The 72,089-nt window shown below is 38.2% G+C and overlaps 2 protein-coding genes across 2 annotated transcripts; one reads left to right on the top strand and one right to left on the bottom strand.

Moving 5' to 3' along the window:
- The first annotated feature begins 4,132 nt into the window (after nucleotides 1-4,132).
- LOC131643144 (uncharacterized) lies at nucleotides 4,133-4,956 on the top strand. The gene is made up of 2 exons (XM_058913297.1): nucleotides 4,133-4,332; nucleotides 4,428-4,956. Exons 1-2 carry the CDS (start codon nucleotides 4,133-4,135, stop codon nucleotides 4,954-4,956), a joined length of 729 nt encoding a protein of 242 aa, XP_058769280.1.
- Nucleotides 4,957-36,672: 31,716 nt separating this feature from the next.
- On the bottom strand, nucleotides 36,673-40,878 carry LOC131643143 (uncharacterized). Its single transcript, XM_058913296.1, has 5 exons — nucleotides 40,615-40,878; nucleotides 40,317-40,569; nucleotides 39,932-40,139; nucleotides 39,628-39,844; nucleotides 36,673-36,783 (listed from the first exon to the last, which is right to left on the bottom strand). Exons 1-5 carry the CDS (start codon nucleotides 40,876-40,878, stop codon nucleotides 36,673-36,675), a joined length of 1,053 nt encoding a protein of 350 aa, XP_058769279.1.
- Nucleotides 40,879-72,089: the final 31,211 nt, after the last annotated feature.

The following is a 72,089-nucleotide window of genomic DNA, read 5'->3' as shown; positions in this document are numbered from 1 at the left end:
ATCACTTTTTGCCAAAAGGTGATTCTGACAAAATGATTTTTATTTGAGGAGATCTAAAACTTTGATGTTGGAAATTTTTTGAGTTGTGTAGGTGAAATTTTGAGATCCATGAACTAGGTCAAAATGCACTTAAAAAACCCTAGTTTGACTTTTGTTGACTTTTTGATTCTTGATGAATTCTTTAAATTTCCTTTGATAAAATGTCTTCAATATCCATATGATGATGATTTGGGCCCTTAAAGGTTCATGGTTGACTATTTTCTTCAAAAGTCAAAGGTTGACTTGCACAGTTGACTTTTTCCAAATGAATGACTGTCTTGTGATTTTCAAATGAATCAAGTCATTCTCTTCAAATTAATGATGTGGATGGATTATAATGTTGATTTGGATGCCATTGAATCATATTTTGAGTCTTGGAACCATCTCTTGATTAAAAGTCAACCTTCCATAGAAATTAGGTCAAAACCCCTAATTGGAGCTTCTGATGTACTTGAAGGTGATTGATCTTGATTGAACCATCTTTGGGCCTTGATATTGATTGTAGAACCCTTTGAATCATGGAAGAATGATGAATTTCTTTGTGGACCTCAAAACCCTAATTTTCTCAACTTCTCCTTAATCAGTCTCCTGTCTTAGGACACAAGCAACAAACAACAGTTTTTTGTATTTTTGGTTAGCAAATGATAAATGCATGATAACAATGATGACAATGATGATCCTAATATTTTAAGCTATGGTGGGATCTCAGTGGTCAAAAATTGGGGTGCAACAATTAACAATAAAAGAAATTAATAGACGAATAGATTCTAACTTTGCAACTGGTGCAAAGGTTTATGTATAGTCAATTCCTTCTTGTTGATTATATCCTTGAGCAACTAGTCGAGCCTTGTTCATTACCACATCACTTTTCTCATTGAGATTGTTTCTGAAGACCCACTCAGTTCTAATTATGTTGGTTCCTTTAGGTCTAGATACAAGATCCCAAACATCATTTATCGAGAATCAACTGGGTTCTTCCTTCATGGTTTTAATCCAATCTTTATCCATCAGTGCTCATTAATAGACTTATGCTCTATCAAGGACACCAGGCCTAGAAGCATCTCTTTAGATGGCTTAAAAGATGATCTAGTTCTGACATGTTGAGTCTTGTCGCCTAGAATTAATTTCTCAGAATGTGATAATCATTGATGGTGCTTTCTAGAGGGTGTTGGTACTTCAGCTACTTATGATTGATCCTCTTATAAGTCGCTGATATCTTGTCCTCCTGCAGTAGCTTCGTTACCTTCATTGCCTTAATAGGTGATAACGCGAAAACATATAGCATTTTAGGCTTAATTTACATGGATTATTTCCCTGTTTTATCGATCATATTACTTCACATTGGTATTTTGCTGTGTTTTCAGGTACTTATGATTAATCAAGCCAAAATGAAGTTGAACAATGAAATGGAGAGAAAATGTGCAAAAAGAACACACTTCTGCTGTCTAGCAGAACTGTCTGTCAAAACTTGTAGGTAAAAGACCTGTTACGACCGCAACAGGGTGTGTTGCATCTGGAACACATGGATAAGTTATGCCCCTCAGCACAACCTTGTAACGACCGGCACAGGTAGCCTTATATCAGATATTGAAGCCCACGAACAAAAAGGAGAGCGAGTTTGTTTTGAAGAAGTCAGCACACGACTTCTAGTGCTTCCTACATTTTAGGAAGACCTAGCTCACTATCAGATTATTATAAAAGGATTGGCAATTGCAATCTGTCTCTCTCTCTCTAATCACCTTTTTTCCCAGCTTTTTAACACTTTTCAGCATTCCTTTTGGTTCACTACTGCTATTTCCGTTCCAACATTTTATTTTCATAGACCTTTTTATTCACTACCCAAAGTAATAGTTTCTCACATTGAGGAGCTATTACACTATAGAATTAGGAATTGTTATTTAAGATTCAAGTTGTAATTGAAGAATATCTTGTACTTGCATTGAAGAATTATCTGTTGAAGTATTCAGATTATTTAATTCAATTCTAGGTTCCCATTTATATGCTTTTGATATTATTTGTTAATGCCTTGACTAATGTGATAGGCATTTATGTTTGGCTAAAATATAGTAGCAGAAATATGTAATAGGATGTTTAGAACTTGCAAATATAAATATGAACAAAACCGGTACAACATCAAGATGTTCTATGGAATGTCACGACATGTTCTATGACATCATGTCTTATGTGACATTGCGCTTGCTAAGCTGATATATAAAGATTCTATATGTAATCAAACAAATGCAGAATATTCTAATGGAATATTATGCAATCCTATGTGGTGCAGATTTAAAGGTCAAGAGAATCAAGTCAGAATCAAGTCAGAATATTGAAGAATAGATTGTTTCTAATTATGGAGATAATTTAGGAAACTTATGATTGAAGACCTTTTTTTAGCAGAAGTTTTCTGCTGATTTGTAACAGCAAATATAGATGTGATTGAAGGCCCAAGTCCAGTTGGGAATAGGTTATAAATAGGAAGCTTTGTAACCTAGTTGAGCGGGCAAGCCAGTTTTAGAAAGATGTAGTCTTTAGGGTTAGCCTTGTAAGTGAACCACCCGGATTGTGGGATGGTCACAGATTTGTGCCTCGAAGCCTGTAGGCAAGAGGTTTATCTTACTCACTCAGAAGCTGTGAAGCAATGAGGGCAGTTTTGTTCTTAGAGAAAGCGTGTAAGTAACTCCAAGTTGTGCTTGTTTGTGTGCTGAGAATGTTGGTGAAGAGCTGTTGATGCAGTGGCTGAGGTGTTGACTGCTAGACATCATTGCGATGATTGGGAGTGAGAGAAGTTTCTCATATCTAGGGAGGCACTAGGTAGAAGGGTCACTGGGTAGTGATTAAGTGCATAGATCGTCAACGGGTGTGTTGGTTGTAGGGTCTACAAATTGATACTCCTAATAGTGGACTTCATCCCTGGCTTGGTAGCCCCCAGAGTAGGGGTAAACAATTATATTGTGCTTTTATTGCTTTCCTGCACTGTTATTTGTATTCCTACCTTGTTTGTTTCAGAATGTCAGATCAGATGTCAAGACATTCTTATATGACATATGAGTCTGCTGTAACCAGAATTTCATTATTGTATACCATGCTAATACTGTCATCTCCATATCATTTATTTTGTATGAGTGAAACTAATAATATGTGTGGTTAAATAAATTAATACTAGTATGTAAGTCATAATACTTATGGAATTCGGTAATAAATCGACATAAAACTTTTAATAAAAATACCCTTCCGGTCTCCGATTTCTAAACTTCATTTAACTACCCTTGTCACGAGAGTGAAAGGATTTTTAATACGATTTTACCACGAGAGTGGGAAATTAACTAAGGCTAGATCCCGCATGCAAAAGTGTGGAGATCGATTCGGATAGTAGTAATCGAACATTAGTTTTTAAATACACGAAAGTGCTTTAACAATCTAATTAGTCTCTATTTGCTTTCAAAAAAATATTATTGGATTTTAAGTGCATTCACTAGGTCAAGTAATATAACTCGTTCTTTGAACATGAGAATGAGAGATAAAGGTTTTTAAATAAATGGTTTCTACTGAAAGATATTTTTATAATTACAAACTCTGCCAAATGATTTATTCAATCCAAACTTTATTTAATTTCCGTTTTCCCCTTAATCCAAACAAACATCGTTGTAGCTAAACATAGTAATAAGATCGTTCTATATTGACCCTCAGTCTCTGTGGGTTCAATATCTTTTAAGACTAGACGACTAGACTGTATACTTGCAGTCGTATCCCGATAGACCTATAAAGTCACGATCAAGTTTTTGGCGCCGCTGCCGAGGACTGATTAGTCATTTAGAGCAATTTTTCTGTTGCATGTTTAGACTAGAGCAACGAATTTTCCTTTTTCGTCAGTTGCATGCCAAACACTCTCTCATAAGGCGAAGCTTTAGAGCAACCGACAAGCGAACCAGAACGCCTTCTTAGCGTAAGATGAGTAGTCAGGGATTACTGTCTCAATCACGCAATTCCTCTTCCTAAACCAAAATTCAAGACTGATTGTGAATCTGATTCTTAATCTATCTCTGAATCAGAATCCGAACCTACATCCAAACCAGATATCAAACCTGACATAAACATGGCCGAAGGACCACGAAATCGTCCACTCAGAGATTACGCTGCTCCATCACAACAAGAGCCTCACAATAGTATTGCTGCCCCTACATTCAACCAAAAAGATTTCAAGTTGAAACCATCATTGATATCAACCATTCAACAACACCAATTTTCAGGAAATCCTACCGAGGATCTCAACGAACACCTGACGAAATTCGTTTAGTTTGCTGATACAGTGATAGCACATGCGTTTAGTTTGTAATCCGTGCCATAAAACTCTATCACAATGTGGGAAGAGTTGAATATTGTGTTTTTAGCATGATATTTCCTCGAAGCAAAAATGTCACGTTACGAGCCCAAATCAACAGATTCAGACAAAAAGACACTGAATCACTCTTTGACGCATGGGAGCGATACAAAGACATGATGCGGATGTGTCCACATCATGGATTAGAAGACTGGCTCATCATCCACGCATTTTACAATGGACTCTTGCACAACATAAGATTGTCAATAGATGCCACTGCTGGTGGCACTCTTATGGATAAGCCATACGACAAAGACTATCAACTTATCGAAAACATGGCTCTAAACCATTATCAATGGGGAAGTGAAAGAACACTTGTGGAGAAGTCTCAAACCAAAGGCGGAATGTACGAAATTAGTAGCCTAGATAAATTTAATGCTAAGCTAAATGCTCTTACCCAAAAGATAGATAACTTGACTCTACCTCCCGCAGCCACCGTGGCTGTTGTAACTCCTAACTGCGAATTATGCAGAGTTCCTGGACAAGCTGCCTCTGAATGTCAAATCTTGGCAAGAGTCTTAGTTGATCAAGTTAACTAAGCTCAATAACAAGAGCGAAACCGAAAATGAGTGTGGAGAAGCATTAGACAAAGAGAAACCTTACGTGCCTCCACCACCATACAAACCACCAATTCCATATCCTCAAAGACTCGTTAAGACAAAAAATGAAGTACAATTAAAAAAATTTGTAGAACTTCTAAATTAACTAAACATTACTGATCAGAAAAATAGCAAGTGTACTATTTTTGCCTCTGTAGTAATAATAGGGAAAATTCCCCGAATGTCGATCTCAAGGACTGCGTAGGAAATACAGATTCGTAAAATATGATTCAATTGAACAAAAACTAATGTTTTGGTTTTGGGGGATTTAATCCTTGCAAAGAAAAATAATGAGAAAAATAAATTGATTTTTGTTATCAAATATATGAGATGCTAGGGTGAGTGGTTGATTTGGCATGTAACACTTCAGAATTAAGATCTCTTCAACAAGTTCATAACATTCAGTTACCACATCCTTAGGGTGTTTCCTCCTAAGTCCTTAGTGAGAAAACCTTTGGTCTTCCAACCTAAATCCTAAGTCCTTAGGAACCTAAATTGAAACCAAGCTTTTATATAATCAGGATTATGTGGTAATTATAGGTTATCCCTAGTCCTAGGTGATATCTACTATAGTCAAATTATGCACAAACCCTAACAACTACAGTCCTGTCTTTGTTAGCCATAGATTAATCCTTATTTGACCGATAAAGAAAACAAGAAGAACATTGCATAATTTAACTGAATAATATAAACCAATGTATTGACGAAATCACAAATTCATCGTTATTACAAAACCAAATCAGGACCACCCCCTAGCATTGGGGGGTTTAGCCTCTCATAATATTCAAGAAAGACATAGTAAAGAATTTAGACATTACAAAGATAATTGGGAACTTTGATCTTCAATGGTGTCCACCGTTGAATCTCTCCGTCTCCGAAACCCTTGATGAAGCTATCTTCTCTCTTCTGTGATTTTCTATCGTATGATTCAAAAGTCCCTAAATAATTTTCTCAAACTCAACTAAATAGTCTAGGTACAAATCTCAGCCAAAAGAAATGTCTAAAGTGCCCTCAAGGTGGAGATTTAATGAAAAATCCCTAAAATTGGAAGTTTTCACGCTCTCAGCAGCATTGGCCATGCTTGGACGCACGGGTGGCCGTGCTGCTTTTTATTTTTATTTTTGCTCCCAGCCATCCTGACACGGGCCGTGCGTGGAAGCACGGGCGGCCGTGCGTGGTCCCTGGATTTTGTATGGGGGAGGGTTGATCATCTGACACGGGTCGTGCGTGGAAGCACGGGCGGCCGTGTTTGCTCCCAGTATTTGTATTTTTTCTCTTTCTCTTGCTCCTCTTTCTTTCATGGTTGCTTGGACATTTAAGACGACTCGTTCTGACCTGAAACTTGCACACAACTAACCAAACGGCATAAAAAGCATCTAAATAACTTAAATTAAACAAAATGCAAATAAAACATAAAAATAATCAAACATGAAATACTTAAACAAAAGCAATAAAACATTTATCAAAGTGTTACCGAATCAACAAATTTAGACCGAATCCATGATAGAAATTAGGTAGAAATGGTGACCGATCACAACCCCAAACTTATCTCATTGCTTGTCCTCAAGCGATGCAAGAGACCAAACAGAGGTCACCCTGGATTTTTCTTTCCACAACACTGCCGATGTTATTCACAACTTGCGTCTACCTTTCTATTAGAATCTCTGGCTTGCCGAACCAAATCAGAGTACCTTTTTAGCCTGCAAGCTTTTTCACACTTCTCACCAAATCTCTCAGGGTTAAAGTGTTTTGCACTCACAAAATAAAGATATGCAATATCAACTCTTAATTTTGAATAAATTCTACCTTCACTACACTAACAAAGTTCACACACTTTTTGAGGTCTTCTGGGTTGTAATGGGGTTTAGGTACGGTGGGATACACAAGGAAATGGATAAACAAATGGTTTTGGGTTCGACATTCATGTTGTGTTTTTCGTAATTGTGCTCAACTTGTTACATTGGGAATTTATTCGACTCAGACTCTTTTGCTTCACTCATTCTTCCGTGAGTGCTTAATGTAACTGAGTCTTTCATTCGGGCAAGTTTTTCTCTTTCTTTCTCTTTTTTTTATGGGACATACATTCATATGTCTCAAAAATTTTATTTTCCTTTTTTTTTTACTTGCCCTCTTCTTTGATGATTACTACCCCAAACTTAGATTTTAGCACAACTCTGAAAACCACAACATTTATGCCGAGTAAAGGTTGGAAGTGTTTGGCTGCGGGTTACAGATATGGTTATAACAAACAAAAGGATATGGCTCAACTGGGGTGACAACGGATAAACATATAATTTAGGATGGCTAGAAAGGCTCAGGTGGTAAAGCAAACAAATGCCTCAGTGTGTGTCCTCATATTATGTTGTGTCAGTAGAACATACGCAAAATCAGAATGATAAAGTCATACCTGAATCAACTCTCATGATGATTATTTGTTGTGTTTGGCTTTTTGTAACCTCACCATGTTGGATAAGCTTACAGGTTCCAAAGCACTCCTCGTGTCATATGGCTTTTTTTCGGTGCAGGTATACCATACAATCCTCTTGGTCCAGTATCAGCAAGTTGCGTCCAACAATTACTTTTCTTTCGGCTGCATCAACTTCCAGGGTGCCTCGGGGGAATAGGTTCAGGTTGCACCTTTCATCCACTAAATACCATTCATCATTCATTCGGCATCCATAAGTCAATCTATAACACAATGTCAACATAACACGCAAACAAAAACAAAAATGGAAAACAACTAAAAGCAAATGAAAAGAACCCCTCCCACACTTGAACTAAACATTGTCCACAATGTTTTAGAACCAGCCTTGGAGGGGTTACTTACAGAGGGTATTGCACTCCAATGATCACTTCCGAGCTTTCACTAGAGATGCCCTCTTTTAGTTCCTGAAAATAAAATAAACAAACAGAGAAATAAATTATTAAAATTGTGGGTTGCCTCCCACGAAGCGCTTCGTTTAACGTCGCATGGCTCGACGGTCCATTACCCTTTATTATGGAGGGTATTTCCTTTTCCAAACTTTGTTGCTTGTTACTTTCTCACCCAAGAACTCGTGAAGATAATAAGCATGGACCACTTTTCTCTTCAACTCACTTCCCGCATTCTTCTTGACTTCCTTAGCCTTCTTCGGATTTTTGATAGCTCCCTGAGTTGTTTCCACCCGAGAGGCTATGCTTGAGACTTTTTCTTGGAGTTGTTCAGGCCTTTTGTCTTTTTTTCACTTTCCGCCATATCCACAGAAGTTTGATCATTTACACCTGTCCTATGTTTCTTAACTCCCAACATCTTCAAGGTTACTTCTTCATCAAATGATTTTAGCGTTAGTGTCCCTTTTTCAATGTCAAAGTTGCAGCGGCCTGTCAACAAAAAGGGTCTCCCAAGAAGGATAGGTGTTTCTTCGTCTTCCGGAATGTCCATGATGTGGAAGTCAACAGGGAATACAAATTTGTCAACCTCCACTAGTACATCTTCCGCTACCCCATAAGATTTCTTGGTGGTGTGATCAGCGAACCTTAACTTTTTCTTACTTTCCTTAACCTCTCCCAATTCAAGCTTTTTGAAAATAGATAGTGGCATTAAACTTACACTGGAACCAGAATCAATGAGTGCCTTTTTGAACATTCGATTCTTGATAGTGCATGGTATTGCCACAGCTCCAGGGTCTTTCCTCTTGGTTGGGATCTTCCTTACTGACGAGACTAAACCGCACTTCTCAGTTGCAATCTTTTGTTCTCCTTCCACTGATCTCTTCTTTGTCATTACCTCCTTCAGAAATTTCTTATACAATGGCATGTGCTCAAGTGCTTCGAAGAAGGGTAAATTCACCTCTAGCTTTTTGAACAATTCAGTAAATTTCTCAAAGTCTTTTTCTTTTGAATCCTTCTTTGTCACTCTGGAAGGGAAAGGTAGTTTGAGCGCCGGTTCAGCCTTTTTCTTATTTTTTTCTTCAACTGGTTTAACCTGTGGTATCACCACTTCTGGCTCTTTTGGATTTTCTCTTATTTCCAAATCCACCTCTATTACCATGGGGTCATCTATTTCCTCTTTTTCATTTCCCGATGCTGCCACTTTCTTACTTCTTGTAGTAACAGCATTAATATTCTCTTGATCTTTCGGATTTTTCACAGTTGCGCTCGGAAAGTTACCTTGTGCCTGTAGAGTGAGATGTTGTGCTATTTGACCCACCTGAACTTCCAGATTTTTTATTGAAGCTGTGGTGTTCCTGTGGTTATTTCTCGTCTCTTCTTGAAACTGAGAGCATTGTCCAATCAATCTCTCAATAGCTACTTCCCACTCTGCCTTCTGAGGATTTTGTTGTTGATCTTTCCAAGCGAAGTTGGGATGATTCTTCCACCCTGGATTATAGGTGTTAGAATACGGGTTGTTTTGCCTCAAGAATTTGATTTCTTCAATTTGCTTGGGGGTAGCAACACAATATACAGTTTGGTGAGGACCTTGGCAAATTTCACAAATTACAGGTTGAGCTTGTTGGACTTGAGCAACCTGTTGAGTACCTATATTCATAGCCTTTAATCTCTTTTCTACCTCTGCAGCTATAGCATCTTCAACCCGAATTTTTGAAGTTTCCAGCTTAAGATCAATGATTCCTTCTGGTTTGTTAGCACACCTGTCATGCAACTCCAAATGCTCATTTGCAGCTATTGCTTCAATGATATTGATGATCCCAGAGGCTGTTGTGAAATTTGTTGAGCCTCTAGCTGTTGTATCTATTAACTGCTTTGTTTTCATTCTGAGCCCATTGACAAATACTTGCATTTGTTCAGTCTTGTCCATATTATGAGTGGGACATGCTACTAGAATTCTTTTGAATCTCTTGTAGGCATCTCCTAAAAGCTCACCCTCCTTCTGCTTGAAATTCAAGATGTCATACCTCTTCCTTATAAATACAGATGCGGGAAAATACTCATTCAAGAAAGCTTTCTCCATCTCTTCCCACGACGTGATACTTCCTGCTGGAAGAGAATAGAACCACTCTTCTGCTTCTTCGGCCAAGGTGAACGGGAACATTCTCAGCTTCTTTGCCTCTTCTGTATGCCCTTCAATTTTTAACGTTGTACTCATGGTAAGAAATCTTTGTAGGTGCTTGTTTGCATCTTCATTAACCTTTCCGGTGAATGGTTTTCTTTCCAGCTGATTTATTGTGCTCGGATGCAATTGAAAATTTGCCATATTTACCGGTTGGTTAACAATTGTTAGTCTACCACCCGGTGTGTTCGTAGCACCATAGTCTCCGAGAAGTCTCTCTGGTGGAGGTGGATTCTTGCCCATAACTTCCTCTTCACTTTTAGAATCTGAATGAACTGTCACAACTTCTTCAGATTCAAGTTTCTCTTGACGAGCTTGTCTACGCCTTGCGTGCAAGGTTCTTTCAATTTCTGCGTCAAAAGGTAAATCAGCTGAGGACTTTCCTCGCATACAAAGATTAGCACAGTTATTAGAATAAGAAAAAAAATTAAAAGTGCAGAAAATAAAATTTTAGTCGCAGAGCAACAAAATTTCAATTGAACTTAAGTTAAAAATCTGTATTTTGGCAGTCCCCGGCAACGGCGCCAAAAACTTGATCGGAAAAATAGCAAGTGTACTATTTTTGCCTCTGTAGTAATAATAGGGAAAATTCCCCGAATGTCGATCTCAAGGACTGCGTAGGAAATACAGATTCGTAAAATATGATTCAATTGAACAAAAACTAATGTTTTGGTTTTGGGCGATTTAATCCTTGCAAAGAAAAATAATGACAAAAATAAATTGATTTTTGTTATCAAATATATGAGATGCCAGGGTGAGTGGTTGATTTGGCATGTAACACTTCAGAATTAAGATCTCTTCAACAAGTTCATAACATTCAGTTACCACATCCTTAGGGTGTTTCCTCCTAAGTCCTTAGTGAGAAAACCTTTGGTCTTCCAACCTAAATCCTAAGTCCTTAGGAACCTAAATTGAAACCAAGCTTTTATATAATCAGGATTATGTGGTAATTATAGGGTATCCCTAGTCCTAGGTGATATCTACTATAATCAAATTATGCACAAACCCTAACAACTACAGTCCTGTCTTTGTTAGCCATAGATTAATCCTTATTTGACCGATAAAGAAAACAAGAAGAACATTGCATAATTTAACTGAATAATATAAACCAATGTATTGACGAAATCACAAATTCATCGTTATTACAAAACCAAATCAGGACCACCCCCCTAGCATTGGGGGGTTTAGCCTCTCATAATATTCAAGAAAGACATAGTAAAGAATTTAGACATAGATAAATTTAGACCGAATCCATGATAGAAATTAGGTAGAAATGGTGACCGATCAATTACCATACCTTTCACAGAAGCTAATACTCAAATGCCCTCATATGCCAAATTCCTTAAAGAATTCCTATCCAATAAGAAAAAGATTGTGGAAAACGAAACTGTTACATTAACTCCTGAGTGTAGTGCTATAATTAAAAAAAAACATGCCTCCTAAACTGAAAGACCCTGGTAGTTTCTAAATACCTTGTGTAATTGGAAAAAATTTCATAGACAACGCACTGTGTGATCTAGGAGCAAGTGTTAGTTTAATGCCCTTATCCATTTGCGAAAAACTCAAAGTAGGTGAATTAAGACAAACGAAGATGTCTTTGCAATTACCTGACCGATCAGTAAAATTTCCTGTAGGTATGCTTGAAAATGTTCCCGTCTGTATAGCACAATTTTATAGTCCTACCAACTTTATAATAATGGACATAAAGAAAGATTCCAATATAAGTGAATAATGTAACATCTTATTTTTAATAGATGTTTATTTAATTAGGATTATTTGATGTCTTGAAAATTGTGTGTTTTATTTAATTATAGTTTGGTGTGATAATTATTTAATTATGTGCTAATGTGTTAATTTAGCTAATTAGTAATTGGTAGAAATATAGTAAATTAAATGATAGTTGGATAGGTTAAGCCCAATAACAATTAAGAGCTAGTAGAGAGATTTGTGAGATAACCTAGACTTAGAAAAAAGAAAAGATAGAAAGAAGAGAAAGAGGCAAGTGAAGAACAAAGAGGGGGATTTGTAGATTTTCATCAAGAGGGTGAATTTGAACTAGAGGTAAGAGTTAGAATCCAAGTTCTTATAGATTATATGATTGGGTAATGTGTTTGTTGTGATTATCTCTTCATCTTTGCACTTTCATGAAAACATAGAAAAGTTAGGGTTTATGCTAATTTTTATGGATTTGTATGATTAAACATGATTTTAATGATGAATGTTGTTAAATAATGATGAATATTAGTTGTATTTGCTGTTTATTTGTTACTGGAAGTGATTTTGAGTAGTGGGATATGATTTTCAAAGTTCTGAGTTTTCTGATTTTTTCTGCAAAATCACATGTCCGCTAAGCAGCCCCTGGCTCGCTAAGCGGATGCTGAGTGGAAATTCAAAAATGCTCAAGCTCGCTAAGCGGACCTAGCTCGCTAAGAGGACACGCGAAAATTGAAAGTTATTGTTTTTAGTTCTAGTTAGCGCGCTTCAAGCTGGGTTGTTGAAAATTGAACTTCATTAAGCACGCTGGAAGGTCGCTAAGTGGACCCTGCATTATGGAACTTTTCCTAACTTTGAAATATTGTGATATTCTATATGATAGGATAGGATTTATTAGCACTTGATTCATTAATTATGATGTTATTATGTGAAATAATAATTGTGAGTGTGATGTGTGGTAATATATTCATGATGATTGTGATTGGATATATGATGGTGGTAGTACTTTGTCATAATTGTTAAATGTGTTGTGAATGTTGTGTATAATTGGCGGATAATTCAAAGAGTTGGATTATTGTGGTATGCGGTAAGTTAAGGTTGATGAGCTAATCTTAAATGCATATATTCATAGCATGGTCGACTTTATGGTGGAAGTGGTGAAACTGTGGGTTCACATGGTAAGAGACGTTGATCCTTGAATGGAAATAGGCGTAGAAGACGCGATCCTTAATTGGAGATAGGCATATTGGCTTTGATCTTTTCCAAATAGGAAGCGTGACTTGGATTCTAGATATTGAATTTGAAAGCGGTGAAACTTTGGGTTCACACGGTACCACATACATAGATTCACATTTATACATTTGGGTCACATTGTGTGCTTTGTGATTGTTTTTGTATCTATGATATTGCTTTGCATGATGATCGATATATGGTATATGAATTGTCTATTTTGAGAAGAGTGATGAATTGTGAAATGTATGCTTGTTTATGTTTTTCATTTCCCATTATTATGTTTTCTTTAATAATTTGAATTCTCACCGTTTTGTTTGAATTTTGCCTTTTGTTGGTAACGTGCGGGTTCAGATGCTTAGTAGCTTGTTCGTGGTAGCCGGAAAGCTTCTGAGTTTGTTGTTTGATTAGGTAGCGAGTCATATGCTCTGGTCATGTAACACTTATGGGGGTTTTGTATTGACTTATGCTTATGTTTTAAACCTTGCTATCTTCATGATTGTTGAATATTCTTGATGTATGTGTTAACATTTGGATATGTTGTTTAAAGGCCTTGTAGCCTAGATTTGTAAATTCAAGTAGCATGGATATTAATGTTATTTTGAATTGGTAGATGAATATGGTATGGGACATATTCATTGAAATTATGTGATAGCAATTCTTTGGTTTTCTACAAGCGTTTATGCATAATGTATGGAAGCAAGAGATTTACATCATTGTGTTACAATATGATCTTTGCATATTATGATTTTTTATATGATGTTTGGGATTTCCATTTTATGGAAATCAACATGTAGAGCCCTTTTTCCTATATGCAGGCTTACTCTGTGAATTATATGTTATAATTTGGTGTTAGAAAATGGGTGTTACATTAGTGGTTTCAGAGCATCGTCGACCAGTTGGTCAGAGTTGTTAATGTCTTTATTTCCATTGTATTAGATTTGTGTATCTGACACGATCGATACTGTTTTGTCTATTTTGGTTGTTGATTGTCGTAGAGGACGATGGTTGCTGGAAGGAACGATGATGCCATTGCTGATGCATTGAGGATGTTGGTTGGATCCCTTGGTCAGATTCCTCAAGCCAATGTTGGAAATCAGAATTGTGATGATGATGAGTATCGTGCTTTGGGGAAGTTCCAGAGGAACAATCCTTCCACCTTTGAGGGAGAGCATGAACCGGATAAAGCTCAAGCTTGGTTGAAGGCGATTAAGAAGATATTTCAGGTTATGAATTGTACGGATGCTCAGAGAGTGCAGTTTGATACTCACATGCCCGAGAAGGAAGCGGAGGATTAGTGGGGCAATATGGCTCTAAGGTTTGACGAGGAAGGTATTCAGATTACTTGGGATCTTTTCCGTAATGCATTTCTGGAAAACTATTTTCCAGAAGATTGCCGTGGAAAGAAAGAGGTGGAGTTCATTGAATTGAATCAAGGGAATAGTTTCGTGGCGGAGTATGCTGCTAGATTTCAAGAGCTTGTCAAGGATTGTCCTCACTACAATACTATGAATGCGGAGAGGTCTAAGTGTTTGAAGATTGTGAATGGTTTGAGGCATGATATCAAGAAGGCGATTGGTTACAAACAGATTACTCGTTTTACGAAGTTGGTTAACAAGAGTCGGATTTATGATGAGGATAGTAGGGAGAGTGCTTGTCACTACAAGGCTATGAATGAGAAGAAGGTTCAATTTCATGCGAAACCGTATGATGACAAGAGGAAACAATCTGGTTTTGGCAAGAAGCCAAGTGGGGGAGGAACTTCTACTCCACTTAAGTGCTTCAAATGTGGTGTTGAAGGTCATCATGCTATTGATTGTGGTAAGGAATATGTGACATGTTTCAAGTGTGGAATGATTGGTCATAAGGCAAACAAGTGTGGAGTTGGTTCTAGTGTGACTTGTAACAACTCTGGGGAGCAAGGTCATATTAGTACCCAATGTGACAAACTGTAGAAGGAACAAGCGAAGGGAAAAGTGTTTGCACTGTCTGGTGCTGAGGCCCCTACCGATGATAGGATAATCCAAGGTACGTGCTTTATTAATGGTACACCTTTGATTGCTATTATTGATACTGGTGCAACGCATTCTTTCATTTCTTTGGATTGTGCTAGGAGATTGAGTCTCGTGTTATCTGATATGCGTAGAAGTATGGTTATTGATACACTTGCTATGGGTTCTGTTTCTACTTCTTTTGTGTGTTTGAATTGTCCATTGAGTATCTTTGGTAGAGATTTCAGAATAGATTTAGTTTGTCTTCCGTTAGAGCAGCTTGATGTGATTTTGAGTATCAATTGGTTGGAACTTAATTGTGTGTATATCAAGTGTTTTGATAAGACGGTTATTTTTCCTGAGATTGTTGTTAAGGAAGATTTACTTTTATCTGCTAAGCAAGTTGATGAATCTGTTTAAGATGGGGCTAAGTTGTTTATGTTGTTGGCAACCTTAGATGTTCATGAGAAAAGAACAATTGGGGATTTGCCGATAGTGTGTGCTTTTGCGTAGGTATTGCTTGGAGATGTAAGTGATTTACCGCCGGAACATGAAGTTGAGTTTTCGATTGATTTAGTTCCTGAAACTAGTCCTGTATCGATGTCTCCATATAGGATGTTGATCGGAAAAATAGCAAGTGTACTATTCTTACGAAGTAGTAATAAAAGGTTGAAAACCAAGTATCGATCACGAGGACTGCGTTGGAATATGAGTTATATAATTATTCAATTAAACAAAAAGGCAACTGGTGTTTTTGATTGATTTATAAGTTCTAAATTTAAAATAAAAATAGCGGAAAATAAATAAGAGCTTTTTCACTAATATGAGTAAATGCCAAGGCAAGGTGTGTAATTTGCTCTGTAATAACTCTGAATCCTTATTTGAGATCTTTTCAACAAGTTCATGGTATTCAATTACTACATCTTTAGAGTGTTTGCCCCTAAATCCTTATTGGGCAAACCTTTGGTTTTTCATCTACAACCCTAAGTCCTTAGAGAGAACAGATAAAACCAAGCTTGTTTTCTATCAAGAATTCGTAGTGACCATAGGGTATCCCTAGTCCTAGGTGATATCTACTATGGTTCAATTTAATACAAACCTTAACAATCGCGAGCCAGCAATTTGTTAATCACAGAACAATCTTTATTGGTCCGATAAAGAAGGCATTAAGAACAGTATAAAATTGAACTGAATAACATAAACATGAAGTTGATCAAATCAGAATATCAAAAGTCATTACAAACCAAATCAGGGACACCCCCCTAGCATTGGGGGGTTTAGCTACTCATATTGTTCAAAAGAAATTCAAAAATATCAAAGTGAAACATTACAGATAATTGGGGAATTTGTGATCTTCAATTGCTCTTGCTCATGAATGATCTCTCTTCTCCAATAATCTCATACGTTGCTCTGCTTCAGATTCAATTTCTTTGGTTGTGTCAAAAGATACCCCTTCTCTTCTCAATTCCTCACTATATATTGCAAACCCTTCTTTTTAAATCATAAAGTCCAAAACGCCCTTCTGGATCACTTTTTGAGTGAAAATCATAAAAACATGAAAATCTGCGTAACCAGCCAACACGGGTCGTGTTAGGCAACACGGGTGCCCGTGTTGGTCCTCTGGATCCATCAAAGAAACACTTTGCGCTCAGTAACAGCAACACGGGTCGTGTTAGGCAACACGGGTGCCCGTGTTGCATCACTGCTTTTCTCCATTTCTTCTTTCTTGACTGTTCAGCAACACGGGTCGTGTTCCTCAACACGGGCGCCCGTGTTGCACTGCTGATCTTCTCTTTTCTTCTTTCTTTTGCTCTTTACGTCTGACATTTCTTGCACAGGTTCGCGTAAAGAATTTCCTAGATCTGAAGTACCATTGAACAACCAAACCAACGCATAAAATGGGAAAATAAACTCGAAAACTAACAAAAGGATAAAACTTGCAAAAACAAACAAACTTGCTTAAACCGATTAAAAAGACTATACTATGACATTAAACAATGCAGAATACCTGGATTATCATCAGGAAAGTGGCAAAGACATAGTGAGAATCGTGACCGATCACAACCCCAAACTTACTTCATTGCTTGTCCTCAAGTGATGCTCGAGAAACTAGCAAGGATCCCCCAATTTATCCGCAGATATCGTACCACAGTACTGCTGAGATCTTTCGCAACTTTCTTTTCGTTGGCTTTTCAATTGATTCCTTCTTCCCTGAATTTAGCGATTCAGCCATACTTCCACAATGAGATGTCTCTTTACCTGTAAGCTTATTCACACTCTCACCAAAACTCTCGGGTTAAAGTGTTTTCACTCAAATATCAAAGTATGCAAAGTCAGCTCATAGGTTTGTATAACATTTATCTTCATCTCCTACACACAAGAAACACACTTTTTGAGGTCTTTTATGGTTGTAACGGGGCTAAGGGACAAGGTGGGATCAACAAACAAATGGGAGAACTAGTGGCTTTTGGCTTAGAATCAGAGTTATTACTTCGCTCACTGTGTTAGTATGGAGTTCACAATTACCAATGTCGGGCACCGTTTCTTAAGATCCTTCACTGACTACTCATGTATTTCTTTGAGCATCTCTTTTCTTTCGCATTTTTATTATCAGATCAAATTCTCCTACAGGTAAGTGCCCCTTTTTGCTGTTTATCATTTCTTTTTCTCTTTTTTTTTTTTCTCTTTTTGGTTCTTTTGCACTTACCTACTTTTCTGCTTTCGGTGCCCGACCCCAAACTTAAATTGTTTCACAGCTTGCAACCATAACAACTCTTATCTCAGCAGGGTGAGGAAGTGTTTGGGTTATTGGTTAATTCATGCATGTAATCAAACAAACAAAAGGCTATATGGCTCAAACGGGGTGAACAAGGGATAACGTGAAAAGGTTAGCTTGAAAGGCTCAAGTGTGTAAAACAAACAAGTGCCTCAGTGTGTAGACATGTGCATAGGAAGTTCCAACAAATACTTACACAAACCAAAAGTGACGATGACATACCTGACAACTCTCATGATGATTTTTGTATTTGGCTTTTTATAATCCTCACCATGTTTGGTCATGCTTACAGGATCCAGGAACACTTCTTGTGTAGTACAACCTTATCGCCTCATCAGTTCTACAGGTCTATCGTCCGGTCCAAAGCTTAAAAGTGCGTCCGATCATTAAGCTCAACAGTACCAACTCTTTGGGGTTCCTTTCATCACTGTGAGGTGCAATTCAGTTCACTATCTCAGGTTCTCATCACTTGTCCTGCTAACAATACCAACATCCTGCACTGACATGTCATAGCTAACACACAAACTAACATAAAGTACTGAAAATAGTAAATAAAAAAATACGAAATAATAATGAAAATGAAAAGAAAATACTGAAAAACAATAAAAGACTCCCCCCACGCCTGAACGAAACATTGTCCGCAATGTTTTTGCACAAGCATGAGAGGTACATACCGGACCTACTGGGGAGGGGGTGGAAATTGCAACATCAGGCGTTGCATCATCTCGTGCATATCAGTGATCATTATTCCCTGACGAGTCTGCTCTTCTCCCTGCCGGGTTTGCTCAGTTTGCAGATGCCCAATTTCAGATTGGACCCATTCCCATTGATTCGGAGCCATAGAAGAGGTTCCTGAACCATAAGTATCAAAATGAGTGGGCTCCGGTGGAAACTGCTGGTGAGTCGGGTTGTCGCCGTCTTCTTGACTACCTGCATCAAAATCAACATCTTGGTCGTCTCCTTCCGGAGCGACATTAGAGTAAAGCCAGTTAGCACGATTAAACGGGCTAGCTTTTGCCGGGTCAGGTAATTCAAACAAGAAGCCACTTCTGCTTGTCAACCAATAGCCACCATTGGAAATAGTGATCATGGATTGATGAATAAGAGACTCCATATCAATCTTAGTTTTACCTGCAATAGGAGTGTCAGTGTCCAACAAATCTTTGTACCCAAAATGAACCGCAATTTGGGTGATAAGACCACCCACAGAAATTCCACCCGACGAGGCCCGACCTACCTTGCCTAGAAAATCAGCCACGAACGCGGCGGCATTAAGCACATCCTGATGAAGCATTGCATAGAGGAAAAAGAGTTCCCTCATGGTCGCAACGCCATGACTATCACCCCGGCCAAATACAGTGTATGCAAGGCCTTTCTGGGCATAGCGAAAACATGGATTCTGAATCCATGAGGACTTAGCACGCGCGGCGACATACGCCTCCAATCCGGTGATATCGCCCCAAAATTGTGGTCCTGGAAATTCATCCGGAACAGCCCCTGGTCCATAGATAGGCAATTTGAGGATACCCCCTAATTCCTCTACTGTTAACTCATGGGTTTGGTTAAACAAGCGGAACTTAAGAGTACCAAAGAAATACTTAATAGCCCCGTTCCACTTTCTTTCTAAATGAAACTCTATGGTGCTAAGGAACTCAAGGGTGAGGCGTTCATAGGATGGTGCCTCCATATACATAAATTCCAGCATGCCCACAGAATGAAATAGCCTATCAATATCAGTTTTAATGCCAAGAGTATTCATGGTGTTTTCACAGATATACCTGGTGGGAATGAGCTTCCGTTTGACATGGTTCAAATATCTTTGGTGATGCTTAGGGTCCTCAAAGAGAATGTCATGCGGGTTAGATTGGCGGACCGGCCTTTTGCGAGTGCCTGCAGCCTCGGCGACTTGCTTACCCGTGTTGGTTCTTTTCTTTGGTGGCATTATGAGTACCTACAAAAAAAAACAAAAATTTGCAAAACGAAAAATTGAAAGATTAGAGGAAAAAGATACCGTGGGGTTGAAGAGGGTGAGGAGAGGAACAAGTTTAGTGAAGGTTGATGTGGGTTTAGAGTAGTGTATAAGGAGAAGGTGGGAGCTTTATGGATTTGGTTTAATGGAGTTTTAGGTTTTTGTGAGGGAGAGAGAGGTTGAAGAAGAGTGTTTATGAGAGAGGGAGGAAATAAAAAATAATAAAAAGAAAAAGGAAAACGAATCTGATTGGATGGAAAAGAGGTGGGAAGGGTGGGGTCCATGGGCCCACTTAAAAAAATTTGAAAAGTTTTCACGCACAGGCAACACGGCCCGTGTTGCGCAACACGGCCACCCGTGTTGCCTCACTGATTTGTTTAAAAAAGATTGTGAAACCAGCTTGCTCCCAGTGGACGCAACACGGCCCGTGTTGTGCAACACGGCCACCCGTGTTGCTCCACTGTTTTCACCCTTTCTCTTCTTTTTTTTTTCATTTTTCGCCTGGGGCAACACGGCCCGTGTTCCACAACACGGCCACCCGTGTTGCACCCCTGGTTCCACTTTTCCAACGAATTTCTTCTTCAGTTTTTCTTGTCTTTCCTCACCTTGTGACCACCACTAGGGTCAGCTTTTCCTGAAACATTAAAAAGAAACAAAACACACATAAAATAACATAAAGAGAATACGTTAGAAATATCCGTGGGTTGCCTCCCACGAAGCGCTTCGTTTAACGTCGCTTGGCTCGACGATCGTTCATCTTATCCTGTAAGACGAACACTGTGAATCAAACCACTTTCTTGTCCTTGATAGTACGGCTTCACACGCTGTCCATTCACTTTAAATGTATCCCCGTTGGTTTGATTTTTTAATTCTATTGCTCCATGAGGGAATACTTTGTGAATTAGGAATGGTCCTGACCATCGTGACTTTAACTTTCCAGGGAAAAGTTTCAACCTGGAATTAAACAGCAATACCAATTGACCTTCCCGCAGTTCCTTTTTCTGTATCCGCTGATCATGCCATCTTTTTGTTTGTTCCTTGTAGATTTTGGCATTCTCGTATGCTTGATTTCGGAACTCTTCCAGTTCGTGAAGTTGAGTTGTTCGAGCTTCACCGGCTTTCAGAAAATCACAGTTTAGGAATTTGGTGGCCCAAAACGCTTTGTGTTCGAGTTCAAGCGGTAGGTGGCATGCCTTTCCATACACCAATTGATACGGGGACATACCTATCGGGGTCTTGTATGCTGTTCTGTATGCCCAGAGAGCGTCATCTAACTTGATCGACCAGTCTTTGCGAGAGGCACTAACAGTTTTTTCCAGAATTTGTTTTATTTGTTTGTTAGAAACCTCGACTTGCCCACTTGTTTGAGGATGATACGGGGTGGCGATCTTGTGTTTCACATTGTATTTTTTCAACAAATTCTCCATTAGTTTATTTAAGAAGTGGGTACCTTCATCACTAATTAGTGCTCTGGGTACTCCAAACCTAGAGAAGATGTTATGCTTGAGAAAAGTCACCACCACTTTCGCATCATTGGTGGGTAAAGCTACAGCTTCCACCCACTTTGACACGTAGTCAACTGCCACCAAGATGTAATTCTTCCCGAAAGATGGGGGAAACGGTCCCATAAAATCAATCCCCCATAAGTCGAACAGTTCCACTTCCAACATAGCATTCTGAGGCATCTGATTTCGCTTTGAGATGTTACCTGTTCGTTGACATTTGTCACATTCTCGAACAACATGGTGAGCATCCTTAAATAAGGTCGGCCAGTATAACCCAGATTGTAAGACTTTCGCAGCAGTTCTATCTCCACTAAAGTGTCCCCCATAGTCTGAGTCATGGCATGCTTTTAATACATCCCTTTGTTCCTCCTCTGGTACGCACCGTCTGACCAACCCATCTATCCCTTTCTTGTATAGGAAAGGGTCATCCCATAAGTAGAACCTGCAATCATGAAGAAACTTTTTCTTGCGGTTAGAATCAAAATCTTCTGGAATTACCCCACCTACCAAATAATTTGCATAATCGGCAAACCAAGGTGCACCAACAACAGCAAGGATATGTTCATCTGCGAATTCATCCTTTATTGGGCGTTTTTCCTCTGTTTCCTCGATAGGTGACATTCGAGAAAGATGGTCTGCGACTGTGTTTTCACACCCCTTTTTATCACGAATCTCCACATCGAACTCCTGAAGGAGTAAGATCCATCTCAGAAGCCTTGGCTTAGAATCCTGTTTGGCAAAAAGATACTTCAAAGCAGCATGGTCAGTGTAAACAATAACTTTGGACCCCAACAGATATTGCCTGAATTTATCAAAAGCATAAACAACAGCTAGCAACTCTTTTTCAGTTGTTGCGTAATTTATCTGTGCAGGGTTTAAAACATGACTAGCGTAGTAAATAACGTGCAATAATTTGTCCCTACGCTGTCCTAGAACTGCCCCTACTGCAATGTCACTCGCATCACACGTGATCTCGAAAGGTAGAGACCAATCTGGGGCCACAACAATTGGTGCCGAAACTAGTTTTTTCTTAATTGTTTCAAATGCTGCGGCACACTCTTTATCAAAATTAAAGACCCTGTCCTTAACCAACAGAGTAGTTAAGGGTTTAGCTATTTTAGAAAAATCTCTTATGAACCTGCGGTAGAAACCCGCATGTCCTAAGAAACTTCGAATACCTTTCTCATTCATTGGTGGTGGTAGCTTTGATATGACTTCTATTTTTGCTTTGTCAACTTCTATTCCTTTGTGGGAAATTTTGTGACCCAACACTATACCTTCACGCACCATAAAGTGACACTTCTCCCAGTTGAGGATCAGGTTTGTCTGTTGACATCTTTCTAACACAAGAGCAAGATTAGTTAAACAATTATCAAAAGACTTACCAAAAACTGAGAAGTCATCCATGAATACTTCCATATGCTTTTCAAGCATATCATCAAAGATGGCTTGCATGCATCTTTGAAAAGTAGCTGGAGCATTACATAACCCGAATGGCATCCTTCTATAGGCAAAGATACCAAACGGGCAAGTGAAAGCTGTCTTTTCTTGATCTTCTGGTGCGACCGCTATTTGATTATACCCCGAATAACCATCGAGGAAACAATAGTAAGCATGACCCGCTAACCTTTCTAGCATTTGGTCTATGAAAGGTAACGGGAAGTGGTCCTTTCTTGTCGCCAGTTTCAGCCTTCTGTAATCGATGCAAACTCTCCATCCTGTTACTGTCCTCGTAGGGATTAACTCATTTTTCTCATTTTTTATTACCGTGGTTCCTCCCTTCTTCGGCACTACATGTACAGGACTCACCCAAGCACTATCAGATATCGGGTAGATCATCCCCGCATCTAATAGTTTCACCACTTCTTTTCTGACTACTTCCTTCATTGCTGGATTCAATCTTCGTTGAGGTTGGACTACCGGTTTGTGATTATCCTCCATGAGAATTTTATGCATGCAAACCGTAGGACTAATACCTTTCAAATCGTCAATCGACCATCCCATGGCCCCTTTGTGCTTTTTCAGAACTTCAACAAGTTTGTTCTCTTGGATAACTTCAAGGTGTGAACTTATAATGGCCGGACATTTGCTTTCTGTGTCTAGGAAGACATATTTTAGGTTCTCCGGTAGTTGTTTCAATTCAGCTCCCTTTTTTGGTTCTTCTTTCTTTTCCTCTACTAATGGTTGCCTTAAATCCTCCCACCGATTTTGTCGAGAACTTTTAAAGAAAGGTTTTGCCTCCATCATATTCAACACTTCTATCTCTTCTTCGTCAACCTCTTCAGTTTCGTTGAAAATTGATAAACTCAACACTCTTTCTAAAGGTAATTGTTGTGACTTCAAAGCCTCCTCATTGTGAACAATTTGGTCAATAACCTCAATATGTTGACTAGTAGCAACATCATCCTTGTATTTCATGGTGTTTCGCACATCAATTTTTAACTCTTCATCATACACCTTCAAGGTCATCGTGCCCTCTTCTATGTCTATCAAACATCTCCCGGTCTCCAGGAATGGTCTTCCCAAAATGATCGGGATTTCTTCATCTTCTGGCATCTCTAGAATTACAAAATCCACTGGAAACACAAACTTGTCTATCTTTACGAGCACATCTTCTACTATCCCGTACGGCCTTTTTACGGAATGATCGGCAAATTGGAGTGTCATTCTTGTATCTTGAACTTTACCAATTCCCAATCTCTTGTAGATGGACAACGGCATAAGGCTAACACTTGCTCCTAAGTCAATAAGAGCCTTTTTAAATGATCTATCCCCAATAGTACAAGGAATGGTTACAGAGCCTCGGTCTTTCTTCTTCACCGGAATCTTCATACCCTGCAAAATTGCACTACAAGTTTCAGTTAGAATAATCGGATCACAATCAGTTGTCCTTTTCTTGGAGATGATATCTTTCATGAACTTGGCATAGGTAGGCATTTGTTCTAACGCCTCCAGGAATGGGATGTTCAACTCAAGTTTCGTAAACATTTCCAGGAATTTTTGAAAGTTTTTCTCGTGCTGTCCTTTCTTCTTATTCCTTGTTGGAAACGGTAATTTGATTTCCGGTTTTTGTTCACTAGCCTTCCCTTTAGTTGTTGGTTCCAACACACCTAAATCTTCAACTTGTGCTTCATTCTCTTTTATTTCTACATCTACTTCAAGCAATGGCTCTTCTTCTTTAGCAATCTCCTCAACAACCTCTTTCGCTTTACCACTTCTAGTTACTATAGCGCTTACATTATTATGGTCTTTGGGATTTGTAACTGTGGCACTAGGCAGAGCACCAGGTTGCTGAGGGCTTGCCAATTGTTGTGCTATTTGACTCATTTGAATTTCAAGATTTTTTATTGATGCTCCTGTATTCCGAAAGTTACTTCTTGTTTCTTCTTGAAATTGGGAGCCTTGAGCAGCCATCTTCTCAATGGCGATCTCCCAATCTGCTTTTCTTTGCCCTTGTTGCTGGAATTGTTGTTGAGGTTGCTGATACGGCTGTTGATAAGGTTGTTGTTGTGGTGGCCTATATTGTTGCTGTTGTTGTGGAATACCTTGATAAGGAACAGCCCCTTGTTTTGGAACGTTCCCTTGTTGATCTTTCCAGGAGAAATTCGGATGATTCTTCCACCCTGGATTGTAAGTATTTGAGTAAGGATTGTTCTGTTTCAAAAAGTTAATTTCTTCCACCTGCTGAGCTGTTGCCACACAATGCACGGCAAAGTGAGGTCCTCCACATATTTCACAATTCACTGCTTGAATCGGTTGAACCGGCTGAACTTGAGCCACCGTTTGTTTTTCAAGAGCCATTTGTTTCATCCTACGCTCAACTTCAGCTGCTATTTGCTCTTCCATCTTAACAACTTGATTCGTCAACTTCAAATCAACTAACCCTTCTGGTTGATTTACACTGCGGTCATACAGCTCTAAGTGTTCGTTTGCTGCGATAGCATCAATGATCTTCTTTATTTCAGTGGCTGTTTTGAAATTTGTGGAACCACCAGCAGCTGTGTCAATGAGTTGTTTAGTCTTAAGCTTAAGACCATTCACAAAATTCTGCATTTGCTCGGTTGCATCCATGTTATGAGTAGGACATGCAACCAACAACCGCTTGAATCTTTTATAAGCATCTCCAAGTGATTCTCCTTCCTTTTGCTTAAAATTAACTATATCATATCTCTTGCGGATATACACAGAAGCTGGAAAATATTCATTCAGAAATGTTGTCTCCATTTGTTGCCAAGTTGTGATACTTCCAGCAGGTAAAGAGTAAAACCACTCTTCAGCATCGTCTGATAATGTAAACGGAAACATCACCAATTTCTTGGCTTCTTCAGAATGCCCCTCTATCTTCAATGATGTTGTCATAGTAAGAAACCTTTGTAAGTGCTTATTTGCATCTTCATTGATCCTTCCAGAGAATGGTTTCTTTTCAAGTTGTCTTATTGTTGCCGGATGCAGCTGAAAATGGGCAACATTGACCGGTTGGTTAACAATTGTCATCCGGCCAAGAGGTGCATTTGCCCCTCCATAATCCCCTAAAAGTCTTTCCACAGGAGGTGGGTCTTCGGCCATAGTTTCAGGTTCAGAATCCGAATGCTCAGAATGTACTGAATTAGTCTTCTCTGTTTCGGGATCTGAAACTATCAGCGGTTCTTCTTTTGTTTCCAGTTCTCTTCGCTTAGCTTCTCGGCGTCTTGCTCGAAATAACCTTTCTGGTTCTGCGTCAAAAAGAAGTTCAGCTGAGGCCTTACCTCGCATACAAAGATTAGATGAATATTAGTAGGAGCAATTTAAATAACAAAAAATAAAATTTTGGTTGCAGAGCAACAAAAATTCAATTGAATTATTATTTAACTTATATTTGGCAGTCCCCGGCAACGGCGCCAAAAACTTGATCGGAAAAATAGCAAGTGTACTATTCTTACGAAGTAGTAATAAAAGGTTGAAAACCAAGTATCGATCACGAGGACTGCGTTGGAATATGAGTTATATAATTATTCAATTAAACAAAAAGGCAACTGGTGTTTTTGATTGATTTATAAGTTCTAAATTTAAAATAAAAATAGCGGAAAATAAATAAGAGCTTTTTCACTAATATGAGTAAATGCCAAGGCAAGGTGTGTAATTTGCTCTGTAATAACTCTGAATCCTTATTTGAGATCTTTTCAACAAGTTCATGGTATTCAATTACTACATCTTTAGAGTGTTTGCCCCTAAATCCTTATTGGGCAAACCTTTGGTTTTTCATCTACAACCCTAAGTCCTTAGAGAGAACAGATAAAACCAAGCTTGTTTTCTATCAAGAATTCGTAGTGACCATAGGGTATCCCTAGTCCTAGGTGATATCTACTATGGTTCAATTTAATACAAACCTTAACAATCGCGAGCCAGCAATTTGTTAATCACAGAACAATCTTTATTGGTCCGATAAAGAAGGCATTAAGAACAGTATAAAATTGAACTGAATAACATAAACATGAAGTTGATCAAATCAGAATATCAAAAGTCATTACAAACCAAATCAGGGACACCCCCCTAGCATTGGGGGGTTTAGCTACTCATATTGTTCAAAAGAAATTCAAAAATATCAAAGTGAAACATTACAGATAATTGGGGAATTTGTGATCTTCAATTGCTCTTGCTCATGAATGATCTCTCTTCTCCAATAATCTCATACGTTGCTCTGCTTCAGATTCAATTTCTTTGGTTGTGTCAAAAGATACCCCTTCTCTTCTCAATTCCTCACTATATATTGCAAACCCTTCTTTTTAAATCATAAAGTCCAAAACGCCCTTCTGGATCACTTTTTGAGTGAAAATCATAAAAACATGAAAATCTGCGTAACCAGCCAACACGGGTCGTGTTAGGCAACACGGGTGCCCGTGTTGGTCCTCTGGATCCATCAAAGAAACACTTTGCGCTCAGTAACAGCAACACGGGTCGTGTTAGGCAACACGGGTGCCCGTGTTGCATCACTGCTTTTCTCCATTTCTTCTTTCTTGACTGTTCAGCAACACGGGTCGTGTTCCTCAACACGGGCGCCCGTGTTGCACTGCTGATCTTCTCTTTTCTTCTTTCTTTTGCTCTTTACGTCTGACATTTCTTGCACAGGTTCGCGTAAAGAATTTCCTAGATCTGAAGTACCATTGAACAACCAAACCAACGCATAAAATGGGAAAATAAACTCGAAAACTAACAAAAGGATAAAACTTGCAAAAACAAACAAACTTGCTTAAACCGATTAAAAAGACTATACTATGACATTAAACAATGCAGAATACCTGGATTATCATCAGGAAAGTGGCAAAGACATAGTGAGAATCGTGACCGATCAGATGTATGCTTATGAGTTGAAAGAGTTGAAAAGTCAACTTGAAGATTTGTTGGAGAAGAAGTTTATTCGTCCTAGTGTATCGCCGTGGGGTGCACCTGTTTTATTGGTTAAGAAGAAGGAAAGTTATACGAGGCTTTGTGTTGATTATAGGCAATTGAACAAAGTGACGATTAAGAACAAGTATCCACTTCTGAGGATTGATGATTTGATGGATCAGTTGGTTGGAGCTTGTGTGTTTAGCAATATTGATTTGAGGTCTTGGTATCATCAGATTCGTGTGAAGGTAAAGGATATTCAGAAAACTGCTTTTAGAACGAGGTATGGACATTATGAGTATTCAGTGATGCCGTTTGGTGTGACTAATGCACCTGGTGTATTCATGGAGTATATGAATAGGATTTTTCATGATTATCTTGATAAGTTTGTGGTTGTGTTTATTGATGATATTTTGATCTATTCTAAGTGCGAAGATGATCATGCGGAGCATTTGAAAACTGTTTTGTCTGTGTTGAAAGAGAAGAAGTTGTTTGCTAAGCTTTCTAAGTGTGAATTTTAGTTGAGTGAAGCGAGATTTCTTGGCCATGTGATTTCAAGTGGAGGTATTTCAGTTGATCCTGCGAAGATTAAGTTTGTATCTCAATGGGAAGCTCATAAGTCTGTTTCTGAGATTAGAAGTTTTCTTGGTTTGGCTGGTTATTATAGGAAGTTCATTGAGGGATTTTCTAAGTTATCTTTGCCGTTGACGTTGTTGACTAGGAAGGGTCAAGCTTTTATTTACTTTCGCAATGTGAAGCAAATTTTCAAGAGCTTAAGAGAATGTTGACTACGACTCCTATTTTGATTTTTCCAGTTCCTTTGGAACTGTTTATCGTGTATTGTGATGCTTCTTTGTTGGGTTTGGGAGGTGTTTTGATACAAAAAGGGAAAGTGGTAGCTTATGCTTCAAGGAAACTTAAAGTTCATGAGAGAAATTATCCGACGCATGATTTAGAGTTGGTCGCCGTTGTGTTTGTGTTGAAACTTTGGAGGCATTATTTGTTTGGATCAAGATTTGACGTTTTTAGTGATCACAAGAGTTTGAAGTATTTGTTTGATCAGAAAGAGTTGAATATGAGGCAAAGAAGATGGTCGGAATTCTTGAAAGATTATGATTTTTGTTTGAACTACCATCCTGGAAAAGCGAATATTGTAGCCGATGCATTGAGTAGGAAATCGTTGCATATGTTGATGATTCGAGAATTGGAATTGTTGGAACAATTTCGAGATTTGAGTTTGGTTTGTGAAGCGACGTATAAACAAATGATAAACAACACATATATTTAGCACATACTCACATAGGCCCTAGGTTCATAGGTTCGACGTAGCGGCTCTAGGGAGCCGACCCTTCCCATGGGTATGTTCTAGAAGGTCTCATGGGGCCGCTCGTAGCCTCCGAGACTTTTTGTCTCTTTGGATTTTAGAACAACTCATTTTATCCATGAGGTTCGAATTTTTGGGGTCGGTTCTCGGAGAGATCAGCTAAATACCCAGTCCTGCCCTCAACAAAGTCAAGCCTCGTTTTGGACATTTCCGAATATTCAACCCACTCCGAGTGGAGTTATCAATAAGACTCGTAGGCGATTCAAGTCCCCCCTGGTCTCAAAGATAACTCTCACACTTAGGTTTTAACACAAATATATAACCCAGCAATGCCTATATAATATAACAATTAGGCAGTTAAATGCAAATATATTAACATAAGCAATTAAATATTTTAAGGCAAAAATAAATAAATAAACAAATTAAATATATAAAAAACAATCACAAATCCTAAAAATGGCAAATTTGCCAAACCCTAAAAAATTTGCCAAAACCTAAACCCTGCCAAAACCTAAAGGAGCATAGTATTCACCATTAAGTGTTTCAAAACAACCAACAAGATGATGCCACGCCATCATCTTCTTCACTTGACCTGCAAATTCCTAAAACAAATAGCTACGATTTTGCTAGGGATTCATCTCCTACCAAATCAACCTATTTAATAACGAATAGCACACATGTGCATATAAACATTTCGCGACCTGTCTATCCTCTTCGTCCCAACCGTACGAATCCAATCATGCCCTTGGTTTAACCTAATTTTAACCCTAACAGAAAATCCCAAATCCAACTTATGAACCCTAACTCGGCCGATAATGGTGATTTACGTTTTAAACATACAAACCCCAATTAAACCACCCAGAAACGTTCAGGGCATCAAGAATAATCAGAATATACAATCAATTTGCCATGGATGCGCATGAATTATTCTAATCGATCATAACTTTAAAACCACATACCTTGGCTCGGTGGAGAACAATCTGAGGGTGTTTATGCAGAGCAACGATACACACAGCTTCAGAATGATCTCAGGAATCTTTTGCAACCTTTTAATCTTCTTTTAATAGCCTAATTCTCCCTAACCGAATTGGAGTTTTGGATGAACTTTCTTGCTCTTGCCAACGTGCCTTTCACCAGAATTTTTTTTTAACCTCCCTTCGGTTGCTATGTGTCATGTACTTATAGGGGAACAAAATTAGGTCAACAAAACAATCCAAAGGCCCTTTGAATCAAATCTTGCCAAGCTTGGAGATTTGATTTGAAAGTTAAATTGAAACCTTCTATTTTTGTCAAATTTTGTACCAATCTTTTTCACTCATTATAGCACGAAATTAGATTGCAAATATGCAATAAATATTGATTGGAATTGATCAATATGAATCCTTTAATCCAATATTTGATTTTCTTTTCAATTATATCACTTTAAATCATTTTTTAAGTGAAAAAAAATTATAGAAAATTCAATAAAAATGATATAATTCGTGGCCAAAGGTTTGGATAACTTAGGTAGCTTGTGTACCAATATTAAGTCATAAAAGGTTAGGCCCATTTGCAAAAAAATTCTAATTTGAACATCTTTTATTTCACATTTTGCCTCCAAGATTACCCAACTTTGACAAGGCATATCTCTCTCAATTTTTAAGATATGAAGGTGTTCTAGGACTTTTTGGAAAATTCAAGATGTCCTCTATAAGCCACGTTGGAACATATTTTTCATTTGGGGATTTTATCTTGATGATATGCCCTTTGACAAAAAACTGTCTTTGGTTGACTTTTGAAAAGGACCTATAATCTTTTGTACCATATCTCCCAAATGAAGCATTTCTGGCCTTGGCTGGTGAGAGAAAAAGTTGTAGAGAACCCAATTTCCTTCCAAATAGGATTTGAGTGAGGAATTTCTGATGTTCCATGTGAAAGTTATGGCTAGTCAAAGTTGAGTTGACTTTCTCCTATAAAAAACCCTAATTTGAACCTTTTGAATTTGTTCATTTCTGAGTTTTTATTGATGAATCATGATAAACCCTTGATCAAATGATGGATATAATCTCCCATACTTGATGTTGACCAAAATTCATGAGCTTTGACTATACTTTGACCATGGTTGGATTTTAGGTCAACCTAGTCGACTGTGGATCATCTGAGCCATTGAATGAGCACACTTTGGGATTGGATTTTGACTTTTGACATAGAGGTATCTTGAAACATAGTGAACCATGGGGAACTCCCTTGGAGACCTTATTTTGTTAATTTCCTCAGGAGGGTACTAAACCCTAGTTTTAGGAGATCCTTGCTTAGGAGAATGCCTTAATGAAACTCTTGAGCTTTGAATCATTGTGAATGAAATGTGGAAGGAAAATTTTGGGGTATGACAGCTGCCCCTATTTAATTACCTTTGATTGAATGGCGTGAGAATACGCAGTTCTCACGTCTTTCGGATCGAATAGTTATTAAATAATGGAAGACCCCTTGAATTTGCCTTGTACCTGGTAGTGAAAAAGGAATTGCCTTGCTAACGCCTGAGACTTACATAGCGAGGACTCGTAGTTTGCTGCGTAGAAAGTAGTTAACTTGCTATGGTGCTAGCAAGATTTTGCAGTTTGTAGGAAACCCACTTACTATAATTCTAGTAAGTCGTCGCGGTTGGTATACCCACTCCCTATCGTAGTTTGAGTAAGTTTATCGTAGATGGTAGGGCCCACTTACTATAGTTCTAGTAAGTCATCGCGGTTGGCCGTACCTACTTACTATCGTAGTTTGAGTAAGCTTATCGTAGATGGTATGACCCACGTACTATAGTTCTAGTAAGTCGTCGCAGTTAGTCATACCTGCTTACTATCGTAGTTGGAGCAAGCTTATCGTAGATGGTATGACCCACTTACTATAGTTCTAGTAAGTCGTTGCAGTTAGCCATACCTGCTTACTATTGTAGTTGGAGCAAGCTTATCGTAGATGGTTTGACCCACTTACTATAGTTCTAGTAACTCGTCGCAGTTATCCATACCTACTTGCTATCGTAGTTGGAGTAAGCTTATCGTATATGGTATGACCCACTTACTATAGTTTTATTAAGTCATCGCAGTTAGCCATACCTGCTTACATTCGTAGTTTCAGCAAGTTTATCGTAGATGGTGTGGCCCACTTACTATAGCTCTAGTAAGTCGTCGCAGTTAGCCATACCTACTTGCTATCGTAGTTGGATTAAGCTTATCGTAGATGGTATGACCCACTTACTATAGTTCTAGTAAGTCGTCGCAGTTAGCCACACCTGCTTACTATCGTAGTTTTAATTAATCCCAAAAGGATTACTTGCCATAGCCCTAGCAAGCTCACCTGGACCAATGGGATTCGCTCGCTGTTGAAAGTATTTTTGGGTAAATATTTTCGGTATATATCGTATCCACAGAGATTGGTTTAATATTACTGTCGTTCTATAGTTGTTTATTTTGAGTGAGGAAAGTAGATGAATTTGTTGTGTGATTATAATTATGCTATTAAATCTAAACAATAATTTAAATGCAAATTCTGAAAGTTTGTTAACGATTAAAGAGATATGTTGAGCTTTAGGGTTCATCAACCTATTCCTATACAATTTGTTAATTAAATCACAATTGAACAATCATTTGAATTACTATGTTCACTTATCCTCAAATATGATTCCATGTCTGCAAACCAAATTAGATAGACTTTTACCGTTATGAGACTCGATCTCTCCAAATATCAATATCGATAATAGTAATAAAGAACGATAATTATGAAAACCCAATCACAATTCCATCTCTGCAAATTGAGACTGAATCAATATAGTAACCTAGAGCAAAAGTTAGAATCTTTTCTTTCGATCAAAGACTCCACAATGATTTAAGATAAAAACAAGGTTTCTTATTGATAATAAATTCAAACAATTGTTCATAGGAATTAATCAATGGTATTGTATATTCATAGGCTAACTACTACCTTAAACTCAACAAGAGGAATTTAGCTCTCCATAGACATGAAGAACACACAAGAATCAATAGAGGAATTCATCTTCATCAATGGAATGTCTTCAATTGGTTAAGAATCCACCTTCAATTGTTGTTCTTAGCTTCAGGATCAGATTTCTCTCCTAATTTCGCTCACAAAAAGTCTCTCTCCAAAGTCTCTCTCCTTATGAGGATTAGGGCTTTTATTTATAGCCTTTTTTCTTTATAACGCAATCACCGCGGCGCGACACGGGCTGGCGCGGCGCGAACCCAAGTCAGAAGGTCTCGTGCGTCTCGGCTATGATTGGCGCGGCTCGCCACTTGCTTTAGCCCAATTCTTTGTGATTCCTCTTTCTTCAGAGCTTCTACGCTTGCGTGTTCCTTCGTCTTTGCTCCTTAACCTCAATATCTGCACAAATAACACCCAAAGTGACACAAGTCGTTCTACAATTAACATCGAACCTCGAAAGTTCAATTCTAACTATAAAATCCTTAAAAATCACAAGATAAATTCACTTTTAGCTCAAAGGTAGTTAATGTAACACATGAAAACACCATTTATTCACTCCTAACACTTGCCCCGGTGCGGACAAGTTTACTTGCATAGAAGATTGCTTTGCAAATGCGTATGCATCATGCGTATGCTTATGATCTTGTTGTTTGTATAATGTAGACGTATGAATGTTTGCGTGCGAATGTTGCGTGTAAGAATGTTTGTGTGCAAATGTTGCGTGTATGAATGTTGGTGTGCAAATGAGTATGTATGTGTGATGACTTCAACGTTTTATCTCTTTGTCACCCATTGAATTTGTTTAACCCTTTCAAGCTGTTTGCAAATCCTGATTTGGATTGTTCTGGGATGATCTACTGGTAACATCCCTAGTAAGAGAGATCGTAGCGGATCAGAATGATTGTAGCGTGAGGCGTATATTGCGTGTCGGCGATGTCATGGTTTCGTTCCCATTGCTTTTGTTTTGCAAATTTGTAAGTTTCTCATTTTGAGTCCAATGCTAAAGTTTATGAAAATAATTTATCCTTTGCACATTGTCATACCCTAATTTTGACCCCCCCTGAGATGTCACACCTTCTGGCATTTCATCAAACTCAAGATAAATACTCAGAGCAGTCACTCTTTCATCTGGTACCTAATCAAGGATGCTCAAGGACAAAGGAGTTCAGGCAAAGGATCAATCAATATGAGAAGGACTTCTAATACAAACATGGGACTCAGATGATTCATTTACCCACCCTTGTTGATTATACATCAGTAATCAGGGCTCGGGTTTGTTCAGATCACCAGGCTTGGGTTTTGAGCCCATCAAGGACTAAAGATCAGGGACCACATTTGGGAAACCCTAAAAAGCCCCAGGGCATCACTCAAGAGACCCAATCATCTTCAAATGATGCATACGACAATGTCCATTAGGCATTGTACTTCAATTCAAGATCTACAATCATCAATTTCACTTGGTCGACAATTAGGGTTTTTGACCTAATTTACCTAGATAATTGACTTTTAATCAGGACATGGGTCTCTAACTCAAAATAAGACTCAAGAGCTTCTAGTACCTCAATATAGTCCATTCATATCACTCATCTGAGGAGGAGAACTTGATTCATTACTAAAGTCCAAGATTTCACTTTATCTGGAAAAAGTCAACTGTACAAGATCACCTTTGACTTTTAAGATTATTGGTCAAACCATGAAGTTTAAGGGTCAATATAACCAACATATGATTATTAAAGTCTTTTGACCAAATAAAATCAAGAAAATTCATCAAGGATCAAAAAGTCAACAAAAAGTGAAACTAGTGCATTTTGACCTAGTTCATGGATCTCAAAATTTCACTTACACAACTCAAAAAACTTCCAACATGAAAGTTGTAGATCTCATCAAATAAAACAACTTCTTACAAAGGAACTTTTTCAAAGGATCAATCATTTAAGAGATATGAACTTTGGAAGCTATAGGTCATGAAAAACTTAGAAAAATTCTAAGTATTTTAACCTAGTTTTCTTCAAACTTTGGGCCTGTTTTTCACAAATTTCCCAAATGATTTTGGAAAAACTCCAAAATAAATAATTGAAGTACATGTTAAGGGCTTTTCAAATTATGCTCAACCTTCTCCAAATTCATTTTGAGCTAAGAGTTATACTTGTTCAAAGTTGGCCTCATGAAGTAAAATTATAGGTCATGTACCATTTTGAAACTTTGCAAATTTGTGCAAATGACTTCACTAATGGATGCTACACGACCCATAACACATAAGAAAAGATGCAATGCATTCATTTTCACCATGGCATGAGAATTGGAGAATATCCCAAAACAAGAACATGTGATTATGTAATGATTACATTTGTGAATTTATGGCAAATGGATGAATCACCAAAGGAATCTTATCACCAACCAATTGGATCACACTCTGCATCAGAAATGTTCCCCAAGATCAGATAAGATCAATGGATAGAGAGCTAGCTCGGTTTGGCCATCATTACATTTTGGAGATTCTTTGAATTTCTTCATGGCCAAGAAACCAAAACTCCCTCATTAAGCAAGCTCACTCCTCCAATCTGTACAGAGATCTTTTCCTATAAATACAAGTGCATTCCTCGGTATTAGACACACCAAAGCAACTCGACTTCTTGCTTTCTCTTTCTCTCCCTCATGCTTATGGTTTTCAAAAGTTCTTTGGCAAGAAGAATCGAATTCTTCAAACCAGAGCTCTTCTTTTGAAAGTAAGCTTTCTAACACCTCGAGGAGGTTCATTAGAAGTGATCCAAGCACCTAGATCACTTCTGTAAGTGGAGGAACACCATAGTCACTTCCATTTTGGAGCTCGAGCAGTTGGAGGTCTGTAGTATAATTCAGGAGGTATCAAGCAAGTCCAAGCATTTTCAGTATATATCGTATCCACAAAGATTGGTTTAATATTATTGTCGTTCTATAGTTGTTTATTTTGAGTGAGAAAAGTAGTTGAATTTGTTGTGTGATTATAATTATGCTATTAAATCTAAACGATAATTTAAATGCAAATTCTGAAAGTTTGTTAACGATTAAAGAGATATGTTGAGCTTTAGGGTTCATCAACCTATTCCTGTACAATTTGTTAATTAAATCACAATTGAACAATCATTTGAATTACTATCTTCACTTATCCTCAAATATGATTCCATGCCTGCAAACCAAATTAGATAGACTTTTACCGTTATGAGACTCGATCTCTCCAAATATCAATATCGATAATAGTAATAAAGAACGATAATTATGAAAACCCAATCACAATTCCATCTCTGCAAATTGAGATTGAATCAATATAGTAACCTAGGGCAAAAGTTAGAATCTTTTCTTTCGATCAAAGACCCCACAATGATTTAAGATAAAAACAAGGTTTCTTATTGATAATAAATTCAAACAATTGTTCATAGGAATTAATCAATGGTATTGTATATTCATAGGCTAACTACTACCTTAAACTCAACAAGAGGAATTTAGCTCTTCATAGACATGAAGAACACACAAGAATCAATGGAGGAATTCATCTTCATCAATGGAATGTCTTCAATTGGTTAAGAATCCGCCTTCAATTGTTGTTCTTAGCTTCAGGATCAGATTGCTCTCCTAATTTCGCTCACAAAAAGTCTCTCTCCAAAGTCTCTCTCCTTATGAGGATTAGGGCTTTTTTTATAGCCTTTTTTCTTTATAACGCAATCACCGCGGCGCGACACGGGCTGGCGCGGCGCGAACCCAAGTCAGAAGGTCTCGCGCGTCTCACCTATGATTGGCGCGGCTCGCCACTTGCTTTAGCCCAATTCTTTGTGATTCCTCTTTCTTCAGAGCTTCTACGCTTGCGTGTTCCTTCGTCTTTGCTCCTTAACCTCAATATCTGCACAAATAACACCCAAAGTGACACAAGTCGTTCTACAATTAACATCGAACCTCGAAAGTTCAATTCTAACTATAAAATCCTTAAAAATCACAAGATACATTCCCTTTTAGCTCAAAAGGTAGTTATGTAACACATGAAAACACCATTTATTCACTCCTAACAAACTCTCCCCAACTTAGAGTTTTGTTTGTCCCTAAACAAAATTACTTACCTCAACGAAACAACAAAAACATACCAACAATCATGCCACAAGTTTTTTCAAAAAGGTTTTTCAAGTGGCTCAATTCAGCAGCCAAATCAGATACTCCTCATCTCCCTGCAAACTCAGAACACATACATGAAACAGATTTTGAAAGAAAATTACCTCCAGAAGTTCAAAATGCTACACAATTGCAATTGAATCAACACTAATCACTCTCATAAAAAAGTATGATGAATCATAGAGGGGTTAAACACTCATCCAAACGATTAAATCAACAAAAATCCATATCATACGTTCACCATATCGTTAGCATCAAGTCCTGTGGAATCTGAGAATCAGAAGGTCTTTCTAGGGTTGTAATGTGGTTTTAGATTCAAAGAGAAGAAGATAAACGAGGGTTGTTCCTATTCTAGGGAAGCATCCGAATCATATCTCCTTTCCTTTTTCCTTTATACCTCAAACTTTCTCACCCACTTCTCCCCTTTTTTCATTCGTAGCTCGATGTTTTTCTTATTCTTTTTTTTTTCAATTGTTTTCTTTCAAACATTGTTTTTCTTTTGTTTCTTTTTTTTTCAAGCTACGAATTTCTTTCGTTCTTTACAAATCACCACCTACAAACTTACTCTTCTTTTTGGTATGATTCTCCCCAACTTGGAGATCACCCTGTATTCAGATTCTATGAATGCTCCCCTACTTTCTATGAAGGTAAAAGAGAAAACACATCACCAAATTTTGTGGTTGATGGTCCAAAACAAAAATTTTTTATTCAGATCAAGACTCACCAGGTTTTTCCTTGGTGCATATGATGGAATTTATTTTGACCTCAGGCTCAAAGAATGGTTAGCAAAGGATCACACTCTCACAGAAGAAAATAAGTTTTAAGATGGAATCGACTCAAAGAAACTCTCAGATTCAAACAAATGCCTAAATCACTTCCACAGATTTCCACAAACGATGCGACAAATGGTTTAGCATGATACAAACAAGTTGAAATAATCGATGGTCTCCTGCATATATAGTAAACAATGGAAAGTTTTCCTCACAATGGTTAAGGCTAAGCCGATCCAACAAAAATGGTGTACCATAAAGAACTTCTTCCAAGTATTTACTAACAACCTATGTTTCATGCACACACTAGGAGTTTGAGTTTGAAAATTCATACCTGACTTGCTACTTATTGAAAAAAAGAAAGTGAAAACTGAAATTTTTGAACATTCACTTACTACCACTTTCATACATGTTGCTCCATTATTGGTACTTTGCTTGCTCTTCATTTGAGCTTTTCTTTGTGTTTTCAGGACTACTCACTCTAAATTGAGAACATCATAAAAATAAAAAAAACCAAAACAACTTGCAATACTTAAAACAAGATTGACAATAAGCACACAATATCATCATATCAGTTACCCACTTGGAGACATAATCCGCTGCAACTAGAATATATTCATTAGCAAAAGAAGGAAGAAAGGGCCCCATGAAATCGATTCCCCAACAATCAAAAACTTCTACTTCAATAATGGTTTGAAGCGGCATCTCATCTCGTTTACTTATCCCACCAACTCTTTGACATTTGTCACAATTCTTTGCATGATGATGGGCGTCTTTGAAAATAGTAGGCCAGAAAAAACCGGATTGGAGAACTTTTGTTGCCATCCTCCATCCGTTGAAATGCCCACCACTAGGTGAATTTTGACAGTGCCACAAGATTTGTTGGGCTTCTTCTTCAGTAACACATCTTCTTAAAATGCCATCCTTACTTATCTTGAACAAATATGGGTCGTCCCACACATAATATTTTGCATCGGCTAACAACTTTTTCGTTTTGTTCCAATCAAAATCCTCCGGTATCATACCAGTTGCTTTATAATTAGCAAGATCGGCGAGCCAAGGTCTTATTTGGAGTTGAAAAAGTTGTTCATCCGGAAACTCATCATTTATTTCAGCCTCTTGGTTGGTGACATTTACATTGACCAAACGGGATAAATGATCTGCTACCACATTTTCTGAACCTTTTTTATCCCGGATTTCTATGTCAAATTCTTGCAAAAGAAGAACCCAACGAATGAGCCTTTGCTTCGAATCCGGTTTAGTAAGCAGATATTTAATGGCCGCATGGTCTGTGTAAATCACCACTTTTGACCCAATGAGATAGGATCTTAATTTTTCAAGGGCATACACTATAGCTAACAATTCTTTTACTGTGGTAGCATAATTGACTTGAGCATCATTTAGCACCTTACTTGCATGGTGTATGACATGAAATATTTTTCCTTTTCTTTGGCCTAATACCGAACCTATGGCATAATCACTAGCATCACACATAAGTTCAAAATGGTTTTTCCAATCGGGTGCTACGATCACAAGTGCGGTGGCTAGCCGTTCTTTTAGGTCATTGAAAGCTTGTACACAAGATTCATCAAAATTAAAACATGTACCTTGGTTGAGTAAATTACTCAAGGGCTTGGCAATCTTTGAAAAATCTTTCACAAATCTTCTATAGAATCCTGCACCTAAAAAGCTTCTTACTCCTTTGACATTTTTATTGGAGGTGGAAGCTTTGAAATTATCTCCACCTTGGCCTGGTCCACTTCAAGTCCTCTGGAAGATACTTTGTGTCCGAGTACAATTCCTTCAGTTACCATGAAATGGCATTTCTCCCAATTTAATATCAAATTGGTTTCAATACATCTTCCAAGTGCCACATCCAAATTATTCAAGCACATATCAAAAGTTTTTCCAAATACTGAGAAGTCATCCATGAATACTTCAATACTTTCTTCAATGAGGTCTGAGAATATGGCTTGCATACACCGTTGGAAAGTAGCTGGAGCATTACATAATCCAAATGGCATCCGTCTATATGCGAAAATTCCAAATGGACATGTAAAAGCTGTCTTCTCATGATCTTCTGGGTTTACCACAATCTGATTGTACCCGGAATACCCATCTAAGAAGCAATAGTAATTCTGTCCCGATAACCTCTCAAGCATTTGATCCATGAATGGTAGAGGGAAGTGATCTTTTCTCGTAGCTTTGTTGAGTCTGCGATAATCGATGCACATTCTCCACCCGGTTACGGTTCTTGTTGGGATGAGTTCATTCTTGTCATTACGGATTACCGTCATGCCTCCCTTCTTTGGCACAACATGTACTGGACTCACCCATGCACTATCAGAAATTGGGTAAATCATACCTGCTTCTAGAAGTTTGATCACCTCCTTCCTTACTACCTCTTTCATTGTTGGATTTATTCTTCTTTGTGGTTGAGCTACCGGTTTGAATTCTTCCTCTAACATGATCTTGTGCATGCAATATGCAGGACTTATACATTTCAGATCCGCCAATACCCATCCAATTGCAGCTTTATTCTTTTGGAGAACTTGAATGAGTCTTGCCTCTTCTTTTGTAGTCAACTTAGAACTGATAACGACCGGTTTATTTCCCTCTTCATCTAGAAAGACATACTTCAAATGAGGTGGGAGTAGCTTTAATTCTATCTTTGACTCTTTAACTCCTTTTTTTAGCTCCAAATCTTCTACCTTGTCCTCCTTTGTGATCGTGTTGCCACCTTTCTCTAGTTCCTTTAAAAACAACTCAATTTCTTTTTCTTCTTCTTGAGTAAGTACATTGAAAGATTCAACAAGAGATCTCTCTAAAGGGCTAGATGGATGAATTTGGTTTGCCACTTCAACTACACTCTCTTCAGTAACATCCATGCGAAAACAGTCATTCTTGTCTTTTGGTTGCTTCATGGCATCGAAAAGATTAAAGCATACCTCTTCATCTTGAACTCTTAACTTCATTATACCATCATCAATATCGATCATCATCCGGGCTATTTTCATGAATGATCTTCCAAGAATGATAGGGGACTCCTTATCTTCTTCCATGTCAATCACAACGAAATCTACCGGAAACAAAAATTTGTCAACTTTCACTAACATGTCTTGTGCAACTCCATAAGGAAGAGTGGTTGATTTATCTGCTAATTGTAAAGTCATTCTTGTTGACTTCATCTCAATATTTCCCAACCGCTTCACTATTGATAGAGGAATTAAATTGATACTTGATCCTAGATCGATCAATCCATTCCCAATATTCTGATTGCCAATTGTAACCGGCAATGTGACTCTTCCAGGATCTCTCGCCTTTTGAGGAAGGCGTGATATTATAGCACTACATTGTGCATCAATTATAACAACTTCTTCTTCCGGTCTTTTCTTCTTTGTCAAGATATCTTTCATGAATTTCGCATATTTTGGCATTTGAGCAATTGCTTCGGAGAATGGAATATTAATTTGTAGTTGTTTAAAAATTTCCATAAACCTTGCATATTGCCTCGCATTGTCCTTCTTTGATGGAGCATGGGGATATGTCAAATGTTGACTTGGTATCACGTTGCTTGCCATCTTTTCTCTACTACTCTTTCTTTTTAGCTTTTCTTTCTTTTTAACTTCTTTATTCACATTTTCTTCTTCAGCATTATTATCAATAATTTCATATTCTTCATCTTCTCCATCATGTTTTTCAGCTTTCTCTTCCGTATCATCTTCAACATCATTCTTTTCAACTTCATTATTACTTCCTTTTTGCCTAGTCCTTGTCACCACCGCTTTGCAATGCTCTTTTGGATTCTCTTGAGTGTTGGCTGAGAAAGTTGCATTTGATTGATTAGCTGCAATCTGTTTAGCCAGTTGGCCCACTTGAGTTTCCAAATTCTTTATAGCTGCCTCTTGATTCTTTTGATTTGTCATTGACATTTGCATGAACTGATTCATGGTCTCTTCCAACTTAGATTGTCCTCCTTGTTGTTGTGGCGACAGTTGAGCGTAAGGTTGAAAGGCTTGTTGTTGATATCCTTGATTATGTGGCCTTTGTTGATAACCTTGATTGTTATTCCTTGGTGGATAACCTTGTTGATACGGAGGATTCTGATATTGATTATGCCTTTGTCCTTGATTGTTGTTCATGTAATTCACTTCTTCTTCCAACACCGGCGGGCAAAATCCTGTCTGATGCTCTCCCTTGCATAACTCACACTTCGCAACTTGGTAAGAATTAGATACACCATTTAGCTCCTTGAGTTGTTGTGGTAATTTAGACATTTGTTGTGTCAAAAGTTCCACTTGCGATGTTAATAACTTATTTTAGGCCAGCAGAGCATCACTGTTATTTAATTCTAAAATTCCGGCTTTCTTATCTCTGACAGTTCGATCATGATTACCCTGACGATCATTCAGAGTCATTCGCTCAATTATCTGAGTAGCTTCAGCAGGTGTCTTGGACATGAGTGAACCACCGACTGTGTCATCCAAGAGTGTCTTGTTTGTAGGCGTGAGACCATTACGGAAAATGGGGATTTGATCAACTTCTGCAAAACCGTGTCCTTTGCACTTTCTCAACATAGCTTTATACCTTTCCCATGATTCATTCAATGATTCATTACTTCCTTGAGAGAATACGGCTATTGCTGTTTTTGCTTCAAAGAATCGATTTTGAGAGTAAAACCTTTCTAAAAAATTTTCCTCTAAGGTATTCCAGTCGATCATCACTGTTTCGGGTTGATCCAAGTACCATTATTTTGCCTTAGATAACAAAGAATGTGGGAACAACCTTTTGAATAGTGTCTCTTCATCAACTTGAGCTACACCAGTCGTACCCGCTAACTCATAGAACCGAGTAAGATGCGTGTACGGATCTTCGTGGTCCAATCCGGCGAAAGGACTTGCACAAATCAACTGTATGATACCGGTCTTCAATTCTGACGGTCGCCCGTTGGCGGCAGTTCTAGCAAACTGTGGGTTGAGTCTTGGACTATTTGCACATGGACCAGGAGCAGCCATGTTGACAACAGTTGGTTGTATAATAACTTCCTGTTCTTCTACAGCGAATAGTTCGTGAAAGAAAAGTCCTTCTTGCGACTCGTCAATTGTTTCAAGTTGTTGTGACGATGTCGCGGTTGCGTTGTCTCTTGCTCTTGCTATGCTTTCTCTTCTTCGTGTTTTGCTGTTTAACCTCCTAGCAGTCCTTTCGATCTCGGGATCAAAAAGAAGTTGATCACCTGGGATTTTGCTGCGCATAAACGAAATTCTGCAAAAACTAACAAACGAGTGAAACAACAAGGTCAATAAAATAGTAACAAAAACTCAAAATAAAAACTATTGCAATGCGTGCAATATTGACACCAATCCCCGGCAACGGCGCCAATTTGTTGAAAGTATTTTTGGGTAAATATTTTCGGTATATATTGTATCCACAGAGATTGGATTAATATTACTGCCATTCTATAGTTGTTTATTTTGAGTGAGGAAAGTAGTCGAATTTGTTGTGTGATTATAATTATGCTATTAAATCTAAACAATAATTTAAATGCAAATTCTGAAAGTTTGTTAACGATTAAAGAGATATGTTGAGCTTTAGGGTTCATCAACCTATTCCTATACAATTTGTTAATTAAATCACAATTGAACAATCATTTGAATTACTATCTTCACTTATCATCAAATATGATTCCATGTCTGCAAACCAAATTAGATAGACTTTTACCGTTATGAGACTCGATCTCTCCAAATATCAATATCGATAATAGTAATAAAGAACGATAATTATGAAAACCCAATCACAATTCCATCTCTGCAAATTGAGATTGAATCAATATAGTAACCTAGGGCAAAAGTTAGAATATTTTCTATCGATCAAAGACTCCACAATGATTTAAGATAAAAACAAGGTTTCTTATTGATAATAAATTCAAACAATTGTTCATAGGAATTAATCAATGGTATTGTATATTCATAGGCTAACTACTACCTTAAACTCAACAAGAGGAATTTAGCTCTCCATAGACATGAAGAACACACAAGAATCAATAGAGGAATTCATCTTCATCAATGGAATGTCTTCAATTGGTTAAGAATCCACCTTCAATTGTTGTTCTTAGCTTCAGGATCAGATTGCTCTCCTAATTTCGCTCACAAAAAGTCTCTCTCCAAAGTCTCTCTCCTTATGAGGATTAGGGCTTTTATTTATAGCCTTTTTTCTTTATAACGCAATCACCGCGGCGCAACACGGCAGGCGCGGTGCGAACCCAAGTCAGAAGGTCTCGCGCGTCTCGGCCATGATTGGCGCGGCTCGCCACTTGCTTTAGCCCAATTCTTTGTGATTCCTCTTTCTTCAGAGCTTCTACGCTTGCGTGTTCCTTCGTCTTTGCTCCTTAACCTCAATATCTGCACAAATAACACCCAAAGTGACACAAGTCGTTCTACAATTAACATCGAACCTCGAAATTTCAATTCTAACTATAAAATCCTTAAAAATCACAAGATAAATTCACTTTTAACTCAAAAGGTAGTTAATGTAACACATGAAAACACCATTTATTCACTCCTAACACTCGCCCCGGTGCGGACAAGTTTACTTGCATAGAAGATTGCTTTGCAAATGCGTATGCTTATGATCTTGTTGTTTGTATAATGTAGACGTATGAATGTTTGCGTGCGAATGTTGCGTGTACGAATGTTTGGGTGCAAATGTTGCGTGTATGAATGTTGGTGTGCAAATGAGTATGTATGTGTGATGACTTCAACGTTTTATCTCTTTGTCACCCATTGAACTTGTTTAACCCATTCAAGCTGTTTGCAAATCCTGATTTGGATTTTTCTGGGATGATCTACTGGTAACATCCCTAGTAAGAAAGATCGTGGCGGATCAGAATGATTGCAGCGTGAGGCGTATATTGCGTGTCGGCGATGTCATGGTTTCGTTCCCATTGCTTTTGTTTTGCAAATTTGTAAGTTTCTCATTTTGAGTCCAATGCTAAAGTTTATGAAAATAATTTATCCTTTGCACGTTGTCATACCCTAATTTTGACCCCCCCTGAGATGTCACACCTTCAGGCATTTCATCAAACTCAAGATAAATACTCAGAGCAGCCACTCTTTCATCTGGTACCTAATCAAGGATGCTCAAGGACAAAGGAGTTCAGGCAAAGGATCAATCAATATGAGAAGGACTTCTAATACAAACATGGGACTCAGATGATTCATTTACCCACCCCTGTTGATTAGACATCAGTAATCAGGGCTCAGGTTTGTTCAGATCACCAGGCTTGGGTTTTGAGCCCATCAAGGACTAAAGATCAGGGACCACATTTGGGAAACCCTAAAAAGCCCCAGGGCATCACTCAAGAGACCCAATCATCTTCAAATGATGCATACGACAATGTCCATTAGGCATTGTACTTCAATTCAAGATCTACAATCATCAATTTCACCTGGTCGACAATTAGGGTTTTTGACCTAATTTACCTAGATAATTGACTTTTAATCAGGACATGGGTCTCTAACTCAAAATATGACTCAAGAGCTTCTAGTACCTCAATATAGTCCATTCATATCACTCATCTGAGGAGGAGAACTTGATTCATTACTAAAGTCCAAGATTTCACTTCATCTGGAAAAAGTCAACTGTACAAGATCACCTTTGACTTTTAAGATTATTGGTCAAACCATGAAGTTTAAGGGTCAATATCATCAACATATGATTATTAAAGTCATTTGACCAAATAAAATCAAGAAAATTCATCAAGGATCAAAAAGTCAACAAAAAGTCAAACTAGTGCATTTTGACCTAGTTCATGGATCTCAAAATTTCACCTACACAACTCATAAAACTTCCAACATGAAAGTTGTAGATCTCATCAAATAAAACAACTTCTTACAAAGGAACTTTTTCAAAGGATCAATCATTTAAGAGATATGAACTTTGGAAGCTATAGGTCATGAAAAACTTAGAAATATTCTAAGTATTTTAACCTAGTTTTCTTCAAACTTTGGGCCTGTTTTTCACAAATTTCCCAAATGATTTTGGAAAAACTCCAAACTAAATAATTGAAGTACATGTTAAGGGCTTTTCAAATTGTGCTCAACCTTCTCCAAATTCATTTTGAGCTAAGAGTTATGCTTGTTCAAAGTTGGCCTCATGAAGTAAAATTATAGGTCATGTACCATTTTGAAACTTTGCAAATTTGTGCAAATGACTTGACTAATGGATGCTACACGACCCATAACACATAAGAAAAGATGCAATGCATTCATTTTCACCATGGCATGAGAATTGGAGAATATTCCCAAAACAAGAACATGTGATTATGTAATGATTACATTTGTGAATTTATGGCAAATGGATGAATCACCAAAGGAATCTTCTCACCAACCAATTGGATCACACTCTGCATCAGAAATTTTCCCCAAGATCAGATAAGATCAATGGATAGGGAGCTAGATCGGTTTGGCCATCATTACATTTTGGAGATTCTTTGAATTTCTTCATGGCCAAGAAACCAAAACTCCCTCATTAAGCAAGCTCACTCCTCCAATCTGTACATAGATATTTGCCTATAAATACAAGTGCATTCCTCAGTATTACACACACCAAAGCATCTCTACTTCTTGCTTTCTCTTTCTCTCCCTCATGCTTATGGTTTTCAAAAGTTCTTTGGCAAGAAGAATCGAATTCTTCAAACCAGAGCTCTTCTTTTGAAAGTAAGCTTTCTAACACCTCAAGGAGGTTCATTAGAGGTGATCCAAGCACCTGGATCACTTCTGTAAGTGGAGGAACACCATAGTCACTTCCATTTTGGAGCTCGAGCAGTTGGAGGTCTGTAGTATAATTCAGGAGGTATCAAGCAAGTCCAAGCATCCAAACACGTTCCTTAGGGTGTGGTGAAGCTATCCAGATGGTCGCAACCTATCTGTAAGTGCAGAATCATCAACCTCCATGTTCACTTGAAGCTCAAATCGAGGGTGTCGAGCAGAGCAAATCTGAAGCATCCAAGTTGCAATAAGCATTCAGTTAGCATCACTGAGTCCCCAGGAAGTTTTTAGGATCACTCAGCCATAGCCAGAAGTTCACTACCATAGCCATCGACCTCCATCTTCAGAGGTATTTTTTTCAAACTCTAACACTCATATTTAAGTACTCTTCTTGATATATCTCGATACCAGTTTGTTCAGCATCATCAGAGGATTAAAAACCCTCTATCATCATTCATTTATTCATCTTGTTCATCATTTAATTTTAAAATTAGGGTTTATATGTTCTTCGTGTTCATAATGAAATTCGTTAGTTACACTTAGAATAAATAAATTCGAAACCCATAATCATGTTCCTCGTCCAAAAACGAGCAAGATTGATGTTTACATCATACCATTTGGTTAGGAAACCAGAGAGTTAGAAAATTCAAATTTTCTAAGCTCAAGGTTGAAGATGAAGATGGTGGCGCGTGAAATTTGAATCTCCTGGGTGTTTTCAAAATAAAACTAATTCGTTGTGGTGATATTACAAACTGAGCGCGTAGCTCAGTTGGTCAGGTTTTATGAAGTGGTTATAAGGGCGTGGGTTCGAGCCTTGCTAGGACCAAAACCAATTTTTTATCACTTTTCTTCTCTAATTTCTTTACAACTTAAACCATTTAATACACCTATCAAATTAATTCATTTTAACTTCATTTTTCACGCACTTGCCAATTAATATATCTATTTTATGAAAAATAAAAAAATCACAAAAATATTATTTATTTTATGTGTTTTATTAGGTTTAAAATGGTGTATTTTTAAGTTTTTTTTTAATACTTTAAAAATACAATTTTATTTGTTTGTTTTAGCTAACCATTTTGTGAATAATTTTGTGATAAAACCCTAGTCATTTAGGTCTTAATTAGGTATAGATTTTGTCTTTACCTTAATTAAGTTGACTTTTGTCAATTTTCAAAACTGTTTTCAAACTTCAATTGAACAGACGGTCGAGGTTTTCAGACGACAAAACCTCGTATCATTTCAAATCATTTTCAACTGTGTTTTCATAAACAGTAAATCATTTCTTAGTTTGATTTTCAAAACTGTATTTACAAAATCTTCTTTCTATTTTCAAAACATTCTTCTGGTATTTGAAGGGCATTATTCCAGGTGAAACTCTTCAGATACCTATGTGACCTATGTCCATCTTCACTTCTTCTGTTTTCAAAAACCTTTAACTGTTTATAATAAATGTTCAACTGTTGCCAATAAACAACCAAACTGCTGGTAAGGCTTTGTACATACATCTTCAAAGGCCTCCACTCCATCCAGGTTAGGCTTTATAGCTTTCAATTTACAGTCTTTATTTAAATTACTGTCAAATATAAACTGCTTATATATTGTTTAGGACTACGTCTGAGTGTAAACCTTAGAATAGTTAAACTATATATATAATATAGGACTATGGCCTAGGATTGAGAATGTCTTCCCGGTGAAGGCTCTTTCCTAACTAGAGATCTTTAGTTCAAACCCTCAAGATGAATTATTCCCGGTGAAACATCTTGAAAAAGACTTAGAACAAAAAAATAGGATACATCCACCCAAGAAGAATTATTCCCGGTGAAACCTCTTACCCATTTGCTTAGAGCCAAAATAAGTTCAAATCCACATAGCTTTCTCTTGTGCTATAACAAGGACCCTCGATGACCCTCGATTAGCCTCCTCTTGGGCTTTGTACAAGGACCCACAGACTTCTTAAAAGCATTCCTAGCTTCCTCTTGAGCTTGTATACAAGGACCCATCAGGTTTCTTATAAACATAGGAACAGGTTTTAGTCACCTTTTAGCCTACCCTGGTGAGTTTCTTCCATTCTTAAAACCAGACTTTACGCAAGCTAAGATTGTCTCAATCTCAGTATTGAGTACACCTTTTGGAATGAGAAACATGGACAGACTCTGTCACCCTTATCATCATTAATTTTCCTTAGCAGAGTCTAGGATCCATAGTTGTCTATCCTCAGTCAGTGTCAGCCTTAATCTTGGGCTTTAAACAAGAAGTCTCAAATAGTTAATCATTCTGCCATCATTCTAAAAAAACCCTGGAAAGGGTTAGCCTCCACAACATTCCTTCATTTTAACAAAAATCTATGGAAAGGGTTAGCTTCCAAAAATTAAGCTTTCAAAAGATAAACTCTCCAGCAGAGTAAAACCCCTGGAAAGGGTTAGCCTCCATAACATTCCTTCATTTTAACAAAAATCCCTGTAAAGGGTTAGCTTCCAAAAACTAAGCTTTCAAGAGATAAACTCTCCAGCAGAGTAAAACCCCTGGAAAGGGTTAGCCTCCACAACATTCCTTCATTTTAAAAAAAATCCTTGGAAAGGGTTAGCTTTCAAAAGATAAACTCTCCAGCAGAGTAAAACCCCTGGAAAGGGTTAGCCTCCAAAATCAGTCCTCTAGAGTCATAATTCCCTGGAAAGGGTTATCTTCCAAAAATTCAACTTTTAAAAGATAAAATTTCATTTAAAGTCAGTCTCAGTCAAATGAAAACCAATTCCCCTGTAGAGTCTACATTAGGTCAACCACTCAAACAAATCACCAGTAGAGTCAATCTTCAAACCTGGGTCTTTCATTCATCAATTCCTGTTTAACAGAAGCACAATCCTCAGTAGGCTCAACCCTTAGGATAATCCTCAATAGAGTCAAAATCCCCTCTGAGTCAAAGATCCCATACTGGTAGATCTTTCTTTAAAAAGTCAGCCTCAACCTTGGGCTTTATACAAGGCACATACTCCCTTTAGAGTCAAAACCCCCTCATAGGTATTCCCCTAGAGAGTCAGCCACAACCTTGGGCTTTGTACAAGGCAGATAATAGAGTCTCCCCAGTGAGTCCTTCACCATCAAGTAGCCACAACCTTGGGCTTCATACAAGGCAAAAAAACAATGTCTTCCCTAGTAAGAGTCAGCCACAACCTTGGGCTTCATACAAGGCAGAAAATAATATATTCCCAAATTAAGAGTCAACCACAATTCTGGGCTTTGTACAGAACACTAAATAAAATCCATCAAATAAACACTCTCCAACTAGAGTCAGCCTCAATTTTGGGCTTTGTACATAACCGAAATTTCCTTTAGTTAATCCCCAGTGGAGTCATATCCCGGAGTCAATAAAAATTAATCAAAAAGAAAAGCCTTAAGCTTGGGCCTCATACAAGCCAGCTAAAGTCAAATCTTTTATACATTAGATAGACATAGCTTATCTCTATAGAGAGATCTTTCTCCTATCTCACCACATTCAAACAAACAAACAAACATTACATTTTAATTTTATTCAGTCTCCCATTTAGGATTTTGAAATTCATACTCTGTCAGTAAACCCAGGCATGTTGTAACTTTCCCTAATTTGGTTGAGCACCTTTCTTTCATTCAAGACGCGGTTGACTGGTATACTTGCACATACACAAGTAAGTTCCCCCTCTTGAATGAAATGAATTCAGCTTTTCTGTGACTCCTTTAAGGTTTGTGGTGGAATAGTAGAAATACCTCTCTGTAAAGATAATTTCATGTCCCTTTACTGTAAACAGAGATTTAATTCAAGCTTCAACCTTGAGCTTTAAGTAAGGCACCAAAAATAATTAATTTCCCTAATTAGTTCTCCGAACTACAAAAAGCTCTGACTTCCATTAGGGATATGTAGGCATGGGGTTCACAAGGAATCTCAGCGAGCTAATAAAAAAACAAAAATAGTCTGTCTGTCTGTCTTTCTTTTAAATTCAATTCAATTCCTTCTCCTAACACAAAGGAGAAACTTTCCCAATCAATAAGCAACAAACACAAACACAAACACATAGACACAAAGAAGGTTCCCATAGAGTACTACGGATATGTAGGGTGCTTAAAACCTTCCCTATGTATAACCGACCTCCCGGACTCCAGAATTTCTAGTCTAGGTGAATCCCCACACTTAGCAAACTCCTAGGGTTTATTTGAGATCTTTTTCCCCTTTCCTCCTCGTAGGATAATTAAAAAGTTTGTGTGATATCGTAGGAAGAACTAAAACAAAATTCATCCTGTCACGGGCGCAGTCTCCTTCCAAATTTCGCGTGAAGGGTCTAGCGTGCCGTCCTCCCAAGTGAAACGGGAGGTAAAAAAACGACACCACACACATGGTATTGAAATGATGAGAAAGCGTAGTATGAAAGAAAAAAGAATGCTTTTATTGATATTGCCTTAAATCGGTGAATGTACAAAAGTGCGAAAAAGAAAATGACAAATAGAAATGACATTAATACTGTTGTTGCTCTTTTGCTATCGAGGGCCCCAGTGATCCTTTGACCTTAGAAGTAGCTGATTGCACAACTTCTTATCCTTTGTGACTTGTCTTCGGCTCATGTTCTATGATCCTGCCTTTGCTAGGCGTAATACTTCTTGACCGCATCTGAATTGATTGGGTGTGGCAGCTCGTCCCCGTCCATTGTAGTGAGGACGAGTGCTCCTCCTGAGAATACCGTTTTTATGACATATGGACCTTCGTAGTTAGGTGTCCATTTTTCGCGGGCGTCGAGTCGAGGTAGTAAGATTTTCTTAAGGATGATGTCTCCTTCTTTGTAAGTTCGAGGGAGGACCTTTTTATCGAATGCCTTTTTCATCCTTTTCTGATAGAGTTGCCCGTGACATAAAGTTGTCAATCACTTTTCTTCAACAAGATTAAGCTGATCAAAACGATTTTTTACCCATTCCGATTCTTCTAACTTTGTGTCAGCCAGGACTCTTAATGACGGAATCTCTACCTCGATAGGGAGGACTGCTTCCATACCGTAGACCAACGAGAAGGGCGTTGCCCCTGTGGATGTGTGCACCGAGGTTCTGTAACCATGTAGGGCGAAGGGAAGCATTTCATGCCAATCCTTGTATGTTTTCACCATCTTTTGTATTATCTTTTTGATGTTCTTATTCGCAGCTTCAACAGCACCATTCATCTTAGGCCTGTATGGTGAAGAATTGTGGTGTTCGATTTTGAACTCCTCGCACAGCTCCCTCATCATGTTGTTGTTTAAATTCGACCCATTGTTAGTGATGATCCTATTTGGGACCTCATACCAGCATATGATGTTATGCTTGATGAACCGGGTGACCACTTGTCTCGTTACATTGGTGTAGGAAGCCGCTTCGACCCATTTGGTGAAATAGTCTATGGCAACCAATATGAATCGGTGTCCATTAGAGGATTTGGGTTCGATCATCCCTATCATGTTAATCCCCCACATTGCAAATGGCCACGGTGAACTTAGCACGTTCAACGGACTTGGCGGCACATGTACTTTGTCAGTGTATATTTGGCATTTGTGACATGTTCTTGCATATTGGAAACAGTCCACTTCCATTGTTAACCAGTAGTACCCCGCTCATAATATTTTTCTCGCCATTGAGTGTCCATTTGCATGAGTTCCGAAGGTCCCTTCGTGTACTTCTCTGGTAATCTCCTTGGCCTCATTTTTATCCACACACCTTAGCAACACCGAGTCGTAATTCCGCTTGTATATGATATTCCCACTTAGGAAGAACTTGGATGCCAATCTCCTTAGTGTCTTTTTGTCAATTGTAGAGGCATTATCTGGGTATTCTTGTTTTTCCAGGTACCTCTTGATATCGTGGTACCAGGGTTTATCATTAGGTTGCTCCTCAATTGTGAGACAATAAGCAGGCTCATGAAAGTGTCTAACCGTTATCCGTGGTTCGTGGTTTGGCCAAGTTACTTTGAACATAGAGGAGAGTGTTGCTAATGCATCAGCCATTTGATTCTCTTCCCTTGGGAAATGAGTGAAAGTGATTGTCTCGAACTCGACCATTAACCCCAGTATGAGGTCTCTATACGGAATAAGTTTTGCATCTCGAGTATCCCATTCTTTATTGACTTGGTGGATTACTAGTGCTGAATCCCCTTACACCTCGAGTAGTTTAATCCTTAGATCGATTGCAGATTCTAACCCCAATATGCATGCTTCGTATTCTGCAATATTGTTGGTGCAGTCGAAACACAGCCTCGCAATGAAAGGTAAGTGACGATTTTCAGGAGATGTCAAGACTGCCCCTATACCATGCCCTAGCAGATTTGAGGCCCCATCAAACATAAGCGTCCATATTGCCCCTTGTTCGGGTCCCTCGTCGGGTCCTGGTACTTCGTAGTCTCTTACCAACATAATATCTTCGTCAGGAAAGTCGAACTTCATAGAGTGATATTCTTCGAGGGGTTAATGAGCCAGGTGTTCTGCTAGTACACTCCTTTTTATTGCCTTTTGAGTGACGTATTGAATGTCGTATTATGACAGTAGCATTTTCCATCTAGCGATTCTTCCCGTGAGAGCTTGTTTTTCGAACACGTATTTCAAGGGATCTATCCTCGATATCAACCATGTGGAATGGTTTAGCATATAATGCCGTAGACGTTTAGAGGCCCATGCTAGGGCACAACATGTCTTTTCCAATAGTGAATACCGAGATTCGCAATCCGTGAACTTCTTGCTAAGGTAGTAAATAGCATGCTCTTATCTGCCTGTTTCATCTTGTTGCCCTAGTACACATCCCATAGACCTTTCGAGGACTGTGAGATACATGATCAGTGGCCTTCTCGGTACGGGAGGTATGAGTATCGGTGGTTCTTGTAAGTAACTCTTTATGGTTTCGAAGGCTACCTGACAGTCGTCATTCCACTTGATCGGCTGATCTTTTCTTAGTAGTTTGAATATGGGCTCACACGTGGCTGTAAGATGTGAGATGAACCTTGAGATGTAGTTCAAACGACCCAAGAAACCATGAACCTCTTTTTCTCTCCTTGGAACGGGCATTTCTTGTATAGCTTTCACCTTGTCGGGATCTACCTCTATGTCTCGTTGGCTCACAATGAATCCCAACAGCTTTCCTGACCTTACACCAAAAGTACACTTGTTTGGGTTCAACCTCAGCTTGAACTTCTTTAAGCGTTCAAACAACTTTTGTAGGTGCGTAATATGTTCCTCTTCAGTACAGGACTTAGCGATCATGTCATCCACATATACTTCGAATTCCTTGTGAATCATGTCATGGAACAGTGTGACCATGGCTCGTTGTTATGTTGCCCCTGCATTTCGTAATCCAAAAGGCATTACCTTGTAACAGAAAGTGCCCCAGGATGTCATGAAGGTTGTTTTCTTCATGTCTTCGGGAGCCATTTTGATTGGATTATACCCAGAGAAACCATCCATGAAGGAGAACACCGAAGCTTGCGCCATATTATCCACCAGTATATCTATGTGGGGTAGTGGAAAGTCGTCTTTCGGGCTCGCTTTGTTTAGATCCCAGTAATCTACGCACATGCGTACCTTCCCGTCTTTCTTAGGAACTGGCACTATGTTGGCAATCCATGGTGGATAGTCAACCACGGCAAGAAACCCTGCGTGGAATTGTTTGAGTACCTCTTCTCGGATTTTGTTATCCATGTCCGGTCGAACTCTTCTGCGCTTTTGTCTGACAGGTGCACAACCTTCTTTGAGCGGTAACCTGTGTACGACGATATTTGTATCCAACCCTGGCATGTCACGGTATGACCAAGCGAATATTTCTGCATACTCGTGGAGAAGTTTGACCAGCGTCACTTTTACGTCCTTATTCAGCGTTGCCCCAATCTTGATTTTCTTAAGTTCTTTGTCTGTACCCAAGTTTATAATTTCAATGGCTTCTTGAAGAGGGAGCATGCTTTTGGATTCCTTGTCCATTAACCTTGACAGTTCTTCCGAAAGTTCATCGTCTTCCTCACCCACTTCCTCGGACTGATTAGCAAGAGCCTCGAGTTTATATTGAGTTTCAGCAGTATTATTATCGGTAGTGTTAGAAGGTGATCTGCACATGTTTTATGTTTTGTTTTTAGTATGCAGATATGGTTGTGCTTTTTTTTTTCATGCAAGAAAGTTATTTGTCATTTTAGAAGAGTAAATGCAAGAAGGAACAATATTTTCAATACCAAATGCAAACAACAATTTTATTAATAAACTTTGAACTTTGAAAGTAAATGGGGCCCTTACAAACCAACTCTATGCATCGGGCGAGGCATGAGCGAAATTGTTTTTTTCTTTATTGAAGGGAAATAAAAGACACAACAAAAGTAAATTACTTCGAAATGAAAACTATCTCTGGTATCTCCAGGCTAGTCCAGTTCTGGAGCTACTCTCCTGATCTGATCATTCAGATGAAATTGGACATCCCCTCCTTAGGATCCATGCTGGATATTGCAGCTACGTGTTCATACCCGCCGGTCACGAAAGTCTGCATAATCGGGGGGAATCGTTGTTCCTCCTTTGCAGCGCTTGTGACCTTTGTCGGTTGATATCCTAACCCCAAGCGATCCTTCTTCTCTCAGATTTCTGGTACTTTTCCCCAGCCTTCCGCGTTCAAGTCTTGTAGGTCTCTCCAGGATGTTAACCGCCCTTCGTATCTTCTCTACAGGTAATGTGATAGCAGTTGCAATTTCTAGCGCTTGGAATGCAGTTTCTAATGCCCCTTCTCCAACCTCGATGTATTTGTATGAATCCAGGTTGCTAACAAATATATCCTCTTCCCCATTTACGGTTACTATAGAGTTTCCGTCCACAAATTTTATCTTCAGATGGAGGGTGGAGGTGACTGCCTCAGCTGCGTGAATCCAAGGACGTCCCAATAGGCAAGTGTAAGTTGGTTCAATCTCCATCACTTGGAAATTGATACAGAAGGTGTGACGACCGACCACAACAGGGAGGTCTACTTCTCCGAACACTGGACTTTGGGATCCATCGAAGGCTTTAACTACCAGACGGCTTGGTCTAACCACTAGGCCTTCCAAATCTATTTTATCGAGGGTGGCTTTTGGCATCACATTTAACGATGAGCCTGTATCAATTAGAACCCTAAATAGATGAGTTTTCCCACATTGTATCGAGATGTGCAAGGCTTTGTTGTGCTCTTTTCCTTGTGGAGGTAATTCATGATCACCGAACCCTAAACATGCCCCAGCAGTGAGATTAGCCACCATTCCACCAAACTGATTTACGGTGATGTCTTTAGTTACATGGGCAACATTCAGAATCTTCATTAAGGCATCTCGATGCTTCTCGGAGTGTACTATTAATGAGAGGAGTGATATTTTGGACGGTGTCTGATGTAACTGGTCCACCACCCTATAATCACTCTTCTTGATCAACGCCAGAAATTCCTCAGCATCCTTATCAGTGGCTCCCTTATCCTTGGGTATGCCTTCTATAGTTGGTGTTGCAGCAGTTTGATTACTGGCTTGCGCCAAGTTCTCATTAGGATGAGCAGTTTGTAATATACGAACACTACGAGTCATGCCTTAGGCCTAACAATACTTGACATGGCAGTGCTGGCGCCAAAATTGTACTCCCAAGGTACTGCTTTCATTTTGTCCACGGGGTATGGAGCTCTGATCGGGATGATCCTAGTGTGCCCTTGTATGGGTATTAGTAGTGGTGTTTTAGAATAGGGGATAATTAACGGCTTCCTTGCCCCTTAACTGGGTATTATCAACGGCTCGTTCCTGTCTAGCATAGCCACATATTCCTCTTCAGGATGTTCTTTCAGCTGAATTATTCCTTGGTCCACGAGCCTCTGCAGAGTATCCTTAAAAGCTTCGTTATGTTCTAGGATGAACCCCTTTGCGAGTAGATACCTCTTAAGGGCGTATATGGGGGAGCTCCTTTGTTGAACTAACTCTCGCTCAGTAACGACCTCAATTGTATTGACTGTGCCATCATGATGAGGCATGGGATTTGTCTTCACATTAGGTTTGTCAAAGGCAATTGCTCCTGACTCTATCAAGTCTTGAACCTTATGTCTGAAAGCCCAGCACTTTTCCAATGTGTGTCCGGGAGAGTTAGCATGGTATTCGCACCTTTCATTAGGGTTGAATCTGGGCGAAGCCTTTCCGAGAAGGGGAGGTGGAATTGGTTTGAGCTCCACTAATGACTCGCTCATCAAATATTTCAGTATCTCGTTTCTGGAAGTGGGCAACGGATCGAATCTCTTTTGAGGACCTTGGAACCTATTTTGTTGGGGTGGAAATGACATAGGAGGTCTAGATTCTTGGTGCACTACTGCATTGGTCTCCCCTTCCTTCTTTTTAGCGAAGGTTGAGGTGGGCCTCTTTGAGTGATAAGAATTAGATGACGCTCCTTGTATCTTCCCGTTTTTTATTCCATTTTCAATCCTTTCTCCGATGACCACTAGATCTGAGAATCCTGAGGATACACTTCCGATCATCTTATCGTAGTATGATCCTTGCAAAGTGCTCATGAGCATGTCTACTAACTCCATTTCCAGCAAGGGAGGTTGGACTCGAGAGGCCATCTCTCTCCATTTTTGGGCATACTCCTTGAAGGATTCCTCCTTTTTCTGCGACAGATTTTGCAATTGCATCCGGTTGGGTGCCATATCCAAGTTGTACTTGTATTGCTTTAGGAACGTGTTAGCGAGGTCTTTCCAGCTTCGGATATGTGTCTTTTCTAATTGCATATACCAGTCGACCGATGCCCCACTTAGATTGTCTTGGAAGAAATGCGTCATCAGCTTTTGATCGTGGGCATAAGCAGCCATTTTCCTGACGTATACGCGTAGATGAATTCTTGGGCATGTAAGTCCTTTGTACTTTTCAAAGTTAGGTACCTTAAACTTATGGGGAATATTCAATTCTGGTACCAAGCTCATCTCATAAGTATCCACATCAAAGACGTCATATCCTTCTACTGCTTTTAGCCTCTCTTCTAGCGCCTTGATTTGTCCGCTGTTCCTAGCATTCTCTTCAGAGTCAGAGTGAGTTTGCTTATACTGAGGCACTTGATTTGTATCATCCACATCCCCATATTGCAAATCCATATAGTCCTCGTCCTTAGGCGGATTGTTAGAAGGGATGCGAACAGTGCGAGGTACCCCTTCCTTCTGAGTGGTGGGAATGAATCCTTCATGGGAAGCTTCTCCCTCTTCATGGATTCTGATAATTCTCTTAGGGGAGTGGGCATTTGACTTGTGAGGGTCAAAGCCTCGAACAAATCCTAACAACGGATTGCCATCGTCTGGTAATTCTTCATACTGACCCTGAACTTCCTTAGTCTTTTCTTGTTTGTCCCTGAGGTCTTTCATGAAACTCAGCATCTGAGTCATTCCTCCCTTAATTTCCTCCACAGTACCTTTCAGTCGGGTTACTTCTTCGCGAAGGGCGGCTTGATTCAGCTCTAGCTGTTACATTTCTTTCTTCTTCTGAGACCGGGTTTGATATGGTGGTGCAGTTGCTTGGTTGTCTTCTATAATGGTGTGACTGGAGATAAAGATAGTTTTTTTTTCTCTTAATGTTTTGAAAAATACATATGGTATGCATGCTATTATTGTTATGCTTATGCTATGTTCATGTCTTATCCACATTATTATAGTATATATATATATATATATATATATATATATATATATATATATATATATATATATATATATATATATATATATATATATTATATATATATATATATTTTTTTAAAAATAATCCTTTGGTGAATATTATAGGAACAATGAGTAATGCGGAAATAAACACACTTTATTAATTGAAAAATTAAAAGAAATACCACTTCATTGTTGGTTTACCAATAGAAATAGAAACTGAAAATTAAAATACTTAAAATAAAAGCAACAAGGAAAAAGAATAAAATCTAAGAACGCCTTTGGATATCCGCTTTGAATTTGTCCACCATCTCTCTACAAAGCTCCATGAATTCCTTTACCATCTCGGGAAGAATGACGGGAGAAGATTCCGCTTTTTCCAAACTCTTCGGAATGTCTTGGATTAAATCATTGCACAAGAAGACTAGCTTATCATAATTATCGCGACATTTTTCGTAATCTTCAAGCATCTTAGGAACCATGCTCACATGCTCACTTGTCGTAGAAACAATTGTGTATTGCCTCCTCCAATAATCCCTTTCATCCCTTGTTTCCTCCAATATCTCCCTTTGCCTTATGAATACTTGTCTAAGTGCGGCCATAGCTAAAAGGGCTCTATTGTGCTCATTGGTGCGCTGTAAAAGTGCCTCTTCCATGGTCAATCTTCTTGTGCGCTCTTCTTGTCCAAATTTGCCAGCTTCTTGAAGATCATACTTGAGGTTTCTTATTTCCACTTCTTGATCCTTAGTCCTATCAGTTAATTCAAAGACTACAGTTTCTAGATTTTTCTCGAATTCTGCTTTGTCACGGGAAGCTTTCTCGTAACACCTTCTCCATTTTGCAATTTCCATATTTGCTTGCTCCAACCTTTCATTATGTGCTACTAAATTAAAATTAGCACTTAGGACACCTTCCGTTGCACGCTTTCTTTTACCTCTTTGTCGATCGCTTTCTTCCTTCATTGCTTGAAGTTCTTGGTTCTTCTCTGTAAGGTCAAAGCATAGTTGGCTCCTTTCGTTGGTAAGTTGATGTAAATCAAGCTCTAATTTTTCTTTTTCCTTTCAGGACGCCTCTAGGGCAGCCCTGATCCCTTCTATCTCTTCGATGGATAGAGGAATAGGATTAGGAGAATCAGGCTTGTATGCGGGATCCACAACAAAAGGAAGCAAAATCTTTCCAACTCTTTCTTGAACCCATTTAGTGTAAGGTTCTTTAGCAATAACATTCTTTGGCCCAAAGTCCTTTGTTTGAACATGCTTCCAAGCTTGAATCACCTTCTTCAATGTTCTTGGTTCACCTTTTCCGTTGTCATGCAAAAGTAATTCTTCCACTTGTTGTTTGGAAGGCTCACAATCCATAGAATGGCCCAATTGGCGCAATGCTAACACGGGGTTATAATTAATACAACCTAAAGTTCTCATTAAAGGCACATTGTTGAATTCTCCACATTTGTAAATAATCTTATCGGAATTTAATTTCTTTGCATACCATAAGATAGAATCTACTTTGAGAGCCCTCAATTTTTGAGACCAATCATATCTAGTCAAATCTTTAATCAAACAACTAGCCTTGTAAAGATGAGAAGTCAACCAAGAGTATATTAAGTGAACACAACAAAATAGCATCCCTCTTTTCTTTTCACACCGAGTATGGATAGCATAGTAAATATTAGCAAGGATGGTGGGAGTTGGATCCTTATTAAAAATCCTAAAAGATGTGAAAGCATGAATCGCGGCAGGATCAATATAATTAACATTTTTGTGTAATAAAACAACACCAAAAATTAGGAGAGCTAGAAAATGTCCACAAGTGTCCCATTGTTTCTTTTGAGCATAACTCAAAGTTTGAGTTTCTAAGTAAGATCTTTTGATCCCATGTATATCACCATCAGTTTTATAATTAGATTTCAAATCTGTAGCAGATACTCCCAAAGCTTTTGCCAAATATGAGAAGTCAACTTCTTTACCAACCCCTGTGTAAAGTTCCTTTTTAGTCCTTGAAAATCCTAGCATAGCATCCATCTCCTCCAAAGTTGGAGCCAACTGAAAATCTTGGAAAGTAAAACACCTAAGTGGCGGATCATAGAATTGAACCAAAGCGGTGATAGCTTCCTCTTGAAATTTTACCCTTAGCAAATCCAAGATATTTCCATAGCGGATTACAAACCTATCCAAAGCACTTCATGGCAACTTTTCTTTGATTATTTTCAGCTTCTTGATGTCTGGAGTAGAAACAGCAAAGTGGATAATAGGCCTCTTAGTACTCATCTTTCCTGAACATTCACCAATAGAATATATTTTTATTTTTTTCTTTTTTTTCCTGTGGATAAGACATGATAAAAATGCATATGATGGATGATGCATGCGAACATAAAAAAAAATAAAAAAAATAATAAACAAATGATAAACAACACATATATTTAGCACATAATCACATAGGCCCTAGGTTCATAGGTTCGACGTAGCGGCTCTATGGAGCCTACCCTTCCCATGGGTATGTTCTAGAAGGTCTCATGTGGCCGTTCGTAGCCTCCGAGACTTTTTGTCTCTTTGGATTTTAGAACAACTCATTTTATCCATGAGGTTCGAATTTTTGGGGTAGGTTCTCGGAGAGATAAGCTAAATACCCAGTCCTGCCCTCAACAAAGTCAAGCCTCGTTTGGATATTTCCGAATATTCAACCCACTCCGAGTGGAGTTATCAATAAGACTCGTAGGCGATTCAAGTCCCCCCTGATCTCAAGGATAACTCTCACACTTAGGTTTTAACACAAATATATAACCCAACAATGCATATATAATATAACAATCAGGCAGTTAAATGCAAATATATTAACATAAGCAATTAAATATTTTTAGGCAAAAATAAATAAATAAACAAATTAAATATATAAAAAACAATCACAAATCCTAAAAATGGCAAATTTGCCAAACCCTAAAAAATTTGCCAAAACCTAAACCCTGCCAAAACCTAAAGGAGCATAGTATTCACCATTAAGTGTTTTCCCCAGTAGAGTCGCCAACTGTAGCAACCTGCCCTAAAAATTAAATTTATTTAGAGTCGCCACCTATTCTACCAGGGAGAATAGGAAACCCTACGAAGTTATAGAGATCAGGGTAAGATACTATATTCAGGTCGAGGGAAGGTATTAGGCACCCTCAACCCTTTCCTAAGGTTTGCGTTATAAAGCTAAGGTTTATGGCTAAAATAAAGAAAGGTGACAGAAAGTTAATAGGGTTAAAGGCTCATTATTTGAACATGATTAGAGTTTGGAGGAGGGGGACTCGCCTTGTTACCAAGTGCCTACGTACCTCCTTATGGAGGATCAGATTCTACGTAGTTCGGGGAAAGGGTTGTACGCCCTTAGGATTTGATATGTAATTGTTCTAAAGGCTTTTTGAATTGCCTTATCGTAGTTATGATAATTCGTAGTTTTTTTTGAAAAAAAGTGTTTTAGGATTTGGCGTACAACCCTGATTTTTAATATGTACTATTAATCGCAATGATCAATAGATTTGATCACCATAATTAATAGATTAGTAGTGTATCATTACCAATTCTAATCAAAAGATTCGATTATCACTAATAACAAATAAATATGTTTTATAGAATCAATTATTTAATTTTATCATTATCCCTCGTAATCGATAGATTCGATTTTAAATAATAATGAATTTCAGAGAAAAAATAGGCTAATCATCGCAACCAATAAGATGGTTGAAACCCTTTAGCCAAATAAAGCTTATTTTTATTTTAATTAATCAAATATTCAAAAAAATCGATTATTACCCATCACGATTAATAGATTTAATCGGAACGAATAATAAATTAAAATTTAACATTTACAATATTTTAATTTATTAAAAATAATTTAAGTTCATAATTATATAAATAAATGTTAAAAAGTAATTAAGAAAATATTTAAATAATTAAAGTAAATAAGAATTTTTAGGATTTAGATTCAGTGTGGCAGATGTGAGGATTCATGGTATAGGGATCAAGCTCTGGGCGTTGGATCTAAAGGGTCAGATCTGAGGAACATGGTAGACTACTAACTCTGGTGCAGCAGGTAATCAATAGATAAACTCATTCATAAAAAAATGCTGAAGGGGGGATTCGAACCCACGCCCTTCTATCCACACCTATACACACACAACCACTCCACCAAATGCGCCCCTTTGATATATATATATATATATATATATATATATATATATATATATATATATATATATATATATATATATATATATATATATATATATATCTCCAAAGTATAATAAATAAAACTTAAAAGAATGTAAATGAAACGCGCGCGAATTTTCAAAACAACCAACAAGATGATGCCACGCCATCATCTTCTTCGCTTGACCTGCAAATTCCTGAAACAAATAGCTACGATTTTTACTAGGGATTCATCTTCTAGCAAATCAACCTGTTTAATAACGAATAGCACACATGTGCATATAAACATTTCGCGACCTGTCTATCCTCTTCGTCCCAACCGTACGAATCCAATCATGCCCTTGGTTTAACCTAATTTTAACCCTAACAGAAAACCCCAAATCCAACTTATGAACCCTAATTCGGCCGATAATGGTGATTTACGTTTTAAACATACAAACCCCAATTAAACCACCCAGAAACATTCAGGGCATCAAGAATAATCAGAATATACAATCAATTTTCCATGGATGCGCATGAATTATTCTAATCGATCATAACTTTAAAACCACATACCTTGGCTCGGTGGAGAACAATCTGGGGGTGTTGATGCAGAGCAACGATCCACACAGCTTCAGAATGATCTCGGGAATCTTTTGCAACCTTTTAATCTTCTTGTAATAGCCTAATTCTCCCAAACCGAATTGGAGTTTTTGATGAACTTTCTTGCTCTTTTCTACGTGCCTTTCACCAGATTTTTTTTAACCTCCCTTTGTTTGATTTGTGTCATGTACTTATAGGGGAACAAAATTAGGTCAACAAAACAATCCAAAGGCCCTTTGAATCAAATCTTGCCAAGCTTGGAGATTTGATTTGAAAGTTGAATGGAAACCTTATATTTTTGTCAAATTTTGTACCAATCTTTTTCACTCATTATAGCACGAAATTATATTGCAAATATGCAATAAATATTGATTGGAATTGATCAATATGAATCCTTTAATCCAATAATTGATTTTCTTTTCAATTATATCACTTTAAATCATTTTTTTAAGTGAAATAAAATTATATAAAATTAAATAAAAATGATATAATTCGTGGCCAAAGGTTTGGATAACTTAAGTAGCTTGTGGACCAAGATTAAGTCATAAAAGGTTAGGCCCATTTGCAAAAAATTTCAATTTGAACCTCTTTTATTTCACATTTTGCCTCCAAGATTACCCAATTTTGACAAGGCATATTTCTCTCAATTTTTAAGATATGAAGGAGTTCTAGGACTTTTTGGAAACCTCGAGATGTCCTCTATAAGCCACTTTGTAACATATTTTTCATTTGGGGATTTTATATTGATGATATGCCCTTTGACAAAAAACTGTCTTTGGTTGACTTTTGAAAAGGACCTATAATCTTTTGTACCATATCTCCCAACTGAAGCATTTCTGGCCTAGGCTTGTGAGAGACAAAGTTGTAGAGAACCTAATTTCCTTCCAAATAGGCTTTGAGTGAGGAATTTCTGATGTTCCATGTGAAAGTTATGGCCAGTCAAAGTTGAGTTGACTTTCTCCTATAAAAAACCCTAATTTGAACCTTTTGAATTTGTTCATTTCTGAGTTTTTATTGATGAATCATGATCAACCCTTGATCAAATTATGGATATAATCTCCCATACTTGATGTTGACCAAAAGTCAGAAGCTTTGACAGTACTTTGACCATGGTTGACTTTTAGGTCAACCTAGTCGGTTGTGGATCATCTGAGCCATTGAATGAGCACACTTTGGGATTGGATTTTGACTTTTGACATATAGAGGTATCTTGAAACATAATGAACCATGGGGAACTCCCTTGGAGACCTTATTTTGTTAATTTCCTCAGGAGGGTACCAAACCCTAGTTTTAAGAGATCCTTGCTTAGGAGAATGCCTTGATGAAACTCTTGAGCTTTGAATCATTGTGAATGAAATGTGGAAGGCAAATGTTGGGGTATGACTGTATGCAGTAAGTTAAGGTTGATGAGATAATCTTAATTGCATATATTGTTAGTATTTATACATACATTCATAGCATGGTCAGCTTTATGGTGGAAGCGGTGAAACTGTGGGTTCACATGGTAAGAGACGTTGATCCTTGAATAGAAATAGGCGTAGAAGACGTGATCCTTAATTGGAGATAGGCGTGTTGGCTTTGATCTTGTCCAAATCGGAAGATTGACTTGGATTCTAGATATTGAATTTGAAAGCGGTGAAACTTTGGGTTCACACGGTACCACATACATAGATTCACATTTATACATTTGGGTCACATTGTGTGCTTTGTGATTGTTTTTGTATCTATGAGATTGCTTTGCATGATGATCGATATATGGTATATGAATTGTCTATTTTGAGAAGAGTGATGAATTGTGAAATGTATGCTTGTTTATGTTTTTCATTTCCCATTATTATGTTTTCTTTAATAATTTGAATTCTCACCCTTTTGTTTGAATTTTGCCTTTTGTTGGTAACGTGCGGGTTCAGACGCTTAGTAGCTTGTTCCTGGTAGCCGGAAAGCTTCCGAGTTTGTTGTTTGATTAGGTAGCGAGTCATATGCTCTGGTTATGTAAAACTTAGGGGGATTTTGTATTGACTTATGCTTATGTTTTGAACCTTGCTATCTTTATGATTGTTGAATATTTTGGATGTATGTGTTAACATTTGGATATGTTGTTTAAAGGCCTTGTAGCCTAGATTTGTAAATTCAAGTAGCATGGATATTAATGTTATTTTGAATTGGTAGATGAATATGGTATGGGACATATTCATTGAAATTATGTGATAGCAGTTCTTTGGTTTTCTACAAGCGTTTATGCATAATGTATGGAAGCAGGAGATTTACATCATTGTGTTACAATATGATCTTTGCATATTATGATTGTTTATATGTTGTTTGGGATTTCCATTTTGTGGAAATCAACATGTAGAGCCCTTTTTCCTATATGCATGCTTACTCTGTGAATTGTATGTTATAATTTGGGGTTAGAAAAGGGGTGTTACATTAGTGGTTTAAGAGCCCTTTATTCCCGTTGTATTAGATTTGTGAATCTGACACGATCGATACTGTTTTGTCTATTTTGGTTGTTGATTGTCGTAGAGGACGATGGTTGCTGGAAGGAACGATGATGCCATTGTTGATGCATTGAGGATGTTGGTTGGATCCCTTGGTCAGATTCCTCAAGCCAATGTTGGAAATCAGAATGGTGATGATGATGAGTATCGTGCTTTGGGGAAGTTCCAGAGGAACAATCCTGCCACCTTTGAGGGAGAGCATGAACCGGATAAAGCTCAAGCTTGGTTGAAGGCGATTAAGAAGATATTTCAGGTTATGAATTGTACGGATGCTCAGAGAGTGCATTTTGGTACTCACATGCCCGAGAAGGAAGCGGAGGATTAGTGGGGCAATATGGCTCTGAGGTTTGACGAGGAAGGTATTCAGATTACTTGGGATCTTTTCCGTAATGCATTTCTGGAAAACTATTTTCCAGAAGATTGCCGTGGAAAGAAAGAGGTGGAGTTCATTGAATTGAATTAAGGGAATAGTACCGTGGCGGAGTATGCTGCTAGATTTCAAGAGCTTGTCAAGGATTGTCCTCACTAAAATACTATGAATGCGGAGAGGTCTAAGTGTTTGAAGATTGTGAATGGTTTGAGGCATGATATCAAGAAGGTGATTGGTTACAAACAGATTAGTCGTTTTGCGAAGTTGGTTAACAAGAGTCGGATTTATCATGAGGATAGTAGGGAGAGTGCTTATCACTACAAGGCTATGAATGAGAAGAAGGGTCAATTTCGTAGGAAACTGTATGATGACAAGAGGAAACAATCTGGTTTTGGGAAGAAGCCAAGTGGGGGAGGAACTTCTACTCCACTTAAATGCTTCAAATGTGGTGTTGAAGGTCATCATGCTATTGATTTTGGTAAGGATTCTGTTACATGTTTCAAGTGTGGCAAGATTGGTCATAAGGCAAACAAGTGTGGAGTTGTTTCATGTGTGACTTGTTACAACTCTGGGGAGCAAGGTCATATTAGTACCCAATGTGACAAACCGTAGAAGGAACAAGCGAAGGGAAAAGTGTTTGCATTGTCTGGTGCGGAGGCCACTACCGATGATAGGCTAATCCAAGGTACGTGCTTTATTAATCATACACCTTTGGATGCTATTATTGATACTGGTGCAACGTGTAACACCCGTATATTTTAATTTCTAATTTAATTAGAAATTTAATTAATAATTAGAATTATTGGTGGTTTGTGGAATTTAATTGGAAAAGAATGGTTTATGGTGTTGGACCATGTGTGATGTTAAGGAATGAGGGGGGTGTTATGTTAGTAAAGGCCTTATTCTAATTAAAGGTTATTTTATAAAATAATAAGGATTTGGGAAGAAAGGAAGGGAACGTGAAAGAGTTTGGAAAAAGGGAGAACATGAAAGAACTGGAGGATTTGGAACACGAAGAATGTGAAAGAGGAGTAGTAGAGGGAGAGACCAATCAAGAACTCTTTGCTAAAGTAAGGGGGACTCTCCGGTTAACATTTCTTATCGTGTTTCGGATGATAACATTGATTAGGAATATTGTCTAGGTCAATTGGATTATATGTTAGGTTTAGAGATGTTATAATTGATGAAAATTGCATAGATTATTGGTTAATAATGTGTTGTTTTGATGTATAATGATGTATGATGATACAATTGATGATTATTTGGCTGTATATGATGTTTAGAATCGATTTTGGACTTAGAATGTGTGAGATCGCAGGGTCTGTCGCAGACCTGAGAATCTACAAAATCGCATGTTCGCTAAGCGGAGGGGGGTCCGCTAAGCGGAGGACCCGACCTAGAAAGGTTGCTAGTGGTCCGCTGAGCGGAGTTCTGAAGGAAGTTCGCTTCTGTCACGAGTCGCTAGTGATAATCTTCTTTACATGATCTGAGGTGGAGTGCCCTTTGTTGAGGACTTTAAGACCTGGAACAAGAGTTTGAAACCTTGAGAACATGTTATCGATAGTTTCGTCATCTTCCATCTTGAAAGTTTCATATTTTTGAATTAAGGCAAGAGCTTTGGTCTCCTTTATTTGAATGTTGCCTTCATAAGTCATTCTTAAAGAATCAAATATGGACTTATCAGAGTCTCTATTTGTTATTTTTTCATACTTTGTATAAGAAATCACATTTAGCATAATGGTTCTAGATTTGTGATGATTCTGATATTCTTTCTTCTGTTGATCATTCATACTTCTTCTTTCAACCTTGTCTCCTTTGTATCAACAGGATGTTCATAGCCATCGACTACTGTATCCCATGGATCAACATCATAACCAAGAAAGAAACTTTTTATTATGTCTTTCTAGCAATCAAACCTTTCTCCATCAAATATTGAAGGTTTAGGTTGTAGTGATCTCTTTCATTGATAATTGATGCAGGTGGTGATGGTGGTGAATCAACCATAGTGTTTCTAAAACTCGTCTGGAGTTTTATCTGATACGCTTAAGTGCCAGAATCGGAGCTCTGATGTCAATTGAAGGTGTGAGAAACACAAGAAAATGGGGTTGAGTTGGGTTGCACCAAATATAATCTTTTTGCAACTCAAAACTCAAAGTTAACAAGTGAATAAAAATAAATGACACTATTACTTTTATCCTAGTTCACTGTTATCTAAGTTACTCTAGTCCACCCGCCAAGGTGGTTTTTCTTCTCATTAATAACTTAATCCATTATAACCAAATCGATTATAGATAACAACAATGACCGCACCCAATGTCTTCACAAGACTTCTGACTAATACTAGTCTCCCAAGGAATCAACCACAATAAGTCCGATCAACCTTGTTGAAAACCCCTACAAGTTCACTTGATCGTTACCGTGAAGCCACTATGACCGAAACCATAGCCTTCTTGATAACTCTGACTAACACTTAGTTTCTCTAGGTACCTATCAACCAACGTTGATTACAAGTGTGTATTGCAAAGATGCTTCTGATAAGCAGATTACACAATGTTTAAGTACAACAACACAAAAGTGTCTAAAGCAACATACAAACAAAAGAGCCTTGCTAAAAATACAAAGCTATACAAAGAATTTCTCTAACAGAGTTTGTGCAACGCTATGGTGTAATTTTGTAGAACTGATTCGTTGATTTCAAATTCTTCCAATGGCTTCCTTTATATAGAAGGATATATCAGTTAGAGGCTAGAATAGGAAATACAGAGTACAGTTGGAAAGTCTCCAACGATCATGGTGAGAATGGTAAATAACAAATACATCTAGAACTATCCTTACACCACCCTATAACAGTAAAGGTCACAATTTACGTTACTACTTTTATGCTCACCATCACATGCAAGTCATTCTTGATCTTCTGAGACTTCTGATTGAATGTTGATTGAAGCATGTTGTAGAAGTATCAGAACTTGAATCTTCAGAGCCTAAGACTTTGAGTCTTCAAAATCTGTTCAGCAGAACCTTGTCTTCAGAGTCTTCAATATTTGGTCTTCAGAAGAGATGTCTTAAGATATTGAGAACCTGTTCAGCAGAACCTTTGTCTTCAGCATCTTCAGAACATGGGAGCACAAAAGCAATGTCTTCAGATCTTCAAAACTTGTTCAGCAGAACCTTGTCTTCAACATCTTTAGAACATGTGATACAAAAGCAATGATTTGGAAAGCCTCCAATGCTTCCTTGTAAAAGTCACAATCAAAAGCTCTTATACTGACTATCCTTAGAACCGTTGTAGAAGTAGCATCCCAAAATCTTGACTTCCTTTGTAACACATGTAGGTATTCCTCCAAAGTGTTAAGTTCATAATATGATGACATCACATGCCTTTTTGCCAGAGCTAAAACCTGTTTAGGAAAAGCTACACACTACACAAAAACCATTAGAATATACAATTGTTCCTTAATTTAACATAAAATTATTATCAAAACTTAAAGCCAAATGCATAACCAATCTTGTTCTTACAATAATTTAGTTAGAATTTTGTCGATCTTTTCTTGTTTCTCTTTAGGTTCTCAATTTTTTGAGTGTTTTTTTGTTATCACCTTTGGGTTTTTGTGAAAAAAAATCCAAATAACCATGTTTAATAAATTATTTACACCAAAAACCATCTTTTCGGAAAAATTACCTGTATGACCAGGTTTCAGAGGTGGTCTCCACATAGGAGCCACCTCAGGTGGCGCCAAAGACCATTTTCTCTTAACTTATGCGCCACCCAGGGTGGCATCAATGTATATTTTTGCCTTTTAAGCCACCTAGGGTGGCGCCTATATGCATTCCTATTTTTTTTTTAATTGTTTATATACTATTTTTTTATTTTTTTATTTATTAATAAAATTGTTTTTAACATAAATAAATAAATTATATTTTGTTTTTTTGATTTTTTAAAAATTGTTTTAACAATTAAATAAATAATGAAACACCACATGTCATTCATTCCAAACATTACAAATACAAGAAATGCATAAACAACATTACAAATACGGTCATACAGTTCAAACATTACAAATACGGTAAAAAAAAGAAAAATTATAAAACATGGATATTATGCTATTCACGACCCCTCCGACCATGACCCCTCCGACCCGGCGCCGGACCATGACCCCTCTCACCGCCAGTTCCGCAATCTGGAACTACTCGAATCCGGTTGGAAGGATCTCGACGACCCACTTCTCCACGACCCCCCCTATTCCTTGGTTGTTCTTGTTGTGTCTGGGTAGGTGGTCCTCGGATTAGCCCCTCCATGCGCTCATTGGACATGTATTCTTGTACGTTGCTGTCAAATAGTCGGGTCCCCATGCCCTCAAAGATTGGTCTTGGCGGTGGAGTTGCGTCATATGGTCGGTAAAACCCAGCGCTTGATTGGCCTTGGAAAAATGGCATTGTTTGTTGGGGTGTGGTGTACCCATATTGTTGGTGTTGTGGCAATTGGGGTGTGGGGTATCCATGTTGTTGGTACTGTGACGATTGAGTGGTCATTTGCTCGTTTGGGTCGTAATCGTCATCTAGATCCATGTCGGGGCTGGGTTGCCTATAGTAGTTGGAGGGGCCGGCGTCGCCGTGTTGTTGGGTGAAGCCCCATGATTGTTGCTGGATGGGTTGCCTAGTGGAGGTGGAGGGGCCGGCGTTGTAGTGTTGTTGGGTGAAGCCCCACGATTGTTGTTGGACGGGTAGCCTAGTGGAGGGGTCGGCGTCACGGAGTTGTTGGGTGAAGCCCCATGATTGTTGTTGGATGGGTTGACTTTGGTAGGGCGTTGTTGGTGTTGTTTGATATTCCTCATGGTCAGGTTGTTCGGATGTTTGGCGTTGTCGGCGTTGTTGGCGTTGTTGGGGTGGTTGTTGTGCGTATTGTTGTTGGCGGGGGTCGTGTAGGTAGTATGGGTCGGACACATACATATCGGGGGTTGTGACCGTTCTAAACCAAGCAACGTATTCCGCGGTTGGAAACATGGGGAGTTGGGCAACAGGGAATTGTAGCAGACGGTTGCGACGTTGCTTCCACATCTCACAAAATTCAGGTGCAAAAGTACGGTAATCTGCGTGGTCCCATTGTTGATTGACTCTTTTAATATGCCAGCGACCCAAATCAGTGGGGGGATCCGGGATTGGTTGATGCATGCCAAACTGCAGTCTCACACGGTCAGATTGGTGCATCTCCACGATGTTGAACCTTATTATCGGTACTACTGCAGTCCAAACTTCCCGGTCACTCTCGTTTGGCTCATGGTCCAGCAACAAGTATGGTCTCCAATTAAACTGCGTAGGAGAAAAAATAACATATTATTAAAAAACATGATGAATTGTAATACATATATATGATCATATAAAAGTTTAGGGGTAATACATCTTCAGCTCGGAGGTGATCAATTAGGTCCCGATACAAAACAACACTCCCCCTCGGATTCTTACTGTAATCAAATTTAGGACCACAGAACCTAAGAAAAAAGAGCAAAAATGTTATTTCAGATTTTTATGTAAAAGAGAGTTAGCGTTCAAGGAATAGCGTTGAAAAAGAGAAAAAGACGTACCTTGTTGCATAAGGGAACGTGTAGTTGTTCCTGCCTGCAGGGGATAGCGTCGGCAGTCTCCACCAACCCCATACTTGTAGGAGGAACGCACATCCATAGAAGGTGCACTTCTCGGAAACCGCGTTCTTACAAAGAGACTGGTATAACATCGCCAAAACGGCGGACCCCCAACTATATTTCCTAATCTTGCTAATACTATCAAATTTACTTAAATAGAAAAAGTTGACAGTGTTACCTGTCGACTCCGGGAATAAAAGTTTACCAAACATCAGCATTATATAGACCTTAGTCATTAACCAAACATGCTCCTCGGTAGAGTTGTCCATCAAGACGAGTTCATCATAATAAGCTCTAAGGGAGACCAGACTGATACCCTGGCCTCTTGAACCTTGAGTAGGCACAACTAGATCTCATCCCAACACTCTCTCACACAGTGAATTAGCATGTTGAACAGATCCATTAACAGCCTTGCCATCAATGGACAGACCAAGCAACATATAAACATCCTCTAGAGTAACAGTACACTCACCTATTGGAAGATGAAACGTGTGGGTTTCAGGCCTCCATCGCTCTTGTAAGGCAAGGATGAATTTTCTGTCTATGGTGTTGTTGCTGATTTTTATGATATGTCCGAAGCCACATGCTT

This window comes from Vicia villosa, unplaced genomic scaffold, assembly GCF_029867415.1.
Source record: "Vicia villosa cultivar HV-30 ecotype Madison, WI unplaced genomic scaffold, Vvil1.0 scaffold7, whole genome shotgun sequence".
NCBI classification, from domain to species: domain Eukaryota; kingdom Viridiplantae; phylum Streptophyta; class Magnoliopsida; order Fabales; family Fabaceae; genus Vicia; species Vicia villosa.
Note: the sequence above shows the minus strand (reverse complement) of the source record. Positions and strands in the feature narration are given on the sequence as shown.

Bases quoted from the DNA above. Each gene is read 5' to 3' on its own strand.
- LOC131643144 (XM_058913297.1), top strand. From the start codon at position 4,133: ATGGCCGAAGGACCACGAAATCGTCCACTCAGAGATTACGCTGCTCCA. The intron at 4,333-4,427 runs GTTTGCTGATAC...TTGTGTTTTTAG, and splicing joins CACCTGACGAAATTCGTTTA to CATGATATTTCCTCGAAGCA.
- LOC131643143 (XM_058913296.1), bottom strand. From the start codon at position 40,878: ATGGAAGAAGATAAGGAGTCCCCTATCATTCTTGGAAGATCATTCATG. The intron at 40,140-40,316 runs GTATAAGTCCTG...GGGTGAGTCCAG, and splicing joins GGTATTGGCGGATCTGAAAT to TACATGTTGTGCCAAAGAAG. The intron at 39,845-39,931 runs GTATTCCGGGTA...TTTCGCATATAG, and splicing joins TACTATTGCTTCTTAGATGG to ACGGATGCCATTTGGATTAT.